At 42.2% G+C, this 72,089-nt stretch overlaps 4 protein-coding genes across 8 annotated transcripts in view; 1 reads left to right on the top strand and 3 right to left on the bottom strand.

Annotated features, from left to right (window-relative positions):
- ddb1 (damage-specific DNA binding protein 1) overlaps positions 1–5,218 on the bottom strand; it is a 71,053-nt gene extending 65,835 nt beyond the window's left edge. Inside the window, exons 1-4 of the mRNA XM_037095345.1 lie at positions 4,909–5,218; positions 2,609–2,757; positions 697–813; positions 175–396 (exon numbers count right to left, since the gene is read on the bottom strand). Coding sequence (XP_036951240.1) covers positions 175–396; positions 697–813; positions 2,609–2,757; positions 4,909–4,969 — 549 coding nt within the window. The 5' untranslated portion in view covers positions 4,970–5,218. The remainder of the gene's footprint in view (positions 1–174; positions 397–696; positions 814–2,608; positions 2,758–4,908) is intronic.
- Positions 5,219–17,488: 12,270 nt separating this feature from the next.
- On the top strand, positions 17,489–45,036 carry cfap70 (cilia and flagella associated protein 70). Of its 5 annotated transcripts, none has more exons than XM_037094816.1 (27): positions 17,491–17,683; positions 18,482–18,668; positions 19,383–19,478; positions 19,563–19,645; positions 20,939–20,968; positions 21,083–21,268; positions 21,419–21,601; positions 33,210–33,304; positions 33,790–33,862; positions 34,063–34,200; positions 35,368–35,529; positions 35,727–35,813; positions 36,064–36,158; positions 36,346–36,406; positions 36,587–36,769; positions 36,881–37,012; positions 37,114–37,233; positions 37,559–37,692; positions 37,796–37,911; positions 38,214–38,429; positions 38,784–38,926; positions 39,289–39,441; positions 40,563–40,724; positions 40,901–40,990; positions 41,248–41,349; positions 41,909–41,956; positions 42,542–45,036. In XM_037094816.1, exons 1-27 carry the CDS (start codon positions 17,618–17,620, stop codon positions 42,683–42,685), a joined length of 3,285 nt encoding a protein of 1,094 aa, XP_036950711.1. In that variant the 5' UTR covers positions 17,491–17,617; the 3' UTR covers positions 42,686–45,036. The 5 variants fall into 5 exon arrangements, with proteins under 5 accessions (XP_036950715.1, XP_036950711.1, XP_036950712.1 ...); XM_037094817.1 differs by having other exon boundaries at positions 36,067–36,158; XM_037094818.1 differs by having other exon boundaries at positions 20,942–20,968.
- Positions 43,263–49,632, bottom strand: LOC119018013 (transmembrane protein 138-like). Its single transcript, XM_037095337.1, has 5 exons — positions 49,516–49,632; positions 45,780–45,976; positions 45,378–45,549; positions 45,046–45,121; positions 43,263–43,375 (listed from the first exon to the last, which is right to left on the bottom strand). Exons 1-5 carry the CDS (start codon positions 49,630–49,632, stop codon positions 43,263–43,265), a joined length of 675 nt encoding a protein of 224 aa, XP_036951232.1.
- A 2,457-nt stretch (positions 49,633–52,089) lies between these two features.
- LOC119018014 lies at positions 52,090–53,341 on the bottom strand. Its single transcript, XM_037095338.1, has one exon. The coding sequence runs from the start codon at positions 53,339–53,341 to the stop codon at positions 52,169–52,171; it is 1,173 nt and encodes a 390-aa protein (XP_036951233.1). The 3' UTR covers positions 52,090–52,168.
- Positions 53,342–72,089: the final 18,748 nt, after the last annotated feature.

Here is a 72,089-nt window from a genome sequence, read left to right on the forward strand (position 1 = left end):
ATCAAACACAATTGTTTGATAATAAATGGCTTCACACCCGACCACTAACCATGAGGGAAAGAAATGTTTCTGTATTATCATTCACATTCTCTGCCAGCATATGTAACTTATGAGCACACCTGTACATATACTACCATACTTTCCCAGAACCATGCACCACTCCTGCTATAGTACCTGGTAGATGAAGCATACAGTTGGGGCCTGGCAGCCATACAGGAAGTGAACATCAATGACTTGTAGCTCCTCCAGTCTGATGTTGAAGGCCTTGAGCTCACGGTTGTCCCTGTCTAATGGGATCACCTTAAACAAACCGTCATACAGCCGTAGACCAATCATACGACATTCTGGGTCCACAATTCCAATAATACCAGTCTCTGAAGGACGTCCAATGCGATCCTGCGAAAGAGTAATTGGTTTGGAAAGGTTTAAGCACAGCATGTGTACACTTCAGACGAAAATTCTCATTCAAAGTGTTCTTTAAGTGCTGTTGAATTCAGTACAGTTAGAAACCGCTGGCAGCTTAAAGCTTTGAACTGAGACCTGAGAATTACAGAACTTATGTATGAGAAGATGATACAAAAATAAATGCTCTCGACAATTTAAATGAAAGCATATTGAATCCTGAAATGCATGCTTACTAAGATGATATACAGTGCATTCAATTTCAAGACTTGCATTTGTAATACTCTAACCCACCTGAACATTGCCGTGGGCACGAGTGATGATGTCAATGCTCTCCCCATTCTGCTTGTATTCCAGGATGCAGGCGTTGTACTTCGATGTGAGAATGAACAGCAGGTCTTTGCTCTCACCCTGAACAAACGAATACAAAAGACACCAAAGTCATAAAAGACCAAGCATGTAGAGGCCTGCTTCTAATATACAATAGACTGTAGCTGCAGTATTGATCAGCCATCTGTTTTACTGCCACCAGCCTAATTAGTAGGCTTGAACAATCTATAAATTCACGATACAGTCAACCGCAAGTATTCATCAAGGAGTAGATTCTTTTATCCCCTTGTTGAGATTTAGTGTTCTTCATAACCTTCAGTGATCAAGGTGATTATTAGAAATGTCCCTTCATGCACTGTTTCATTCAGCGGGATTGGCAATTTTGAACGTGGACCCAAGCTCGATGATGTTTACATCAGAGCACTATTTGTGGCAGAACGCAGATGCACCTGTAACGTTACCCTGGCATTCCTGTGGGTAAAATGTCTACAGTGTGGAAATATTTTAAATTAGAAAGTGAAAGCAGTCCAAAGACGACATGTACTATCTGCAATACAACTGTTTTGTGATGGGGGAACAAAAAAGCCGCACTTAATACTACACATAAAGATCAAAAACACTCTAAGAATACAACAAGTTCACTCGAAAGAATAGGCAAGGACACCAGAGCAACATACGCGACAGCGACATGGCCAAATATATTACAAAGAAGATAACTGAATTAATCTCTCTGTATAACCAGCTCATCTCCGTGGTAGAAGATCAGGGTTTTCTTCGTCATCTGGAGTTTTTGAATCCCCGGTATGCCCTACCATCTCGGCATTACACTACATTCACTCCACTTTCAATTTACAACATGGTGGTATGCGCACTAGTTTCCTGGGTCTCATACAACAGACCATGTAAAAAGGCAATCAAGGAGATGCTGAACACGTGTGAAATAGACAAGCAACGCGTCCAGGTAATTTAACATGACAACGTAAGGAATATAAACAAAAGCAGTAGATGATATGGAGGTACCAAGTGTGTGCTGCATCTCACACACTTCAGCTGGCTGTACACGAGGGTCTGCTGCCAGTGCAGCATCACAGGCTCACCTGCTAACACAAGGAAGGTGGAGGCCAATGTTGCAATAGCATATGCAGAATAAGAAAGAGCCATATGAAAGAAGTTACTTTGTTTCAACAAAACAAAAAAACCTATTAAGGAAGAGCTTGGATGCAGGTACTTCTTTTCTCAATGCAGCCGTATTATTGAGATTAAAAAAAAAAGAATCGGGACATCCCTAGTAATTACAGCACATACATCAACCATTACATAAACCCTTTATAGAGAGCAGAAGCCTTCTAATTGATTTTCTTTTCCACATGAAAACTGAAAGTAAAGGAACAAAAAAGAAAATATATTTACAAATTTTTTTCACCCTTGGTGAGAAACTGATTTTCTTTAAGTCGCTAACAAGGCTTGTTACAGAACTCACCACTTGTCCAGGGTGCAGACACTTCATGCACATCATAAACAAATCTATTACATTACGTCTGTACGTTGAAGTTAAATGTTTATTTTAAGATTTGATTTGTTCTACGCCTCATATAATGGTATGGAGAACAACACTAACTGTGGTGTTTCAGAGTGTAAAGAAGTATAAGTTCAAACAGAGATCTTGAGAGATCAGAGAGAGACCTTGTTTTAGTTTTAGCTCTGTCTCCATCTATCTATCTATCTATCTAGTAACTTTGAAGCAAAAACTGTGGTCAATGCTTCCATTCCTCCAAATACTGTTATTGCTATAATGATGTTCTGATTCTGGTTCTGATATGAAATCTTCAATGACACTGACAATTTGACCAACTGTCCAATAGCCCACAACACATACCTTTGGCCTGAAGAGCTCCATGACAGCAATCTTTCCATACATGCCCACTTCTTTGACGGGCCTCAGCCCCTCTGCTGTGACCACATAGATCTCCAACCGTGTGTTTTTAGCTATGAGCAGATTGAGGTCGTCCGCAGAAGTGAAGTGACCTGTAGACATATTGGCATTTATTAAACTGTAAAAAAAAAAAGTTGTGTAGGTGAAATGAATGAAAATGTGGACAAATATCAGCAATGGGCCTGTAGAGCAATGCTGACAACATCAAACATCTTACTGACTAAATTTCAAGTGAATATGAGCCAAACTGTTTTCATTCAGAGGAAATTAATTTGTCTCAGTTCATTTATACAAGATTACAGGACTGACACACAGAAAGCAATCACACAGTGTAATACAACATACATATTATACATAGAACAAAAAGTAAAAAAGAAAAACACATTTAACTATTAATGCAGTCAAATTATCTTCCAAGTAATGAAAATTAAAAATATATATTAATTTTGAGAGTGTTGCTCATATTTAGGACATCATTTTTGCTTCTAGGTGTTTTTGACTTGGTAGGCAATTAACTATCACAACAGATTACTGCATTAGTTATGAACTGAACTTTCTCAGTCCATGAACTGTTAAAAAAAAATAAAATAAATAATAATAATAATAATAATAATAATAATAATAATAATAATAACATCAATAACACTACACTCCCATCAGAGATTTCCTGAGCACTACCTGTGACTAAAATAAATGTTTCTAGGTTTAAAATAGGTATTTTATTAAACTTGATTAATCTATAATATCTGAATAATATACATCTATATCTATAACTACATTAATAAAGAAAATGTTCACATTTATACAAAGGAGAGCTGTCATGATTGATAAAACCAAGGAGAACCAGTCATGATATTTTCCTTCATTCTTAATGGTGCCAAATGTGGTGAACACAATAAGATATCTAGGTCACATCATCAGGAATGTGAGCACCAGTGTTGCACAAGCCAAGATGCTGGAGAAGAAATTCTAAATGTGCACAGATGATGTTGAAACGACTGATTTAAGATCTACTGTGCTGCGTGTTACACAGCCCACCTGTGGAGCCGTTAGAGTGAAGTGAAAACAAAAGGTGGAATTTAATGACGCACTCAGGATCGTGCTTTGGTTCTCCGGATGGACAGGTTCATGTCTTAATATATTTGCGACCACTCTTAATGCTGTGTCGAAGAATTCTATGTGATGATTAACTGTAACCCAGTTACAAGTCAGGTGAGTTTGGAAATCTGTATCACAGTCGTTACCGAACTGCGTGATTATTCACTTAAGTATTTATCATGTGAAAACTCTGTTAAAATGTGTAAATCTAAGTCTCTGTGTTTTGTTTTTTTACTACTGTTCAGACAGAAAAGCTCATTTAAGACATACATTTGAGCTAATGGACACTTAATTTCTGCAACATTGACGGTAAAATGGCTCGGAAATACTCAAGTACTTGAGTTCTACATAAGAAGGGTGCTTGAGTAAATTGTGCTCTTACACTATCATAATTTATTTAATCACCAGTTGTTCGTAGTTTTGAAACGAATATTGGTTTTCAGTCTCCTTGATTTATAAACATCCTGATCGGCCTGAAGCCGCCCTATCACTGCCCCTCTTGTATAACGTTAAAGCGAAAGACTGAGGAGACGTGTATATATCAGACTCTGGCCTGATGTTACAGAGCAGTAAAATGCATCTGACTGTGGGTGAGACATTTTAATGTGTTGTGAGATGATTCAACAACACAGCCTGAGTCTGGGCTCAGAGTATGGACCCGTACTTTGAGGGCCACATTTACGTCAAATCAGACGACGACACGAGATGTATGATCAGTTACACACGGGGACATATTTGTCACTTAACACAGTTCGATAAACACGCTCTACCTGCATGTTTCATACAGCTTAAAACTGCTGTGGGCTGATGTGAACATCTTGTTCAGCAAATCAAAACGTATTGTAAGGAGTGACAGCCAAGCTGGGATCGACAGCGGCTAACATTCAATCCGACAGAGAACAACACGAAACGTTCAGCGGCGTGTTGTTGTTGTTTGTGCACCACAGCCGTCCGGACACGAACACATATATGACGTGTGTGTCAGGGCTTTCTTAAAGATAAGTCTGCGTTTTCTATAAACATCGGAGTTAGCACAACAACAGCTAGCTGTGCTACAGGCCCGTGTGGGCACTTTCCTGCAGCGCGGGAGCGTAGCTAGCTCGAAGGTGGCCACGGTTTCATCAACAAACAGAGAGATTAGTTACCTGTGATGCAGGCGTTCACTGCCGTCGGCTTCTGGGCTGTTACCACGTAGTTGTACGACATTTTGGACAACAACAAAAGACAAACACCAGAGCAGTGTTTTAATCTCACAAAAGTGACAAAATCATTGATAATAAACTCCCGGAAGTGGTTAGCGGAGCCGTTCTGGCGTAGAGCGTAGCAAATAACGGCTGATGATCCGGGTCAGAGCGCCCCCTGTGGGTCGGAAGGCTCGTCTCTGTGCTCACATCCTCCATGGTGGACACACAGGGACACTTGTGAGTTCATGCAGCTGTTACATGAGGGTGAGACATGTGTGGACAACTATAAGTGGAAATCAAGTCAGTGTTATTAACACTGCTCTAAATCACAATCCCATTGCCTCAGTGGGCTTTACAATCTGTAAAGCGAGCGACGTTCTTGTCCTTTTTTTTTTTTTTTTTTTAAACGAACTTTATTAGCATATTAAAGACAAAACATACATGACATGATGAAGTACAGATGTACAGGGAGTATTCAGACAGAATAAAAAAACAACAGATACACACAAAGAAAAACAAAAAACACAAGCACAAACAGATTATATAAAGACTAGACAAAGGGAAAAAGTTAATTAATTAATCAAATAAAATAGTAGCAGCACCATTTCATCTGGCAGTATGGTCCACAATATTATTCAACAGTCTGGATGTCTTTAAAGCTTTTTTTCATTCTTGGGTACATTACATACAGAATCATAAAAAAAAAAAATATTGAGTTCAACCTTAAACAAAGTTTCATTTGGAATAAGTTGAAGAAATCTGGCTGAAATTTACCAAGTAGACAGCAATTTTATCACATCATTAATTTCCTTATTATTAGATTCAACACTAAAAAATAGGACCATACGTTCTGTGATTGTCCCCAGGTTCTTATAAGACTCCCAAATTAATAAAGATATTTGAGTCCAAAAGTTAGTAGAATGGAGGCATCCATAAAATAAATGAGAAAAGACTCAACCTCTTCTTCGTAGAAGGAACATAAAGGGGACACATCGGGTCTAATCTTGTTAATGAATTCATTACAGTGATAGTATCTATGTAAAAGTTTAAAATGAACTTCTTTAACTTTACCGGGAATAAGAAATCTGTTAAATTCAGTCCAGACATTCCCGTTGATGTTAGGAAACATCACTCTCCAACGATGAAAGGAGTTGGGATATTGACTATAAATAGAAGTAAAAACACTCCTGATATGAGCATTATTACAAGAACGTTTCTCGAAAGCCCTTCCACCAAGCCACAGTGCAGGAATCCTTCAAGAGGTTTGTACAGAAATGACGCCTTAATTAGAGATAGTAATTTATTAGGTATACCTTTAAGTATGGGGCGGCTGTAGCTCAGCGGGTAGAGCAGGTCGACTAGTGATCGGAAGGTCACTGGTTCAAATCCCAGCTCCCAGCTCCATGTCAAAGTGTCCTTGAGCGTGACACTGAACCTCACTAGTGAGGGCCCTGCGATGTGCTGGCGACCCATCCAGGGAGTACCCTGCCCTCGCAGGCTGGGATTGGCTCCAGCAGCAACACCCTGCAACCCCATGGAAAGGGATAAGTGGTTTGGACAATGACATGACATGACATGACCTTTAAGTATTCTGGAATGCAAAGAGTGAGATATATCTAATGCTCTTTGTTGGGTGAATGCTTCATAGGTAGCTAGATCCCGAGTATCGAGTATCATGTAGAAGCTCATAAATAAATATGCCAAAATTTTGTATACAAAATGTTGATTATTCCATAAGAAAAGTTGGGGGAAAAGTTGTGTTTGAAAGCCATTTTCCATGAGTCCAGGGCTTGTTTATAGAAGCTGGCGAGTTTAACGGGCAATTTACTAGAAATAGAATTACATGAAAACAAAAACTTTAAACCACCACATCTGGCAAACAGATGAAAAAAAACAAAGGGTAATATTATGTACCAAACATTGTTTTAACCAATTGATTCTAAATATCATATTAATAATTTGAAAATCTGATACATTAAGACCACCCTCTGAGTATTGTCTAATAAGTGTTTTCCTCATTAGAATCAGAATCAGAAAAGCTTTATTGCCAAGTACGATTTTACACATACGAGGAATTTGTTGTGGTGATGTTGGTGCATGCATCAAATAACTATTAAGTGAAAATATAACAAATTAACAATATAAACTATTTAAAGAATAGAAAATATAACAAATTAACAATATAAACTATTTTAAAAAGTAGAAAATATAACTATACAATATAAATATATATATATACAGAATCTGTTTTTTGGGTAAAAGGATAAAAGGAGCAGACCAGCTGTCAGTGAACACTTACAAGAAATGATGTGCAAATGAAAATGCGCAAATGAATAGGAAGTTCAAGCTGAGCGTTAATGTAACGCATAGAGTTATGGTGCTGTCAGTGTGACAGTAGAGTCAGTGGTAGAGGTGGAGTGTGAGGAGTGTCAGGGGGGATTCAGGCCTTGTTGATAAGGCTGACAGCAGACGGGAAGAAACTGTTCTTGTGGCGTGAGGTTTTGGTCCTGATGGACCGCAGCCTCCTGCCAGAGGGGAGTGTCTCAAAGAGTTTGTGACCGGGATGGGAGGGATCAGCAACAATCTTTCCTGCGCGCCTCAGGGTCCTGGAGGTGTACAGGTCCTGAAGAGATGGGAGGTTGCAGCCAATCACCTTCTCTGCTGACCGGATGACAGGCTGCAGCCTGCCCTTGTCCTTGGCGGTGGCAGCAGCGTACCAGATGGTGATGGAGGAGGTGAGGATGGACTCAATGATAGCTGTGTAGAAGTGCACCATCATTGTCTTTGGCAGACTGAATTTCTGCAGCTGCCGCAGGAAGTACATCCTCTGCTGTGCTTTCTTGATGAGGGAGCTAATGTTCAGCTCCCACTTGAGGTTCTGGGAGATGATTGTTCCCAGGAAGCGGAAAGACTCCACAGTGTCAATAGTGGAGTCACAGAGGGTGATGGGGGCAGGTGAGGCTGAGTTCTTCCTGTAGTCCACAACCATCTCCATTGTCTTTAGAGCATTGAGCTCTAGGCTGTTCTGGTTGCACCAGGTCACCAGGTGGTCAACCTCCCACCTGTAGGCGGACTCGTCACCATCAGAGATGAGACCAATGAGGGTGGTGTCGTCTGCAAACTTCAGGAGCTTGACGGACTGGTGACTGGAGGTGCAGCTGTTGGAGTACAGGGAGAAGAGCAGAGGAGAAAGAACACAGCCCTGGGGGGATCTGGTACTGATAGTCTGTGCATCGGAGATGTGTTTTCCCATCTTTACACACCGTTTCCTGTCAGACAGGAAGTCAGTAATCCACCTGCAGGTGGAGTCAGGCACGTTCAGCTGGGAGAGCTTCTCCTGTAAATCCACAAACAGGATCCTGGCGTAGGTTCCTGTAGAGTCCAGGTGCTAGAGGATATAGTGGAGGGCCAGGTTGACAGCATCGTCTACAGACCTGTTGGCTCTGTAGGCAAACTGCAGGGGGTCCAGGAGAGGGTCGGTGATGTCCTTGAGGTGTAAGAGCACAAGGCGCTCGAAGGACTTCATGACCACAGAGGTCAGGGAGACGGGTCTGAAGTCATTAAGTCCGGTGGTCCTTGGCTTCTTGGGGACAGGGATGATGGTTGAGGTCTTGAAGCAGGCTGGCACGTGACAGGTCTCCAGTGAGGTGTTAAAAATGTCTGTGAACACACTTCTATCTTTTATACTTTTTGAAATATTAAGCTTTTTATGCAAAATTTTGCCCTTTCATCCTTATGGGGATTTTTTCAAATTTCATTCAGCTATAACGTCAGCATACGTTCAACTATTGAAACCATTCAGCTATTAAAACGTTCAGCTTTTAAGCTCTTTCAGCCCTCTGCTTTTCAGCTTTTCAACTTTTTCATAAATTCAGCTTTTTATGAAAAAAATGTAACATTGCTGCAAATGGGAAAAGCTTCAAATCCTCTTCAAAAATCCCCGACTTTCAGCCTCTTCTTCTCCCTCATGCTTTGAGCTAGAGACACCATTCCAACTTTAAAAGAGTCACAAAACCTTGAACTACTGGGCTTGTACTCAGTTTTTAAAGATATTGTACGATTTTGGACTAATCACAGTTTTAGTTTGAAGAACTTTTAGCCCGTCTTCTGACTTTATAATGGGTGTGTATTGCGTGAGTGTAGAGCAGCTCCAAAAGTGAGAAAAAAAATTCTCTTCAGCTTGATTTAGATCCAAAACCTTTCACTCAACATGGACAATGTATACATAGAAATGTAGGAAATCTTGTTGGCTTTCAGATGATGGTCTCATTTCAGATGTACGACTTACAGTTTTGGATGTGGAAGCCCTGGAGCGACAAGAAGTCACTAAGCCGCCCCATAAGCCGCAATGTTAATTTTGAGCCTAAATTTCTGGAAGACAGCAGACGGTACCTGAATTGTCTCTCGCGTTTGTGCCCTCATTTCTCACTTTCCAGAAATAAAAACAAGATCACCAAGTTCGGCTATGTCTCCCCTCACTCACCATATAGATATTTTGGCCCTAACAGTTACGTTTTTTTGTAAAATCGCAGGGGTTTGGGAGGCATTTTCCCATTCATTCTTATGGGGACATTTTCATCTCTGTCTGTTACTTCTCCAGCGTGTGTCTCTGTAGAATGCGTGTGTATTGCGTGAGCTAGAGTGAGTGACACAATCACTTGATTGGAGAGCAGCTGGAACACTGGAGAAAGAATTCTCTTCAGCTGGATTTGAATCCAACATCTTTTACTTTACATAGATGATGCAGCCATTTTAAGCTCTTTCTGCCTTTAACTTTCAACCTTTTCAGTGTTTTTTCACCTTTTTAAGTTCTTTCTGCTTTTAACTGTCCACCGTTCCAGTGTTTTTTCACATTTTTAACCTCTCTCTGCCCTCTTGCTCTAGACCTTTTTAGCCTTTTCAGATATTCATCTTTCTGCCTTTTCAACTCCTTCAAACATTCTGCTTCATGTTCAGATATGAAAATGTTCAACTTTTTAAACTCTTTCAGCCCTCCTCAGCTTATCTGCCTTTTCATATTTTCAAAATATTCATCTTTGTACCTTTGCAGCTTTTTTATACATTTTGCTTCATGTTCCGCTACAGAAACTGTTCAGCTATTTTTTCACCTTTTTGAGCTCTCTCTGCCCTCTTATTCTACAACTTTTTGGCCTTTTCTGTCTTTTTTCTCCTTTTCAAGCTCTTTCGGCCCTCTTGCTCTACACCTTTTTAGCCTTTTGAGATGTTCATCTTTCTGCCTTTTCAACTCCTTTAAACATTCCGCTTCATGTTCAGCTTTGAAAATGTTCAACTTTTTAAACTCTTTCAGCCCTCTTCAGCTTTTCTGTCTTTCCATCTTTTGAAAATATTCATCTCTCTGCCTTTTGAGCTTCTTTATACATTCAGCTTCATGTTCAGCTACAGAAACTGTTCAGCTATCAGCGTGTTCAGCTTTTTATGCTCTTTCTGCCTTTAGCTTTTCAGCTTTTTCAGCTTGTCAGCAGAACATTCAGCAGATTTCCCTTCGGCCTTCAGCATTCACACTGTATTTTCGCAGGAAATGCAATTTGTCTAGTTAAAATCATTATTGATAGTGAATTGAAACAATCAAACACTACTCGCAGGGAACAGCTGAGTAAAACAGTGAGGGCAGCATTCCCAGGTCACACAGACACTTTTGTAAAACAAGTAACTGCTGTTGTTGAGCAAGTCAGTGTCAGGCAAGCAAATGAGTATGCCATGTCAAGACAAAAAGGGAGAGAGTCAACATACCCAAGCACCTGACAGTCCAAGTTGAGTGTCACATCCACATGGACTCCCCACCGGAGGATGCAACACTTCGAGCCTGATGTGAATCCGCGCTGGACAGAGGGACTTGAACTTTGTGACATGCTTGTAGAGGTAACCAGAGGCACAAAAAAACCCTCTATCACTGTGAGTGTGCAGAATCCAACAAATCACGACATAGTGTTAGCAGGGAGAACTGTTATTGGGACTGTCCAGAATGTCCAGAGAGCTAGAGAGATCCTGCCCACCACCGGTAGTCACAACAAATCACATCACGGCTGAACAGGATCACACTAACAGCAATGTTTGGGACCCACCTGTGAATCTGAGTCACCTCAGCGAGCCAGAGCAGGCAGTAGTTCGCCAGATGTTACAAGAGGAATCTGCCTCCTTCTCAAGAACAGATGATGATATTGGCTGCATAGACAAATTACAACTTAGCATATCCCTGAAAGACACTGAGCCCATAGTAAAAACATATCTCTCTGTGCCTAAGCCCCTGTAGCAGGAAATGAAAGACTACCTGAGTGACATCATCGCTCAGGATTGGGTAGAGAAATCTACTCCCCTTATGCTTCACCAGTCGTCTGTGTCCGGAAAAAAGATGGCAGTCTACGACTATGCATTGACTACCGTGAAGTGAACAGGAAGACACTCCCTGACCGTCAGCCTAACCCCAGGGTGCAAGATATAATGGATGGCCTAGGAGGCAACTCATGGTTCTCTCTCCTCGACCAAGGGAAGGCGTACCATCAAGGATTTATGGTGAGGGAGAGCAGACCTCTGACCGCTTTTGTGATGCCATGGGGTCTCTATGAGTGGATTGGGATTCCCTTCGGTCTTATGAACTCTCCAGCTGCCTTCCAGCACTGTATGGAGGATTGTTTAGCAGGGCTGAGAGATGAAATCTGTATCCCTTATTTAGATGACACCCTGGTCTTCAGCAGAACCTATGAGGATCATGTCGAACATGTGAGAACAGTGCTACAGCAGCTACACCAGCATGGTATAAGGTTAAAACCCAGAAAATGTGACGTGTTCAGACATGAGGTCCGCTATTTGGGGCGCACTTACCTAAGTCTTGTCCACAGCCAAACTCAATGCAACAGGACATAGGTGGGTTGCAGAATTAGCTGAGTTCGACCTAATTATCAAGTACCATCCAGGAAAAGAAAATTGTGATGCTGATGGTCTGTCAAGAATGCCCTGTGACATAGAGATGATGATGGAGGAATGCACAGAAGAAATGTCCTCCCCTTCAGTGCAAGCCACAGTACAAGCTGTTGAGAGTGATGTTCCACACACAGTGTGGTCCATGATGTCTTTTGAGTGTGCAGAAATGGGTGAAGACACACCTACAACATTCTCAAAAACAGATATCTGTCGGCTCAGAGAGATGATCAAACCATTGGCCCAATCGTTGTCTGTAAACAATCAAAAGAGAAGCCTACAAGAGAGCAGTTTAAGTCATTCAATGTACAGACAAAGTGTTTGCTTTGTGACTGGGAGAAACTTACCTTTGATGGAGATGGAATACTTCAACGAAAGACTGCAACCAGAACTCAACTTGTTCTACTTGAAAAATACAAATCAACAGTTTTGAGACAGCTCCACAATGAGATTGGACATCAAGGCGTGGAACGCACAACATCGCTCATCCGGGACCGCTTCTATTGGCCAGACATGCAGCGAGAAATAGAGCACTATGTCACACAAAGCTGTACATGCCTGAAACAGAAAAAGCCCTGTAGAGAATCCAGAGCTCCACTCGTACCGATTGTCACCACTCAGACATTCAAGCTTGTATCCATTGACTTCCTGCATCTGGATAAGTGCCGAGGCGGATATGAATACATATTGTTAACAGCAGATCATTACACACGTTATGCACAAGCCTACCCCACAACATAAAAATCTGCCAAGACTGTCGCTGATAAAATATTCAATGATTATGCACTGAAGTTTGGGTTCCCTCTAAGAACACCGTACCAGGGAGGTGAATTTGAGAATCAATTGTTTGCACAGCTAAGAAAAATTGCGGAGTGATGGGCTCTCAAACCACACCAAATCACCTGCAAGGCAACGGGCAAGTGGAACGGCTAAATAGAACACTGCTACAAATGCTGAGAACACTCACAGAGAAACAAAAGGCAGACTGGAGAGAGTCATTGCCCAAGCTCATCTATGCATATAACAGCACCAGAAGTTAAGTCATGGGTTTTTCACCTTTTTACCTCCTGTTTGGCAGATCACCAAGATTACCTGTGGACTTGTTATTTGGTTTGACCCCAGAGACTGGAACTGCTGATCATTGAGAGTACATGAGAAAGTGGAAATAACAGATGCAAGAGGCTTATGAGATCACAAAAGCCAATACAAAAAAATGTGCTGAGAGGTGCAAGAGGAACCATGATAACAAAGTCAGGAGTTCTGTTTTGAATGAGGGTGACCGTGTTCTCATTAGAAATATGACATCTAGAGGGGGAACGGGAAAGCTCAGGAATCACTGGGAAGATGACATCCACAAACTCATCTGTCAGATGGGAAGAGACCCATATATGAAGTGATTCCTGAGCAAGGCAAGGCGAGAGGACGTAGGATCCTGCACCATAACCTCCTGTTGCCATGTGACCATTTACCTCTAAAGATTCAGTTGAAACCAGCTAAAGTAAAAAGACAAATCACAGCTCAGACATCATACACTATACACTCATTGATGGACTCTCTCAAACTGAGTGAGGACATTCAAGCCAGGCCACCTTGTCTTACTAGGAGTGTTTTCAGTGTTATTCATATGCAAATTAGCACCTCTGGAAGCTCCACATACCTCATGGTTCGTTTCAGTCAATATGTGGTACAGATGAACGCGACGTTCACAGGCTATAAATTGTCATTCACTGCCGAAAATTAGGGAGATTTATGGGTGTTTACGGGAACGAAAATCCCACTTTTCCTGCAGTGTCTGTTCGTTGTCTGCGGCAGCGAGTGACAGCAGGTCCATGTTAGCATGTAATTGTTTACTTTCCCGGGCGGCCGGGTTTGGTCACATAGCTGTGATTGGCTTGATGGCTGTCAATCACTCTAACTTGACCAATGGATTTCAACGTATGGGGGAACTACTCAGCGTACTGATGTGTGCTCCATTTCAGTACGCTGGCACACTGCGAGGGTGGGCAAACGGTTTAATACCTCGAGATGGGCACAACCAAGTGTACAATTGGTGGGGGGGTTCACACATTTATGTTTTCCTCAAAAACGTAAATAAATTGAAAATAAGAAATAACGAGACAGATCTGTTGACAGGGTTTATAAAAGAGTGCATATTTAACATATTTTCTACTGTATATTGGGGGGGACAGATTGCCATTTTCTCAATATGGGGGGGGGGGGGGTCGTGACCCCCACCCCAAAGAATGCGTGGGTACGCCCATACCTCTATCTGAACTGCCAGCCTGTAAGTTCCCAGTCACTCCTGGAAGTCTCTTGTGTGTGTCACCCACCACAGGATGTAAATAATGGTCTGCAGCTGATGATCTCGTATATTGCAGCATCGAGGAGTGAGCGTGAGCCGTATGCTGGCAGTTCAGATGGAGGGCACGTGCGCACATGAGCGCAACTGCTGTTGCCTCTCCACCCGGCTCAAGTGATTATGTCCATCATCTTCAAGTTCCGAAACACACTCTTTGTCGTCACCCATACTGCCTGGCCAGTAATGGTATACGAACTTCCGGGTCAGATGGTACGAGACGCCAGCAGCAGTTAAAAAAGCAGTGGCAGATCAAACAAGACCATCACCCGGGGACAAAAGAGATATGGTAAAGGTAGTGATGGACCAAATGATACCAACCAAACCAGAGCAATGTAAGGGACAGGGGCATCACTAGATTTTAAGGACAGGGGAGGCTTAGCCCCCAAGAGATGCACAGGATGTGAGTGAGAGCAAAGTAATATTAAGATGTAAAATATTTGGGTCATGCTAATTTGGCTTTTATCTTGGCTTTCTGCACTTTCTAATCATTAATCTCCTCAATAAAAGCTGAAGTTAAATAAGTCTTATATGGTGCACCTTGACTGAAATGTTTCATACTTTATATTCATATTGAGTTCCATAAAATTCCAAGACTGTCTGCATCACAAATGACTCTATCCTGTGAAATCCTCTGCCTCCTCTGCCCTGACTCCTACAGGTCAATAGGGGTGGTGGAGTGATTATTACTAGTGTATCATTATTATTATTATCCACTGATGATAATCATGCGTGAATGAGCTCAGCTCCTGTTTCACAGTATGCATCCATGCCTAAAGTGAGAAACACAGCTGATGCTCCGGAAGTAAGTCGCCCCAAAGATAGTATATGGTAAAAACAGTGCACACTTAAACACACTGTACATAAATAAACAAATAATTAAATAGATAGATAGATAGATAGATAGATAGATAGATAGATAGATAGATAGATAGATAGATAGATAGATAGATAGATAGGTAATATAAATATATAAATAGACTCAAAAGTACCTAGAATGTGCAGATGTAAACATGATAAAACACAGTAAGAGCAGCAAAGAGATCAGAGATCTCTGTCAGAGGTGAGAGAGTTATTGTATGAAGTGATGGCTTGCGGCTGGAAAGATTTCCTGTATCTGTTGTTACGACAGTGAAGCTGAAGCAGCCTTTTGGAGAAGGTGCTCCACTGTCTGACCAGTGTGAGGTGGAGAGGGCGGACAGGATTATTCATGATGGATAACAGTTTAGCAGCATTCTTTTAGAGCTCGAATGTAACTTTGACTGTGAAACAACAAAGGTGATACGTGCATATTGTCTATAGCAGGGGTTCTCAACCTTTTGTTTATGTTTAAAAGTGACATGTTGAGTGTGTTGTAAATTGTAGGGCTTGGTATTGATGAAAATTCATGTTTATGTTCAGAGACAGCTCTAGTAAATTGTTGAATTTAATAGTTTTATAATTATCAAAAAGTTAAAATGAGTATTGTCTTTGTTTTGATTTTTGGGCTAGCAAATCCAAAGCATGTTTGTGTCAAAAAAATCACAGTTAACAAGTCAAATTTGCAATATTTTACAGTATTATTTAAATTGTAAATTTACAGTAGATTACTGGCTACTGAGTTGCATTACTTTTACAGTAAAAAATTAAAAATACAGGCAATTACTGTAATTTAGATAGAACAAGATACTGAAATTCCACAGCTACTGCTATATCACACTAATTCCATGGGCATGGTAACTGTGAGGTTACAGTTTACAGCTGTAGTTGCATTATATTTTACTGTGAACTATTTACATTACAGTACTGTTAAACATGTGCAGTACATTACTGTGAAACATTTATAATAAATTACTGTAAAATTACTGTGAAAGTAATGCAACTAGTAGCCAGTAATTTACTGTAAATTTACAGTGAAAAATTGTAGTATATATTTGATTGATAAATAACCACCGATTCCAAATAAATGCCAAGCCTAATTTATTTCAAAAAATTAATTAAAAAAAAGAAGACGTGACCACTATCACTGTGCGCTTTTCTTCTTCATCATTTTCACATATAGTAGTGATGGGAACGGCAGTTCTTTTTACTGAGCTGAATCTCTAGAATCTGTTCAGTAAAATGATTCATTCAAAAGATTCGTTCACCGAATCGTTCAGTGCTCTCCAACTCCCTAAATTGATAAGGAGCCAAACGATCTGTCATTCAGTTAATAATTCAGCCCTGAGGTTCAAGTTCACTTACTGAGGGATGGTGTGCAATCATTCGCGGGAGACGTAGTGCTGCTCTGAGTGGTATACATGCACTAAAATTATTACACGGTGAAAGTGTCCTCTATGCACAGTAAAATCACTTAACATGATGCTATACGGATGTAGCATCACAGCGATAATTTTCGCAGTACGGTTACTGAACGTGAATCACGAGAATCACGTCCTCAGTGTCAGTTCTCTGCCTGCAGTAGGTTCGTGAATCATGAACGAATCACAGCGCAAATGAGAATCACATCCTGACAGTTCTCTGAGTGAGTCGCGGCAGTTCCACTCCCGGCCGGCATGATCGCGGCTGAGCTCAGCTGAACTGAGAAAAGGAATAAATCAGTCCATGAAGTGATCCCGTTCACTTCGTTCACTGAAAAGATTCGGTCGTTCGAACGACACGTTCGCGACCGACACAACACCAACGTATAGCGCTTGCTTTATGTCAGTCAGTATCACATTGATGATCGCCATGGCTCCGATGCAGCAAAAGATAATAAATACGACTTTAAATTCAAACTTTTTGTCGTAAAATATGCAGAGGAAAACTCGGGAGAAGCAGTCGCTTCAAAGAGAGTGCGAGATTGGCGAAAAAATAAATCTGAGCTTCAGTGTATGTCCGAGGAGGACAGCAAGAGGGCCAGGCTGTCTGGTGGAGGTAGGAAGAAGGCTAGCGAGGAGCTTGAGATAAACATGCGGGAATGGGTTATCAGCAAACGGACACGCCACAAGAGAGTGTCCCGCAAAATGATCAGGGCGATGGCGAAACAAATGTACGCCACCGTGAGTGACAGCAGAAATGAGGAGTTTGCCAAGTGCTGGTTGGCTAAATCGCTTCCTCCGCCTTAACAACTTAACTTGCAGTAGGCATACAACTATTGTATTCAACGCCTGTCCTAAATTGCCGCCTGGTCTGTTAAGTGATTGAAACAAATAAACGCCGCTGTTATTTGGTAATTTACGTTATATGTCCATGTGAATCACGGCTTGGAGACTTGGAGGAAATAAAGGTGAGCTTTCTGCGCATGTCACCAACATGTGTAGCATCGTTGCCATGGAAACAGCCCTCACAGAGAAGGCGACAACTCCTCGCGAGGGCAGCTAACGTCAACACAAGCTACCACTCTTCGTTATTTATACAATGGATACGTCTGAAAACACCACAGGAACCAAGATGACTCTAAAAATAAGCCGTGGAAATAACTTGGTAAGATTACTCAGTGTGTGTTTGTCACTGCTGGAGTGATGGACGGTAGAAATAACGTTTGCAAACGTCACTTCAAGATCAACCAACGGTTAGATTACGGTCAAAGCAACAGAAGTGTTCCTAAAGGGTGCAACATTACCTTTCCTTTTTCTTTTCTTTTGCCAGGTTATGTAAACAAAAAGAGACACAAGGCTTTCGCTGACTGTTAACTGTTAACTACACTTTGAAGCAACAGGCTTGAAAAGGAAACCAGTCTGGTTAGCAGTGTGGAAAATGACTGTTAACGTTATTATGCTAACGTCACAGTTTTAGTGAATTGAATCAGGCTTACTGTGTGTTAACTAATGTGAACATTTGTGTGTGTTGTTATGTTTCATAATGTTTTTAAAGAGGTAGTAGCATCATTTAGGGTCTGCTTCTGTTATTGGCTAAGTAGCTGATTGGATGTTTTGAGTCAGATTTGGTACAAAGGGGCGGGCTCTCATATCCCCTGTTTCAGCTTCACTACAGGGCATTCTGCCATTTTCACTTTTCAAAGTTGTCAAACCAGAGAGTTGATCAATGAGCCATGTTTAGCCAGCTACTGGGGGCTTAGCAGCATACCAATAGCTGAAACTCATGGGAAATGCTTTTGATGTCATGTCAATTATGTGTTACTTAAAATGTATTTATTTAATTATTTTTACTGCAATGTAATTCAAAATTTATTGTTTTGTTTAATGTGTTGTTGTGACACTGGGAAGGTTTGTGGATAATGGTGTCCACCTGGCACTACAAATTTATGTCATCTCTTCTCAGCAAGGAAAAAAGGCAGACAGCTGCCAGACTTTCCTCCGGGTTGAATTTGATGGAACAGTACTGGGAGAGTCGGACAAGAAGCAGGTGGACCCAGTGGAGAAGTGTGTTGACTTTGACTTTACCTGCAGCTTCCACTGCCCCAATGATGCTCGGGCTTTCAGTGACATCAGCCATAAACCAATCATATGTAAGCTGAGTTTGAAAATGTTGCTATGTCTCCTGCAATATCTGTGGTTTTAGTTTCGGTCTGTGTTTTCAGTCAGACTGTACAGCAGCGTCTCCTTGATAGCATTTAGCTTGACTGGTACTATCCGCATGACACACAAACAGGCAATAGCTCTGCACAGACACCAGGCAAGCATTAATACATGCTGATTTTGTGATGCTAATATATTGTTATTTTGGCAGAGAAAAAAATGTTTCCTATTGCCAGCCAGCGACCCGTTCTAGATAGCAACTTGTAAGTTCAACTTCGGACAAGTTGAAATATTTTGACACTTGGCTCAGTGATAGCAAACTGACAAAAACATAGCTTCAAGAAAATACTAATTCCACAACATTTCAGAAGAACTGGCTTTACTTTGACAATACCTCAGCCTCTAAATTCACCTTGTTTTACGACAGTTTTGTTGTTAGTTAGTTACGATATTGATGATAGTATAATCAGTAGTTTTGTCAGCCATCCAAGACTTATTCTGTGCAGATATCCTCTATTTCAGTCAGCCAGATCCATTGCCAAAAGTTGAATAAATATTGTCTTCTGCAGCTGAAGTCAAAACAATTCACAGTAACAGTATCATAAAAATGGTGATAATTTGCTCACTGTTGAGTGAATAAAAGCTTGAGTTTTTGCCAGTCTGTACAGCCCTCTGTTTAATGTGAATGACTTTGTTGTGTTCAGTGACGGTGACAGAGCTCCTGCCTGAGGAGAAGAAAGTTGAGGCGAGGACAGCTGTGCTGGGCCAAGCTGTGGTGGACCTGCTGCCACTGCTACAAGGTTCCCGTTAGAAATGATATGTTTTCATGTTGTAATATAACAAACCATGCACGGCTTTAACCGTGTTTTCTCTTCTGTCTTCAGGTCAGTGTACCTTCTTGTCCACTGTCGCACTGAATCCAGTGACGAGGTCCTCAGCTAAAGAGATCCAGAACTCCAGCAGCAAGGTCGGTCGGTTAATGTCTCGAAAAACATCCGATTACTTTTCAAAATAAAACAGTCCTTGCTGACACCAGCACACGTCGTGAGGCCAACTGTCTACCGTACTGCGCCGTGGCGGACTCAAACCGCAACCGGTGGGGACTGCTGGAAGGTGGAATAAAACCGTATCTGAGCCACAACGCAGCAGACCCATATCCAGTGGAAATTGGGCCGACTCATTAACCATTCTCATGGCTAAAAACAACACACAGAGAAGCTAATGTTAGCATTGGGCTAATAAGAGCTACAAACGTAGCCAAGTTGGCAAACCTTACATATTCCATGAAAATAACAAATCCCCCCGAAACAAAACAAATCATTACCTGTCCAACAGGAAGAGAGCAACCTTCAGGTCCTTCACATGCCCCAGTTGTCTCCACCGCTCAAACGCCGCACCGATGTTGACTCGGGTCTGACTGCTTTCTTTATCCAGAGCCTATTTTGTCACAGCCATTTCTGCCTCAGACTGTCTTTTCCTTGCCTTTTTAGCGGGTGAGCTGTTACAAGTAACGTTGGCTGCATTTTCTCCGCCATTGTAACCAAATGAACGTCTTCTCCTGCAGCTCCGTATTTCTGCAGAGGAGTGTGCTGAATATTTCAGGCATCAGTGAAACGTAATGTGTGCACGCGCGGAGGAGGGAGGGACAGAGGGGGGCGCAGGCAGAACGAGACATGAAGGCATCTGACCAATCCGTGCTATTCGGGCCGAAAAGCACAGATTGGTCAGCTTTTTCTCAGTCCTGCAGCTGCCACAGACGTCTGATTATTTTCGTTCCTTTTTCTGAATACATAATGTATTGACTACTCTCAGGATAGCAGGCCTATTCCACCCAGCATGACAAAATGTGTTTCTGAACAACATTACAGACCCTAGCTTTAAATTGAGTTGTGTATTCTGTTAGAAGGGTATAAACTATATTTGAAACCAAGGCTGGATTACCAACCAGGCTTAGTGGCCAACTGCCACTGTGTTCCATTTTAGTTGATGAGGGCTAGAGATTTTTCATAGTTTGGGAGAATATGAAACCTCTAACATTTCACCAAGAGACAACTTTTACTATCATTCTGTGTAAAAGCTTTAATGGCATTACCATGTCATGAGCTTATACAGGGCTTGTTTACAGTATGCTGCTTGGCAGGGATCTTAACCATATCAAAATTCTGCATATGATGGCTACTTATAATGAAAAGTATTGTAAAATGGTTGTCGCTCAGTTTTAATATTCACTCAGTATGTGTGGTTAATATTTATATTTCAGCAGCGTTTGATAAAGGACTTCAAACCTCAGGTGGGAACATCTGGCACATTTTACTGCCTTTAACTTAATGATAACATTTGCAGACAATATAATGACACAGTTAAATATATTTTTGAACGTGCCTCATGGTTTGACCTCCTTTAGCCGTCAACTCTGGAAGTGTGTGTCAGTGTGTCGGATCTAGTGCTGTCTGAGGCTGAACTCTCAGCCTCAAACCTGTTGACGGTAACCGTAGAGACAGCCTATTCTCTGCCTGAGTCGTGGATGCTGCCGTCGGGCCCTGCCCCCTTCACATACACTGCTGCCCTGGAGGTCCCACTTACTGCGGAGGTGAGTTATGGGGCTTGAGCTTTTTTATTGAACAGAACAAATGACATTCATATTACATTTAATTTGACTGTTTAAGGCAAGTATAGATCTTAAGGAAAAAGAGCATAATGATACCAGCGGAGATGGTTGTACTACTCTTCTGACTTCCAGAAAGATCAGGTGCTGCTGTTCTGTGAAGGACAGCTTAAGGCCGGAGGGCACAGGGAGGAAAAGGGCCGACAGAGGAAGAGACCACATCAGGCCCTGCTGGTCCCGGGGAACCACTTCCTGCCTGATGCCTTTTTCCAGGCAGAACCCATTTATGAAGAGGACGGCGAGCTAACTGGCTTAGAGGTAACAGCACATACAGCCTTGATGCTTTCATAGTTTTTTTTAATAATAAGGCACACTACTGTCACCAGTTGTCCAAATGATATGAACGCCTTTCATTTGATGAATGAACTTTAAGATAATTACCATTTTCACACCAAACACATCGTTGGGTTACAGGGTAACCCTGGTTCTCTGAGTATAGAGAATATCTCTCCATTACATATAGAATATTTGGGATTGCTGACATCCTGGCAGCTGACGTGAATCATCATTTAAGACACACCATGCCTATGATGGCTTCCCTTGTGCAGTCGAGTACGGTTGATTATTCTGATTTGAACTGGTCCCGTGCGGCCTCAAGCAACGGCCTTAGCAGCTTCCTCTGATATTTTCGAATGAGATGTCACCGCCACCAGGTGCACAAACATACAAAAAACACAGTGTGTGCAAATCACCCAAGAACTATATGCAGTTATACACCCCACACAGGAAAGGGTCAGTGACACCGCCACAACGCCACCTGAGCAAAACAAGCCCTGCAAGATGCAAGGGCTGGGTGTGAGGAAGAGGTCACTCAGATGGCCAGCACCCTGCTAGACCACTGACAAAAACTCGGGACATCACCCTGGCCGGTCCAACAAGCACAGGGGCATTGTGAGTCTGAAATCTATTTTGAAGTGGCCCTCAGCACATGCCCACTGAGCGAGGTGCTGGCAGCCACATTCAAACAATAAAACTGTGTAAACGTGGTCGGAGTCGACCACGTAGCGGCCACACATATCTCTGAGAGGGTGGCGCCATGCCACAAGGCCCAGGAGGTCGACACGCCCCACCTGGAGTGCGCTTTTACTTCCACTGGCACTGGTTTGCCTGTTTCTCTGTATGCCTGTTGGATCGCCTCCACAACCCAATGAGACAGCCTAGCCTTAGACACTGGTTCACCCAGGCACTGTGGCCCGAAGCAGATGAACAGCTGATCTGTTCTCCTGAGTGCCGCTGTGCGTTGCATATAGATCTTCAGTGCCCTGACTGGACATAGCACTGACTCCTCCTGACCTTCGTCTGCCTCCTGGGAGGGCCTAAGGGAGCGCAGCTCCACTGACTGATTCAGGTGAAAGTCGGTGAGCACTTTTGGTAGGAACAACGGATTCGGACACAGGACGACTCCCGTATTGCCTGGCAGAATACGACAGCAACTCTCATGTACAGAAAGAGCCTGCAGTTCCCCCACCCTCTCGGCTGATGTTATTGCTAAGAGGAATGCCACTTTAAGTGAAATCCACTGAAGGCTCACAGATTCCAGAGGCTCAAAGGGCCCCTGCTCCAAGGCAGACAGAACCCGACCCAGGTCCCATGTCGGGCTGGCTGGCCTCCTGCTGTGTGGCACAAGCCTCTGCGCACCTTTCATGAACTGTGATAAGAGGCCACTGTCATCCACAGACAGCCTAGCCTCGCCCACACGAGAGCCCTTGATGGCTGCCACCCCACCCCTCAGGGTCGATGGTGACTTCCCAGCTTCCAGGAGCTCCTGTCGGTACCTAAGCACCTCTGGGGCCAAACATGTCACTGCGTTGATGTGGTTGGTGATGCACCATGACATGAACAGCTCCCAGCGACAGAAGTATGCCGCCCTCGTCGATGGGGCTCGAGCACTCTGCAGGGTCTGAACCACCGAGCTTGTGAGGCCCATGTCTAATAGATCGGCCCTCTCAGGGGCCAGGCCCAGAGATTGAGAAGGGATGAAACAGGGGTCCCCTCTGCCTGGCTCAGCAGGTCTCGGCGAACTGGATGTTTCCATGGTGTCCTGTCCAGGAGTGGTGTCACCCACGAGAACCATGTCATGTGGGCCCAGTCTGGCGCCACCAGGATCACACGGACCTCCTCCTGACCGATCCTCTGCAGCAGGTTGGGGAGAAGGCTGAATGGGGGAAAAGCGTAGAGCAGCCCCTGAGGCCACCGGTGTGCCATGGCGTCGGTGTCTGGGAGGGGCGAGTCCCTCCCCATGGAGTAGAACATCGGGCAGTGAGCGTTGTCTCATGAGGCAAACAGATCTGCCACTGCTCTGCCGAAGCTGTACCAGATCGTCTTTACCACTGCTGGGTGCAACCTCCAGTTCCCTGGATGTGGCCCGCTCCTGGAGAGGAGGTTGGCCGCCACATTCACCACTCCCGGTACATGCATGGCCCTGAGTGACAGGAAGTGCGTGTATGCCCATGTCCACAATTTGTGCACAATCCTGCACAGACGTGGGGAGCCCAGGCCTCCTTGTCTGTTGACATATTCTGCCGCCGTGGTACTGTCGGTCTTTACAAGGACAGGGCGGCCTTGCAGCCTTGGCAGAAAATGCTAAAGGGCCAGGTGGATTGCCCTAAGCTTCAAGACACTGATATGCTGGCCCTGCCTGAGGACACCCCAGCGTCCGCTGGTGCCCCTTCCTTTGTGGAGAGCCCCCCAACCCTCAAGGGATGCGTCCACAGATATCACCTGCCGACGCAGGACTGGACCCAGGCTGCTGCCTCTTGAGATGTTCCCCGGCACCTTCCACCATCTGAGGGCCATACACAATCTCCTGGTGACCAGCAACATAGCCCGGAGGTCTTTCTGTCGGCACAGGCCCAGACTGAAGAGACACCTGTGCACTGGCCGCATGTGCAGAAGAGCTAGCGGAACCACCTGCACAGCAGCAGCCATGAGGCCCAAGAGTGCACGAAGCAATTGCTGAGGGAGTCCTGTCTGTCCTGTGACAATTTCACCAATCTTGTCCTGGCTTCCAGCCACATACCAAGGAACTGGGTGGTCTGAGCTGGCTGCAGACTGCACTTTTTGTCGTTGATACAAAATCCCAGGTCCTGGATGTGTGACAACAACATTTTTACATGACGCCGACACTGCTGCTCTGTCTGAGCGCATATCAGCCAGTCTTCCAGGTAATTCATTATCCTGAGACCCTGCCACCACAGAGGCCCCAAGACTGCATCCACACACCTGGTGAAGATGTGGGGGGCCAGTGAGATGCCGAAGGGGAGGACACAGAATTCGAAGGTTTTGCCTCTCTGGAGCATGCACTGCAGTCATGGCCCAACAGAGCCCAGACCAATGACCCACTGCCGGTGGTGTCTTAAGGCAGGAACACATCGGCCCAACCGTTGGATGTCTGAAGCGTTTAGAGAGTCTCGGACGAGGTCGGGAACAAATATGTTTGGTGTCTTCAGCTGCGTTGGAAGCTTTCAGAGCCGCGCGGACGTTGTCTGTGTCCGACTGAACATGCGAAGTCTGAGGAGGAGGGCTGTCGGACGTCTGAGCCATTGGGTTCTCTGATTGGCGGTTCTCTGATCAGCGCGGTGTGTGGGGCGGAATACTGTGTGCGCATTGGTTTTCTACGCGCTCCATTCCGTCATTCCCTGTTTTCATGCTTTGCAGTCCTGGCACGAGACTAGTTGTTATGTCCGTTCAGGACAAATTAATTTGTGTTCATTTGGTAATACCTGACTGCATGTTTAGTATGCAGCTGTTTTTATCTGAAATAGTTAAGTTTCGTTTTGATCGAAAGTAAAGAGAGTTGCGTGCATAAGACTCTCATTTACAACTCACAACACAAGCGCCACCGGCTTATTGCATCTCGCACAAGCGCAGAATGTACACGCTACTGTGGAGTACTGTGGCAGCAAGTCGAAGTGGCGTGTTTCAATGCAACTTTTCTGCCGAACGGGTCGGACAAGAGGCAACGGAGTGGTTGGAGAGTGGTTGGATAAGGCAGTTGGACATCTGGGCAGTGTGTGGGGCACTTTAAACTGCTTCCTGACCACATCCTCACAATCTGAGAGGAGGGGCACCAGGAACTGCGGCAGAGGTTGAAAACCTCCCATCTCGTCATCAAAGTGCGATGGGGCAGGTCCTTGGTCAGGTGGCATGTCCACCCTCAAGGCAGCCGTGGCCCTGCTGATAAGGCCCTGCAGAAGAGGTAACTGCTTCTCGTCAAAGTCCTCCTCCACTTCCCGTTGATCTACAGTAAGGACATTGATCTCCTCGTCCGAGAGATGCAGGCAGAGATGATTGTCCTCGCCCCCCTCCACATCTATCAGGGGGCAGGGGGGATGGAGACCCATGACAGCTGCTTCATGTGAGGGCCCAGCTCTGATTGGGCGGGGTTCCGTCACAGACTGCACCTCCCCCCCGCTGAGCAAACAGTAATGGGGGTGTGTGCAGCATCCGTGCCAGCCCTTGCTCCTACCGTTGCGCTTGGCAGGCTGCTGCCACTAGCACTCTCTTCAATGACCTCGCCTTGCAGATATCTGAATGAATGGAGCGGGAGAGACAGCAGACAGCAACTGTGCGATGCTCTCTTATTCAAACCCTTTTTTTTTTTTTTAACGTGCTTAGTGTAATGTGAAAGAAACCCAGGGGGGAGGACGCTGGCCGTGCCTGCGACTCGTTGCTTCTCCGGACCAGCTGTACTGCATGTGGTACCCTCTCTCGATGGAAAAACTTTAATCGCACAAAGTGGAAGGAAGGGAATATGATGAGAGAGGATGCCGGCTGCACCCGCGACTATGTCGCATCCTCAGACCAGCTATACCGCACTCGGTACCCTCAGCTCACTTTCCCTCTGCAAAAGAAAAGAGAGAGCAAGACAGCGACTTGCAACCCTGAGAGGACCTTAACGTAAGACCAGCTCTCCACCCAAAAGGTACCAGATCACACACAAAGCCACCGTTCTAACTCCCCACTCTTCCTTCTTTTCTTGTCTTTTTCTTTTCTTTTTCTCTCACGTCGTCTGATCTGCCATAGTGAAAATCAGAAGATCAACCGTACTCTGCGCAGCTGGGTCTATTTATCGACGGCGCAGGGGAAGCCACGATAGCCGTGGTGTGGCTTAAATGATGATTCACGTCAGCTGCCAGGATGTCAGCAATCCCATAACATATATTCTATGTGTAATGGACAGATATTCTCACAAGAAAAGAAAATAAATTTGATCTGACGATGAAAAAGGAGGTAATGGACTTTAAATAGGAAGGAAGCTTATTCCAATCAGATGGGACTTTGATTTTGAATGCCTTGCGACCCATATCTTTATGAATTTTAGGGACTGTGAAAAATGGATTAGTCATATGTTTAAGAGGCTATGGAGATGTATACTGGACCGGGAGCTGTTTTAAGTATGGTGGAACAGTTAAGTGGATACATTTAAAAAGAAACAAGACCCAGTGAAACTGACGCCTGGGTTTTGGATGAAGCCAATTGAGGGCCTCGTATATACGGCAGTGGTGACTTCTGAATGGACATCTCAAAGCAAATCTGTATAAGGAGTTATGTAAAATATTAAGACGATTGAGGATAGAGTCAGTGGTGTTTTGATAAACAACATCAGCATAATCGAGTATGGGAAGTAAGAGTTGTGAAATGATTCTTTTCCTGACTTGAAATGAAAAACAGTTAATAGAACGGTAGAGAGAACCCAGAAAGCCATAAAAAAGACCAACGTATTCAAATACATTTACTCTCTATAGTGGAGTTCCATTACCAAAATTAATTAACAACTCAGATAAGTGTGATAAACCATATTTTGTGCCAAACACCATGCAACATAATTTTTTCATATTGAGAAGAAGTCTATTGTTTTTAAACCAGCATTGAATAATAATAAAATCTTGTTGCAAATTGTACTTGATTTGTGATATGGTAGGACTGGATTAGTAAATAACGGTGTCGTCAGCATAAAGATGAACATGACAGGTAGCGCACAATTGGGGTAAATCATTAATAAAAATGGAAAAGATAAGTGGACCTAATACAGAACCTTGTGGAACACCTGTATCAACTGTAGTGGAAATTCTCCTTTGTGAGGTAGAGAGTTGCTAAGTCTCTGAAGAATTTCAGACTTCAGCGTATGAATCAAATCTCGTTTAATGCACGCAGCGTGGAGAGAAGACAAAAGCATTCTCTGCCAAACTCTAAATTGTTACCCCTTAAGTACAGAATCAGAGAGGAGGTTACCTTCATTTACAACAGTCATAAAACATTTTCTTTACATAATAATGACTGATGTTTGGGTGTATCCTGTCTTCCCAGGACAGTGACTGTTTGATGTAACAGATGGGACGGCAAATGTCATCTTATCTGAACTTCTGTATCTTCGCATGTGGGGGATTTGCCCCTACCTGTGGCTCTTGTAACACCTCAAACAATGTGACATTCTCCCTTCCTCCTCCTGTCCTTACCACTAACAGGAAGGCTATGTAATTTTTCACACAACTAACATTTGACTGGATTGACAACCATTAACATAAACATATTGATGTCTATTGTGGAGCTAAGAATTAGAATAGAACCAAATGACTGCATTCTGATTCAGTCAAATATGATGAAGTTTGTCAAGGAGAAGATAATGGTCAACCACGTCGAAGGCTTTGGAGAGATAAAAAAAAAATTGCACCTGTAAGTTGGCCAGTGTCAAATGCTGAAAATAAATCATTTGTGAATTTAAGAATAGCTGTAGTTGTGGAGAAATTAGGTCGGAATCCAGATTGATATGGGGATAAAATGTTGGCTTGAGTGACATAATAAAATAATTGATAAAAAATCAGTTTTTCAAAGATTTTTGAAATTACCGAGATTATAGAAATAGGTCTGTAATTATTTACCTCTGTTGAGTCTCCACCTTTGAAAAGAGGAACAACTTGAGCACACTTCCATATGGAGGGAATACAATGTGTGGACAGGGAAAGGTTAAATAAATCAGCCAAAGGATACATCAATATGTGAGCAGCAAGTTTCACAAATTTAGGTTCTAAACCATCTGGACCAGCACTACAGTTCTCTTTCATCTCACAAATGGCATTGTAAATGTGAAGAGGCATAATTTTCCTGAAAGGAAACAAGCTATTTAGAGCAGGGGGAATAACATGTTCTGTCATGGTATAAGGGGTAGTATGCAATGTACGAGAGACAGATGAGAAGTGTTCATTGAAAGCATTAGAGATGAGAGAAGGATCAGAGATGGTACTATTGTTCATATGAAACTGATTGATAGAGCTTTTGCTGCCTTTGCTAAGCATATTATTCAGATGACTCCAAAATTGCCGAGGGTTGAGGAAAAATTGTCTTGTCTTAAAGAGCAGGAGTATGGTAAACGGGTGGGTGGACGAGGAGAGGGGGGGGGGGTGGGAGAGCAAGAGCAGACAAGACAAACACACACGTACACAGACAAACAAGGAGGACTGACAGACACACATGCTGACACACACACACACACAAACAAAACAAAATGAAAACAAAAATAGAGAAATAATAAGAGATTAACCAAGAGAGGACAAGTAGCCACAAGCTCAGGCTGCATGAAAAATTAACATTTTCTTACTTATTTAAGAAAGGACCATTATAGCATAGCCAACCAGACCACAAAGATCAGCAGGGTGCATGTAATGCACATACAACATTAACCATAAACAAATAAAATATATGACCAAAAGTCAAAACAGGCAAAGTTCAATTCATTAACAAAAAGTGTCCTGAATCCTGGATCAGGTGTTACGACAGTGGTCTGCAGCAGGTTGATTGCAACAAACGACGTCATCAAGATCTCAGTTTATGGCAAACAAAGTCTCATGCACCATAGTGCTCTCCACAGCAGGCAAAAATAAAGTTCAAAGAAGTGTTTCTGCGGAAGCAACTAAATGAAAAAATGGTAAAACTCAGATCACAAGGATAATATAATCTGTATAAGTCATTTGGCAAATGCCAGGGGAAAAGATAGTGAGTTAAATAAACGAAAATAAGGGGCACGGATTTACTCACAACCCTAACCCGGAGAGGAGGAGAGGGAGAGGTCATGAAGAAGAATTTCAGCTTCTTCTGGAGATGGGAACAACTTCGGTTTCCCATCCACCATCACTCTCTGAGTACAGGAATACAACAGAGAATATTTGAAGTCGGCAGCAAAAAGTTTCTTTTTAACAGGATCAAATTGACGCCGTTTGTGGATGACAGCAGCACTGACATTGGGGAATACATGGATCCGAGCACCCATGTATGTGAGATGTCCTTTCTCCCTGGCCAAGCGTAAAATCCTCAACTTGTCTTGGAAGTATGGGAACTTAACCAGAATGGGACAAGGAGTTGACCTGTTGCTGGTGGTGAAGGTTGGAGAGCGATGAGCCCTTTCACTGACAGGTGCCATGGGGAAGTTATCCTTAACGAGGAGCAGTTGAATTAATGAGCGGTCATTAATGAAGGCAATCATGTCCTTTCCCTTAACATCGCTTGGGTATATTAATGAAGCAGAGATTAAAAGAACGGCTTCTGTTCTCAGCATCATCAACTTTTTCTTTCAGGTATGCATTTTCTTTTTCCAGAGTTTCCACACGCTTTGTCAGTTCAACGATGTTGTCTTCAGTAGATCCGACTTGGTGTTCGAGCTTGGTTACATGATCATTCAGAGCTGATAAAGCTCCTTGAATGTTGTTCAGACCAGCTTGAAGGGTGTCAGTTTTTTTGTCAAAATGAGCCAGCAATTCAGTTTTGACACTCTGAATTGCATCACAGAGTAGGGAGACCTCAGCTTGCTGCATGGCGAGGGTCAAACAATTTGAGAGGCTAGGAAGAAACAACAAAAAGAAAAGCTCTACCAAACGGCAATAAAAAGCTGGGACTCCAAAAATTCAATAGGAATCACTATAGCATTGAATTAGGGCACAGAAAAACTGTAGAAAGCCCAAAATTCTAGGAAAAGCAGACTGAGATGTGTTGCAAAGGCTCAGGCTATTGCTGCCACCTTGAATTGACTAAGTAGCATATTTGCGGGTTTGATATGAATGCTGTCCTGATTTATGCTTCTCCGTGTCCGTCGGTACGCAACGACGCAGAGCTCTCTGCGTCATTGCGTACCCTCTTCGACCCCCTCTCCGTCAGCTTATGAGCACCTCCCCAAACAACAGAGAGCTCACGGAGACCGCATCGCTCTGATTGGTCCGCTAGAGTTACCTCATTTCCGGAATCCCGATTTGCCGGCCGTATTCCTTCCACAACAATAACGTCTCCTCTATAGTTCTCGTCTTAGTATTTACAATAAAACAATCCGATGTTCAATGTCGATCAGTTCCAGTTCCAACAAATGTCTTCTCTCATTGTTCGTTGTTTGTGGAGGAACGCGGCCGGGCCGTAAATAAACTAGTTGATAATCGTAACGGAAAGAAACGTATCGCCCTCTATTGTTAGCGCTTGCTCCATGCTTGCCACAAGCCGAACTTTTCGAACTTTATTAAACTTTTAATTTATTTAATTTAATGTTAAACTATATTCAACATTGTTGGGCACCACAAACACTTCGTGTTTCCATGGTTTCTGACCTTCAACCAATCACGAACTGTGCCATGCTCGACGTCATATGCAAGCGCAGGACCCCGAGCTGATCTGGCGCCGGTGGAAATAACGCACATTGTAGAAATTACGTTCTCCGTGCGTCGGCTAAACACTGAAACTGAAACTTCAACGCGACAGTGACACCAAGTGGAAATATATATATTACACAGCCCCAAACATGTCTTTTTCAAAGCCTGTAGTGAAGAGAAAGGTTGGTGATGAGCACAGACAATTTCAGGATAAGTGGGAAATGCAATATTTCTTTGTTGAGCACAGGGGCACCCCAACGTGTCTTATTTGCACAGAGAAAGTTGCGGTGCACAAGGATTACAATTTGAAACGTCATTACACAACTAGACATGCTGAGGAGTATGCAAAATACCAGGGAGATGAGAGAGCTAACCGGGTTGCCAATCATAAAACATGTCTACTGAGGCAACAAGATTTCTTTAAGAAAGCAACCAAAGAGAATAACGCAGCAGTTGAATCTAGCTACGTGGTTAGTGAGATGATTGCTAAAGCAGGAAAGCCATTCACAGAAGGTGAATTTGTCAAAAAGTGCATATTACAGGCTGCAAGTATTGTCTGTCCAGAAAAAAAGGTCAGTTTAGCAACATCAGCCTTTTTGCCAACACCGTGGCAGAGCGCATTTCTGACCTGTCAAGTGACATTTATGATCAACTGTGTGAGAAAGCAAAATGTTTCTGTGTATACTCAGTCGCTCTTGATGAGACCACAGACATCACCGACACTGCCCAGCTCGCAATGTATGTCCATGGTGTTGATGACAATTTTGAAGTGATGGAGGAGTTGCTCACAGTAATTCCAATGCATGGCCAGACCACCGCTCAGGAGATATTTCTCCAGCTGTGTGATGTCGTTGAGAATACCGGTTTGCCATGGAAGAAGTTTGTTGGAATAACAACCGATGGAGCGCCATCAATGACAGGGAGGAAAAATGGACTGGTGGCACTTGTTAAAAAAAAACTGGAAGAGGAGGGTGTGGAGGAGGCCATAGCTCTGCACTGCATTATCCATCAGCAGGCCCTTTGCAGCAGATGCCTGAAGTTTGACAATGTGATGTCTGTCGTTGTGAAATGCATCAACCAAATCAGATCCAGGGGCTTAAAGCACACCATTCAGTGGTGAGAAGTATGTTGATGTCATTTTGAAGCTACAGGAGGAATTTGATCACAGATTTGCAGACTTCAAGACGCACAGAGCCACATTTCAAATTTTTGCAGACCCCTTCTCCTTTGATGTGCAAGATGCCCCTCCTGTGCTTCAAATGGAGCTCATTGACCTGCAGTGCAACTCTGAACTCAAAGCCAAGTTCAGGGAGGTGAGTGGAAAAGCAGACAAGCTTGGGCAATTTTTGAGAGAATTGACCCCCAGATTCCCTGAGCTTTCCCGAATGTTCAAGCGGACCATGTGCCTTTTTGGGAGCACATACTTGTGCGAAAAGCTCTTTTCCACCTTGAACTTCAATAAGTCCAAGTACAGGACCAGACTTACTGATGAGCATCTTCAAGCCCTACTGAGGGTCTCAACTGCTTCCTCCCTCAAGCCAAATGTGGCTCAGCTATGCGAAAGGAAGCGCTGCCAGGTCTCTAGCAGCAAGTAGGCAAGAGAAGCCATGTTCAGGACAGTTCATGTTCAATGTTCCATTGTTGTTCAGAAAGTTAAAGGTTAAAGAACTGTTAATACAGACATTTGAATCTGAATAATAGTAATTAGATTTCTCTAGTCAGCAACTATATGTTTCTTAAGTCTTCTATATCTGCTGTATAATAATAATAATAATAATCCATCCATCCATCATCTGTACACATTATATGTACGCCGCTTAATCCTCTGCAGGGTCGCGGGGATAATAATAATAATAATAATTATTATTATTATTATTTTATACATATTATATATATCATATATTTATATATTAAAAATGACACCATATATCAAAAGTTTAATATGACATTATTTATTACTGATTGATTGATTTATTTTCTTACTAATTCTTAATTTGTTTATTTATTTTTTTTCATCTTATTTTGTGTTAAAAAATAAAGATATTTGAGAACATTGGAATGTTTTTATCAGAGCTTTTCTTGTGGAAAACCTGATGTGGCCCAGCCTCACCCAGACTCTGCCTCCAGTGGCCCCCAGGTAAATTGAGTTTGAGACCCCTGCTGTAGACTGAAAAAATCTGCATGGAGGCAGAGTCAGTAACACAGTCAGTTCCTGGGCTCAAGGTCTTATGTTCCCACAGGACCAGGAATTTCGCAATGAGGCAGAGACCACAAAGAGCAGGGTGAGCTGGGACACTGAGATGCACTGCTTCCTGGATGCAGGAGGAACCACCAGGTCAGCTGCTCACACACCACACTCTCCCTCATAATGTCTGACCTTCAGGATACCTTTTGGCAATGACTTTGAAGAGATTATTCTAGTAAGGGAAAGTCAGTCATCAGTTTCCCGGGACTATATCTCAAGTTCTACCAAGGAATAGCATGTCAGGATTATGGCAGCCTGTACTTCAAAACTGGGTTGCCTGGTTCAATGCATTTCAGGCCAAATGGAAAGGATAAAGAGAAGGTTTTAGTACAGTATTTAGTACAGTAAAGTTGAATACTTGAGAATAAAACTGGTCATTACAACAACCAGTAATTACATGGGAAATATTGGTAAGCAAAACACAAAAAGAGTAAAATACAATATACAATTAAAAAGAAGCATCAGAACACGTGAGTGAATTGCAGCATTCAGTGCGGAAACAACCCGCGTAGAAAATAAAGAGCTAAAGATGCAGGAAATAAAGATACATGTATCACTGTTGGCTGTGATTTCAGGCTGCGGCAGACGATTGCTGAGAACAGACTCTGGCCAGTCGAGATTATGAGGTCATCGGCTTCACTGGCAAAGGTAGAATCAAAGCTGATGAGATGGATATGTATGGAAGGATATGTTGAAGCAACAATCAATGACTGGCTGGCCAGTTCATCAAGTCCCACTCTGTTTGCGTGTGTGTGTGTTTGCGTGTGTGCATGTGTGTGTGTGTGTGTGTGTGTGTGTGTGTGTGTGTGCGTGCATGCGTGTGTGCGTGCGTGCATGTGTGTGTGTAGATAGCTGAAGAGAACCTAGAGATCCCTTTCCATGGTGTGGCATTTGTGGACGTGGGGCGGCTGCTGTATCCTGGAGTCAGCCATGTCCGAGGAGCATACAGCATTCATCCCTTCTCTGAGGCGGAATTGCAGAAAAAGGTTCTAGGATAGACGCAGTTGACTCATTTGCATTCACTTTTTGGATTTATGTATAGCTCTTGATGTGGCTCTATATTTACTGGGTCAAGCATCATGAAACATTGTCTACCAGGGTTAAGTTATACAACAATGGACTTCCATTCACTATTTATAGGAGTGATTGTTAAGTGTCCTTGGGTACCCTGACAGGCACTATATAAATTAAATGTATTATTATTATTATTATTATTATTATTATTAGTAGTAGTAGTAGTAGTAGTAGTAGTATTTTGGTATATGTTTGATTATTTTGTCTTAGTTAGGAAAGTAATGTTTAGTTATTTAAATCTGGTGCATTTAGTCTCTTCCACATGGTATAAGGTGGACAGTATACAGTTTATTATTAGTTCAACAACGGTATCGGATCCTATACCGATCCAGCTTTTTTAGTCCCGATATTGATACCGAAGTCCAGGCATTGGTATCAGTATCGGGACTGAAAAAGCTAGATCGATGCATCCCTACTTTTGTTGTGGGCTGCTTACAAGGAGTGTGCGACAGGTAATTGATCATGTGTGATGCTTAAACAAGGACTACAACCACATTTAAAAAAGATAACGGGTGCTGTGTAGAGTGTGTAAAACTGACTTGTGACAGTCATGCGAATACGATACAAACATATAATTGTAGTATGTGTGTGCTAAGGTGAATTGTTCAAAAACTCTCTTTTTAGTAAACTCTGTGAACACAAACAGTGTTTTCAATGCTTGTGTTCATGTCTAGAGACCCTGATGATACTACGAGCAAAGTTTCATGTTGTGTCGAGTCTTCTTAGAGTTTTAAAAATAGAGATTTTGATGCTATCGCTAATTTACCCCAACACTCCTATTTAAAATGAGTTTGACCCAAAAGCTAAAATCAGTAAATCTTAAAAGTCCTCTTTAGCCGTAATTATGCCTTTACATCAAAATTTGACTCATTTACGTTCACAAAAAAAGCCTAGGTTGCATTTTGGCAAGAGCTTCACTTGAACGCATGTTTGTTTGAATTGAATGAATTCTGTTTTGTTTTATTTTTTTTACTCGTTTTGAAATGAGGGTTTTCCTCAATAAACCTAAAATGTATCCTACTGCATGTTCTGTTAAACCTTTTGTTCAAACTAGTCTGTCAATGATCTTGTACTCTAAGGCCAAGCGAAGTGTCAGTGTACTAAAGGAGCAGGCCAGGGATGCAGCGGACCTGGGTAAACCTCGTGCTGTCTCAGCTGCAGGCTCTAACAAGGGTAAGGCAGGAAAGCACTTGGATGGAAACAACAAGGGAGCCAGGGATTCCAAGGAGGCAGCCAAAAAGGTCAGCAAGGTTCTGACAGAATATTTAGATGCTTGGAAAACCTGACAAGACATTAACTATTAAACAAATCCTAAAGAATACTTAAGCAAAGACAAAAACACCAGTTTTTAGTTTGTTTCACCAAACTGTAACCTTTAAAGTCTCAGCTTGTTTTTGTCAAGGTTGAATCCTTATGTAACCTGCTTTTATTACATCAGCAACCTCACAATCAGAGCAGGATAGCCAGCAGTGTGACCGACAGCTTGACAGAACATGAGCTGCCACACGTCAATACTGAGAGAAATGTAAGCTTCCACTAAACAGAGCAAAATTCACACAGTATTAGTGCAGTCACACACACAGTTGGCATCATTTACTGGAAACTGCTGTTGTAGTTACAGTTTTACAGTGTTACAGATGCAAGTACAGCAGTACAAACCTTAAAATCTCACTGCACAATCCTTACTACTGCTATATACTATAAATCTATCCTTGCTGTATTTCTGAATATTGTGGGAAGTCTTCAGCATACTTACATCTTGTTCCTGTGATCAGCAGACATATGTGGAGGCCAGAACTTACATTATCATTGAGATAGCCTTGGAGAAACCGCTGGTACCCAAAACATCTCCAGAGGAGCTGGCCAGAAGGTAAAGTGTATATCAGTCCCCTAGGTCATTGACTTTGACCTGGTTCTAGTAGTTATACTGTCTTGCTGAGCTATGAGAAATTGCACTCTGTTCTGTTATATTTAGTCATTTGCATTTTGGGCTAATGACTGATTGTGCAACATAAATGACTGAGAAATATACTTAGGTGTGTCTCTGTTTCCTGCAGGGTGAAGGAGTTGATCCCACCCAGACCTCCTCTTCCAGCGGGTCCTTGCAGAGCAGAAAGAGTAAAATAGTGACACAGTTATAAATACACACACACACACACACACACACACACACACACACACACACACACACACACACACACACACACACACACACACACACCCACACACAGATATTTAACCATACACTACAAAGTTGCTAACTCGCTGAATTCTTACCATGAATGTGTGCTTCTGCAGGCAGTGCTGGACTTCCACAGGCAGATAGGCAACATGGAGACTATGGTTTTTGAGCAGTGTAATGAATTGTTTGGAACAAGATGGGAGGATTCAGTAGACTGCAGCTGGAAGCAAAAGCAGACTGAGCTAAGGGGAGCGCTTAATGTCTCTGGAAGATACTTCACTTATAAGGAACAATTGAAGGTCAGACCAAACGCACACATCTCTGGTGCACAGATAAAACTTGCAGGCGTTCTTTAGAGGCGATCAGTAGACCACTCAGTGTGTGTTTGTGTGTGTGTTTCTGGTGTGCAGCATGCAGTAGTTAGGATTGTTCGTGACAAGATGCAGCAGACAGAGCCATTCACTAATCCTCAGGAGCTACAGGCTTTTGTCAGCAAGCTGTATGTTTACCTGGTAGAGGAGATGCACATTGCTGTCAATGAGGTAACACACACACACACACACACACAATCACAATTACACAGTCACACATAGTATTAATATACTGCATATTTATGTTCATTTTAAACTCTCGTCCTCACCAGACTTCTTCAGATGACGTCAGTAATGAGGAGATCCACCTAAGTGTCTCTCAGCTCAGACATTTTGCTAGAGAGGCTAATCTTACTGGGGATTATCAGCAGGCTGTTCAATATTACCAAGAGGTAAAATAACTTGTCTTTCCTAATACTTTTGCTCTTCACTCAGAATAAAGGAGGAAAAGAATTGTTTAACAGACTGGACTTATGTGTAGAAATAAAACAGAGCACAGTTGACAGCCAATCACAGGTGTCAATCTCTTCACTCCTTTCAAACTTTAAATCAAAATGCATTCCTATTTATTGATTTATGTATTGTATTTGTTGCAACAAATGCTCCTTAATGAATGCACTGGCTGCTTTTTGTCTGATACTCTTGGAGCATGTCAGCATTTTCTTCTTGTGGTATAGTTGCTCGACTGGTAACTGAATTTGTATTTTTCCCTTGCAGCTGGTGGTGAGGCAGCCAAGTGAACCCTCCCACAAGTTTGAGTGGGGAAGCCACTATGTGCTGACCGGAGACTACATGAGGGCTAAAGAATGTTTCCATGACGCTGTGTCTATCCAACAGGCAAACCAACCCAGGTTATAAACATCCACGTACACTAAAAACAGAAACTGAATGTAACTTTACTTCCTGCCTGACAACTGGGAAGTCCTGAGTTTCTGTATCCTCTTGCTTCTCCAGCCTGATGATGTGTGGGGTGTTGGCAATGATGTTTGAGCATTACAAGGAGGCCCAGACCTTCCTGGAGAGGGCCACCCAAATAGATCCACCCAGTGTGGTTGCCTGGACTCTGCTGGGTGAGGCTAAATCTGTCACTTTAGATTCATTATTCTGGTTTCAGTGGAGAGTTTTATTTGTTCTAATGCTGTTTCAGGGGCTTGATGAGAATTCTGAAGGAAAATAGCTGGTAATGAAAATCACATCACAAAGATGTTGAATCACCGACAAATATTAACAATTAGCAACTTTGGTTTAATAACATATATTCATATCAGCCCCTCACAAACTCTGACCCTGTTTGACTCTGATCAGTAAAGAAGGAGAGATCCAAGCAGGGAAATGTGCAGTCTCATTTCACATTTCTGGGTCTGCTGTCCAGGTTTGCTCCATGAGAGCCAGAATGAATCCATCCTGGCTGAGAGGTCTCTTCTAGAAGCCCAAAGGCAGCTGAGGGCAAAAGAAGCAAAGGAGCAAACACAGAGGGAGGAGGTGAAGAAAGACAAGGAGAAAGACAAGGAGGAGACAAATGAAAAGGAGCAGCAGGAGAACGAGGAGAAATCCTCACTTGCATGTCAGTCTCCCACTGTTGACCAAAGTAAGTTGCAGTGTTAGTAAAGGGAGCCGGAGTCAGATGGTGGACAACCAGGCACAGACATAAATGTCATCACTGAAGAAAAACAAACAAAATGGGGCTCATTCACACACTAATTATTTAAACACTAATCACTATGTATCTCAAGTAATTCTGATCCAAGCGCTGCTTTGTTTTTAATGGATCTGTATGTGTGTAGACCTTTAAATCATAATGAGAGAAAACCTAAAATGTTGATATTAAACAGTCTTCTCCCTACTTTCTGTCATATGTCCATTGACTCTCTCTGTGGTACTGAATATATGGCTCCTGGAGATGCCCATGCTCCCTCACAGTGTGACTGTCATTTTCTCCTAGACCCAAAGTGTGCAGACCAGGACGCAGGGGCACAAGAAAAGCCTCCAGCACAGAGTGTCAGCTCTAGATCTGCTCCATCTAAAGTCTCCTCTACCATTTACACCGAGACAGTTCAGTTTCTGCTTCAGAACAATGCCCTGCAGGTAAAAACTGAGCTGGACTCATAGTGGTCAATTATGACCAGTCATCCACAATGTGTAGTATTTCTGTAGTGTCATTGGTGACCCTCAGTTTAATGTGCTATGGGGCTAAAGTGATTAACGACCATTATAGATGCTCCAACAGCTGGAAAATGACCCTTGTATTTGTATTTAAGATGTCAGACAGGTTGTGTACACAGCAAACACAGCACAACAGCTTTCATTTCTCTCAGATATTTTAAAGTGAACAGTGCTACCCTCAGTGTATATTTGTCATTTTCAAAGTTTCAGCAAGGATTAGACAAAAACATGTCCGTGTTGCGGTTGCAAACAGTTATCAGCAGACAGTGTTGTCCTGTTGTCAGATTGCGGAGCAGGCTCTGTCCCAGGAGCTGCTGTGGTCACTCGGTGGTCGCAGTGTATCCTATCGTCTTCATCTCGCCATGCTGCAGCTGCTCAGAGCCGACTATTGCAGTGCTGTTGCCAGCCTTAGGGAGGCGATGTTGAACAGTAACCAGGTACTCCCACCTCAGTCTCCCACCTGAGTGAAGACGGGCTGGAAATGTGACATGTAGGCTCACTGCCTCCAAACTGATCTGCTGTGTGAGGTGTTTAAGTCCACATCCTGTAATTTATCTGACGTTTGAACTACAGGAGCGATTCAAGTTTTCTTTTGAATTCATGAACTTCTCTCACCTCATTTTTATTTGTATACAGCAAAAGTATAATTGACTCACCTGATGACGTGACTGTGAATATATTACATATTTCCTCAAATATTAAGTAATCAACTTTGGCACTGTCAACATACTTTGCTTCAGCAGAGTAGGTCAGTGTCTGTCTACATGGTGCTTCCTTTTTAAGTGTTATGGATTTCAATGTCAAATCTGTGCTTTAGATGACTTAACTACTCAGTGTTCCAAGTTCCTGCAGTAACATTATTATTACACTTTAACAGACAAATTAGTTCTACTGTATTAATATGTATGGGAGGATTCCCCTGTGTTGCTGTGCAATTATGTTTGAAATATTCCAACGGGAAGTCAAAGATGGTTCAGTGTTGATTAACACAAACCTGGATAGTTTTCCAGTAATTCAGTTGTCATAGGATAATGTTATTGTCAGTTATCAATGTAACAGATTCCCTCCCAACAAAGGCTTTTTGTTCCACTGCTTAGTTCAGTAACCCTGAGCCTCAGTGACTGCTGCTTTTAGTATAGACCAGAGCCATGAATCAGAATTCTAACATGTTTAGTCCTAACTACGTTGTTAACATTATAAACAAAACATGGTGCTTTAGTTGTTAGATTTGTTCATATTGGTCAAAAGTTCAAAATAAAATGTATTCAAACTACTGAAGTTGTGTGGAGTTCAGAGAAACTTTCCGCACAAATTCTTGGTTGAATGAAATGTGTTTAAACCTTTAACACAGTCAGCAAACTGAAACCTGGCCTTCTGAAAGGTCCACTGGTTAAATCAGAAATGTTCTTTATGAATTTAAGTCTTTTTTTTCTTTTCCTTTTTCTTCTGTTGGTTAATATTCATGTTAATAATATTCTACACACAGCAGTAGCACAATTAGCACCTTAATCCTTATTAAACTCTATCTCCTCTGAACCCTGACCCAACCCGTGAGCAGGATGCAGATGTGTGGGCCCTGCTTGGTCACTGCCACTACCTGCAAGGGGCTATCAGTGATGCTCAGGAGAGTTATGAGAGGAGCCTGAACTCCCTGCAGCAGCTGTCAGACTCTCACCTCGTCCTCCTTCGTCTGGGATCCATCTACCTCCAGCAGAGGAAGGTCAGATACTGAGACAGATGCCGTCAGATAAGACTTATTACTCATGGGTGATGAGTCAGGGGATTTTACCTGGTGCATTTCCATGTTGAAGCACAGCATTAAATGTAAAACATCCTGTCTGAAGCCTTGTCTACAGTGCAACTAAATCTCTTTTTCTTGTTTTTTTTAACCTTCAGTTTGAGAAAGCCAAAGTTGTCTACCTGCAGGCTTGTGAACGGTCTCCATCCTGCCTGACCTGGCTGGGCCTGGGCACCGCCTTTTACCGGGTACAGTACTGGAAACAATGGAAACCTTAAGAATATGTATAAATCCTGTTTGCATGCTGGAGTTCCAAGTTCTAAGTACTTTTCTGATTTTAATGTGCAAAGAACACTGAACACAGCCCAGATTACTCTTGGATGTGCTGTATAGTTTAGTTGGCCAACAACTTTAATGTAAACAAGACAGAGGTCAGTTGGCTGAAAGCTGTATTTGGTTACATTTGTGTTTTTGGTTTTTTTTTTTCATGTTTCTGCCTGTAAAGCTGGACGAGCTGTCTTTAGCTGAGGAAGCATTTACTAATGCCAACCATCTGAACAATCAGAATGCAGAGGTGTGGGCTTACTTGTCTCTGATCTGCCTCAGGGTGAGTGTTGATGATGATACTCTGAAAACACACACACACTCACACACCTGTCTGTCTGTCATATTTCAAGACAGGATATGACACAATGTGCCAACATGGCCTTGTCATATTCTTCAGTCAACCACTTCATTCGAGGAGGTAAATTTCATAAACCTCACCTAACCTGAATCCCTGTAAAAATGTAGGAACACAAAGTTAAAGCTGAAACAAGGAATTTTCATTTTCTGTTGATTCTGACGGCTCTGTGGATCAAATTGAAACAAAGATTCAAATACTGTAGCACCAGATTACAGAGCAGCTTTTACCCTCTGGGTAAGAGAAACTCAATTCACTGAGTTTTTTTAGGACCTATTCAATCAGGATGAGTTTGAATGTGACAGTGTAAGCGTAACTACGAAACCTTATTTGAAGGAGTTGTAGGTCATATAGAGGTATCTGTATTAAACTGGGATTTAACTGGGTTTGAGCACAGATTCACTTTTTCACTGTCCGCAAATGGATTTTATGGAAGTAGGTAGCAGGAACCTGAACTAAACATGCAATGAACCTTTGTTTTCAGTCCGGCAGACATAAGGAGGCAGAGCAGTTTTACAAATATGCAACAAGGGTGAGTTATCCTGATGTTTGTCATTATAATCAAGGTTTTACAAAAGGGCTGGCTCTAGTTCTGATAATTGTTAACACAACATTATGTAGAAAATGGCATTTTAGCAGCCCCACAGTTTCTGAGTGCAGCACCACTGTTGTAGTGTATATAGACATCTATCAGACCTAATGTAGGTGCTTACTAAAAAAACTAATTACATCATCACAATTTTATGTGTTGAAAACTTGATCGACCCTCTCACTGAAGTCATGTAGAGAAGAAACAGGTGACGAGGCTGAGACACATTTCATCCTCATACAAGACACTGTACCATCAAAATGATTTTACATATTGATACTTTAATGATGGTTTGAAATCTATGTTTATTTTTTTTCTAAGAAAACAAATAAACCTAAAACAATTAAATTATTGTCTATAGAAACGTAAAACAGTGCTTTTTGATGATGCCTCTCCATTAGTCATTCATTTTGTTACAGTGTACAGTACAGTATTTATTTTCATGAAATATGTCATCCAGAAGCTGTTTGGGATATATTTTTGTTAGGGTTAGGGTTATGAAAACCTTTTCTTTGTCTTGTTTCACAGTTCAACCTGCAGAATGATTCACTTCTCAAAGAGTTCAGTGAGCTGCAGGATCAGCTCCTCGTCAGTCGTCTGGACTCATGCTTTGGAGCAAGCTCTGAAGCGGGGTGTAAATACGCAAACACAGTGTATGAAGACATTTTTTAAAAAGACATTTTATTGTATTTTGAGGGTGTATATGTGTTAACATTTATTGTGACACATGATGGATCAGATTTTACAGGCAGTGAAATCAATAACTGGCCAAGCTGTACGACAGGTCAGGATGGACATTGCAAACAAACTCAAAGCAACACAAATAGGCTCACTTTATATAAAACTGCAATAGCAACTTTTAAAAAATGTACAGCATTAAGAAAAGAAAGGACAAAGGGCATGTGGTGACAATCAACCAATGGTGCAGAAACATTATCTCAGAAAAACAAGCCTGATGAGATGTTGAGAAACACCTCACCAGAGTTTTGGCACAATTCTTGCTTCACTGGAAGGAAATCTTCAGTGAATTTTATGTTTTGGATATAATTATTGTCAGATACATTTACAATGCATATGTTTCAATGAATGTATTTCTTATTTTAAATTTGGAAATTATACTTCCTAAAATGTAATTTGTATTGTCAATGTATTTGCTTTCCATATGGGCATTTTTATTTGTGCCTTGTTTCTGGACATGGGTTTATACAAGTTCTGGCCACTGTGGGATCAGGTAGTCTGATGCAGGGGATCACTGTCGGACCTGAGCAAAGAGTTCTCGCAGCCACGGTGAGTCCTCATAGAGGCGAGGGTCACCCAGATACTCTGAGGTCCTCTTGTACAAGTAGTAGTACAACACAGAAGCTGTGAACAGGGAAATATGTGAGGATTGTTTTAATATATAAAAACAGAAATACATTTGTTTCCATCAGACAGTCTCAATGTACTCTCAGTCACACTTTCACCACCCCAGGTTTGAAAAAGTACATTCTGATGAGTCAGGGGTGACTTTACTTTATCCAAGGTACTGACATTCAGATGGATTCGCTGTCTTGGACTCAATCCACCCATTACAGAAGTAGTCTAGTTTTCTACTGATTAAACAGAATAATTAGGAAAATAAAGCCCAGTAGAGTTAACAGTGCCTTAAAGTGGGTTCAAAATGTAAGAGGTTTTGTGAAGCAGTGATGCAACATCGAATCACACACTGAGTAAGTGTCTGGGTTGGTCTTGAGCAGCAGAGCAAACAGAGAGATAAATAACACGGCCACATTCTGTCCTCATACTTGATAAAGGGTCACCTGCAGAGAACAGCATCTAGACAATAATCCTTTTATCCACTTAGCAGCTTATACGTCTATGAAAATCAACCCCACATGGCAATGTGAGATCACTTCCTGGAGCCTGATGGTAGACAGGGCAGACTGACACTGATGAGAAACTCTGAGCTCTGTCAGGGACCTTCTTCATAGCATAACTAGAGCGATGATCACACTGAAAATTCATTTGTTCAGAGGTTATATAAAAACAGCACTGCGCTCAATGGTGAGCAGGAACTATTGAGTCAGTCCTTTGAAGCAGAACAATTTTTAATCCTTGTTCTGACATGCAGCATTCACTCTTGTAAACATTAGTTTCAAGGGAATCACTCTCCATTGTCTATTTCTTCAGTAGGGATAAAATACCAAAGCTCTGCTGTATTCTAGCTCTTGTAAACTTAGAATGCCTCAAGGTCATTTAGATCTATAGTTGCAACTTGATGCTCTTTTACATTCAAGTTATTGAAGGAACACAAGACCCAAACAAAGCTATTGACACAGCAGTTATTTCGTATGTAGCCTTCTGTGTATAGCCGGACACATACTCGATTTTTGGGGCCAATAGTGATACTGATATTAGGAAGTAAAACATTTCCAGTAGTGACAAATCAGCCGTTATACATTCATCACTTTTGACAATGATATGTAACTGAGGCAGGGCATTTTACAGTTTTAAGGCGCTCTTTGTAACAATTTGTAGCAATTTACATGTTTTGATAACTTCTTAATTGACCATATGTGAGCAGAGTGTAGTGTGACGTCTCTCTCTGTTGCCTACACAAGCCTGTGAACGATTTCTTGAAATTGTTTAATGCTGCTGGACTTCATGGACCTTCTCAAGTTCCACATCTCAGTGCCTCCTCCACCTCGCTGGAGGGAACAGTAACTAATGTAACTAATGTTGTGTAATGTAGCTAATGTTGTGGTTAAGAAATGGAGTCCACAAAGGAAAGTAAAAGAGCGGCTTCCAGCACAACGCAGTCCCTTTAACAATAAACTTCACTCACATAACTGGCATCAGTGAACTAAAACTGGGAATTTAAAGGTTTGAAATGACAGAATAATCTTTTATTCTCTTTATGCTTCGCTGCATGGTCACCATATTCACTAATACCTGATCCCAATATATTGGTCTGGCTCTACATTTGTGGTTTGACATTTTAATAAATACTTTTGGTTGGCATTAAAAACATTTTATTGACGCATCATGCTTACCTGTTCTTTGGAACACAAACAGCACCTGAAGGCCGTCCGTCCAAATAAATCTGTTGGTATTTATCCAACGCAGATTCTGGAGAGGTTAAACAGAAACACAATGATGGTCATTTACACCTTGCAGCTTTGAAACATGAGATTAAAATAAGAAATGTATTGTTGTATTCCAGTCTGCCCACTAAAAATGTTGTTGTTCACACACTGGCATCTTCAGGCATGATTTTTATGAAATGTGTAGGATTTTGCTCCCAGTGTCTGTTTGGTTCTTATGGTAAATGAATATGTATGGAGACATTATTATATCTCTCTCTTTGTGCACATAAAGCACGTACCATGAGCCAAGAGTGGAGTGTGATACTGAAGGTCAAATAAAGAGCAGAGAGCATTAGCAGAGATCTAAACCGCTCCAGCAATATGGCGACCAGGCCGACCTGGAACACGAAGGTGTTAAACAGCATCAACAGAATGATGATCAGGTTGAACAGGATGGCAATGTCCTGTATACTGTTGGAGGGAAGCAGACAGAAAGAGAGAGGATGGAGAATATGTGACCAGCAGAAAGGAGGGAGACAGGAACATAAGGATTACTCCTTTGTACAGTGCTGTTTCAAATCATTCCAGCGTCCCTAATGACTCAGTACAGACAAGTGTACTATTCTCAGCTCAGAATTGTTTTCCCTCCTCGAGCTAAAGATAATGCTTGGTGGCTGAATCAGTGAGGAACTCTTACTCACATGAAAAGCACCAGCTGGACAGCCGGTTCTGCCCTCAGCAGCTCGCTGAAAGAGTTAACGAACAGGTCGAATGAGAGCAGGCTGAGCTGAATCAGTAACACCAGAGAGTAGTTGCTGGTTTGGAGGGTCTCCGGCCCGAAGGCTGGGCGCCCGGGCGGATACGATGGATCCAAGGCTGCACTGCACCTGCCCACACACTACATAGAAACATCAATCCACATGCAGTGGTCCTGACTGGTTTGGGGCCTTGGTGAGGCGTTCAAATTTATCCACAGTTTAGTCACAACATCAGGGCTCCATTTTCTCTAGTTAAAATTAGTCCTGTTTACTTTGGAAGAATTGAAGTCCTTTTAAAATGGGAAACAGAGTCCGGTTTTGGGATGAGCTTCCTGGAAGTCGCAGAAGCCAGCATGTCACAATGGTTGATTTTTACAGCTCCAGCATGAGCAGATGTGGTGGCCTGGTATAGGCTGTGGAGAGGATTTTCTTGAATCTTGGTGCAACATCAGCACCAAAGTGGATCCAACAGAGACTGTGGAAGGAGATGCAAATTAGTTCTCTGCTGAAAAACAGTTTTTACGACACAGTGAAGCTCTCGTACACTTGATTTAATAGAAACCTCGTCCCATCATGTTGTTCTTATGAAACATAACCAGGCGTGTTCTACAAACTGCCAACTGAAATGCATTTAACTGTCCCATGTTGATACTAAGAGGATATACTTGAACCTTTTTGACCTTATTAGCACATGAAAGCGGCAGAGAAACTGCTGAAAGCATTAAATATTTGCATCTGCAGAAGCGGATGATTAAATAAACCTTCACCTGGTCAATCACACTCTCACAGAGAAGGGAAGTGATTCTTCCAGCAGCAGCTCATATAACATTGGCTGAAGTCTGAGTGAACATGAACAGCTCTCAGCATGTTGATGACTGAGCACGTCACACAGAGTCAATACCAGCAAGCCTGTAGCTTCCACACAGACCCTGAGGTTGTGACCTCTGTGTCATTCTTCAGTGAGTGTTTTAGCAACCAGGACGGAGTTTGCATTTTCTATACTGATCGTCTTTTACAGGTTGCATCCTTTATTTTTAGTCACGACTTATTAAATTCAACAAGCCCAATAAATTGATTGGGCATCTTGATTGACATGATTGGTGATTTCCAAATCATAGCATTTATTACTTGCATGTACATCATGTAATCATTTTTTATATGTTGAGAAAATTCTACTATTACATTTTGCTGAATAATCGAAGAACACACTGGACTGTCTAAAAATTCAAAGGCCCAGTGCTGAAGATGATTTTTCTTTGCTCAGGAAATCTTCATTAAAAAAAAAAAAACATGTCAGGAAATAAAAAGTACAGACACAAAATTGTAGAGTTCAAGGAATAAATAAAATGCTTTTCATAATCCAAATGATTAAAGACTTATAATTAAAGTCTCTGAAGTCCTGGTCCTTGTTTCAGCCCTGAATACGAACAGAGGGGCCGAAACCCCCAAATGGATGGGACTGACCTGTCTGATAATGTTCAGGCCCATAGCTTGTATCCATGCAGATAATTTGAGTTTTATTTGTTCACATTTTGAGATATTCATCTTCACAAGATTTCTGCCTCTTCCTTGCTGTCATCAATTTGTAGCTGAGCTACTTAAAAAGAAACATGACCAAGTGACTGAAATGTTACTCTGGAAAGAGAAGTCCTGTTGAATTTCATGCTGGCGCTCAAATTAGATTCCATTCACATTTGTATAGGCATGGATATCCCAGAACCTGGAAAAATACAATCATAACTACCTGCATGGCTAGATGAGAAAAGAAGCAAGCAAGAGAATGTGTTTTTTTGTATTTTGTGTGAAGAACATTTTCAATGCACACTTGAGTTTTTTCTGCCACAATCAAAACACAGACGTTAGCCATGTGGCATCATGGGAGATGTGCTTAAGAATATCTTTCAGACTCAGAATCGGGTTTAAAGATGAGGTCATGTAGCAGCCCAGTCGCATTTTATCACTTTTATCGCTTGTGCTCTGATTGATTGAGGTTAGGAAAATATCATCTTTGGTTTAAAACACCTTGAAGCGATTGACGTTAACGTAACCTATTGACATTGTATTAAAGCTTTAAGTTTAGTCACATTTGCCAACTTCCTCCCTCACTTTAGAATTAAGAATTTATAAAAATGTGTGAAAACAGAAGTCTTGTTGAAAGTGTTTTCACTTTTAATATGTGGACATGAACAAAACAATAAAAATGAAAACAGACTGTCGTGAGTTACAATGGAGGCCAGAAAAGCTAAAAGTGAGGAGCTGAAACAACTGGGATGTCTTTATGAAACGCAGGTCAAATGAAAAGCACAAAGACTTTTGGCTGGTCTGTTTCATCCCCTTTTTAAAGGGTCATGAAACTGCTCACAGCAGATGCTACACTTTGTAACTGTTCCAACTGCTGATTATATAAAGGTGGTAAGCTAGCAACGTTGCGACTTGATGAAAGCCAAACGTCAGCATGTTGGTTGAGGATTACCAGAATAAATCAAGAATAACATAGAAATTAGGATTGTCATCATTGTCCTGAAAACCAAAAGCATTTATTTCATTCACACAACATTAGTGTTCATTATTGTCGTCTGCACTGTGCATGTTGTGTCAGCTGATATTATGTGTATTTAACCACACTTGTGGATGACAGAGATTATGTAGGTCAATATAAGAACACAATTCAACAAAATATGTAAGAATTAAAACACACTAAAATGCAGAAACTTTACATACTTACATATTTAGAACTATATGTTTTTTATAAATATCTTTAATCACAAGAAAATGTTACCTTAGATCAATAAAACCTGAGCTATTTTTGCAAATAAAAAAGACAAAACAAAACAAGCCCTGACACCCTCTAACTGAATGACGACTAACTGTACACCAGGATGTTTTCACAGTGAACTGCAGGTTACTGTTAAGTTGGAGAGCAGCTTCTCATGCCTGATTTTTATTCCCTCAGGCTTCTTCTTATCTTTTCATTAAAACAGACTATATCTCCTCTCTCTTGTTGAATATCGAGAAAACAGGTTGTCCTCTTACTTGTGTTGTGACATTTAAGTGGGAAGTGTAAATCTTTGCCTTGGCTCCTTTGACATCTTGTGACCCAGGACAGACTCCTTCACACTGACACTGGGTGGATCCTCTTATGACCCTGTATATTTATAGCTTGGCACTGCCGTGACAGGTGTGAGGAAGATTAGGACTACTTCTCAATGGTGGAACGTCCAGCAGAAGACTACTTCTTCTTGGAAGCTGTCCCACTGAGATTCTGGGTTAGCGGCCCTACTGTCTCCAGGGCTAAACGTAAGTGAGACAACTGAAAATATTACTTAAAGTCTAATGGGAGGAACATCTTGTTAAAGGTTCTTCCAGTGCTGTGGATACACATCAGAGACAAAAAGCCATCAATCATCACCTTATAAAATCTACTCCTAATTAATTTAGTTTGTCAGATATTTAGTTTTCCTTTGACAGGAATGAAGTGGTTACATTTAAACAGCCTTTCTTGTTCTAGTCATTAATGTGACCCAACTTGTACCTCTTGGTACTACACCATTTAATCTTCTTAAGAAATTCCACAACAGCTTGTTGCTTCACACAAAAATGATACATCCTCTCTTGAACTATTTCAGAATATCAATCAACAACTCTGAAACTGCTGCCAAATAATCAAAAGTGTGTGTACCTGTGATTGAAGATTGATTTCAGAGGATGAAGCAGTCCAGATGAAGTATGTGGCCACAAACAGCACTGTGTGCAGCACAGACTGACAGTTCGTGTCTAACAGGGGTAATCCCTCCATGTCTCTAAGAGACGGGCACCAGATTTGTGTCATGCGTTTTTCTCTTTGCGCTTTGATTAGTGCAATGGCTTCATCTCTTTTCTTAATCAAAACAACGACAGACTGTCAGAACTTGATATACTTCATCATACATTATGTTATCTTATTCGATTTTATACTCAAAGAACAAGGTTGAGTCAATGCAATGGAAGAGATTGTTTATGATGCTGAGTTGATTTGAAGTGAGCTCATAACACAGAACTTCCTCCTGATACCTTTTAGTTGTTATATATATATATATATACACACACACACATATATATATATATATATATATATATATATATATCTATATATATATATATATATATATATATATATATATATAGAGAGAGAGAGAGAGAGAGAGAGAGAGAGAGAGAGAGAGAGAGAGAGAGAGAGAGAGATGCCCACAATTGCATTTTTACTAGTCATAATACATCACAATGTTTTTTTGGATATTCAAAATTATGACTAGTACCAATAGGATTGAAGATATTGAAGACTTTTTCCTAGTAAGAACTCTATTGCAGGTATCCAGGATGTTCATTCTAGATATCCAGAATGTAACTGTGGATATCTGAAATGTTCTTTATGACTAGGAGGAATTGAATTACAGATATCTGCAGTACATATCCAGTCTAGCTATTAAATGTTAAAATGGCCACTCATACCTTTTAAGAATTTTTAGATATCTTAAATTTAGTTTTGACAAGTACAATCAAAGTTGTAGATCTCTTTTCTCTTTTCTACTGGTAAGAATGTTATTGTGGCTATACCATTCTGACTAGTGAGAATACAATTTTGACTAGGAGAAATGCTGTTATGGCTATCTAAAATGTAATTACAGATGGGAGTGTGGTTTGATTAAATGTTGAAATGGCTTGCCATAGTTCCCCTTCCCCCAAAATTTTAATTTTGTTAATATCTCAATAAAAGCAAGGAATCTCTGTCTGTCTGACTCTCTGTGTGTTTGTGTATCAAATATCTCTGCAAATCATCTCTGACATTTTCAACATGGCTGCTGCGTGGTTCAAGGGTGTGCAACGTCGCATTTGTTTGGACTACAGTGACACCGTTAATAAATTATTTCAGAAATGCTTTACAAATTCTGCGTTCAAGTTGAACTCCAGCTGACCTCCTGCAACAGCAAGATTTTCTCCAAGTATCTAAGTTCTCCATGTGGGGGTGGGTGGGCGGAGTTAACTCCGACCACTCCCCCCACATTGAACCGCAGCACGCAGATTGCAGAGTGACTCTTTACTCCGTCCACATTGAGCCACTCCCTGATCTGTGTTCTGTAGCCAGGGGCTTCTCAAATGGGGGCGCCTGCCAAGATGGCCGAGTGAGCAGACGCTTTCTACTGAGCACTGCAAACAAAAGTTTTGGAAATAGTAAAACTTATCATCTCTCCAAGCACTGAATTCTGTTTTTTTAAACAATACGGCACTCATAAACCAAACAACTGATCAATGTCGAACCAGCGCGAGAGGAAAAGAGGCCCAGAGAGAGCTGGACGGAAGCTAAATCCTGATGCTAGTAATAGAATCATTCAAATTGGTATACAAGCAAATTTGGCAAAGATACTCTCTAAGGGTCACTTTTTTGGGAAAAAGGCGTTGGCCACCCAATAATTCAACATGGTGGCCATTTTTTCAAGATGGCCGCTATTTCTGTCAAATGCTCATTATGTCAATCGTTCAAACAGTGATGTAGGCATAACATTTTGTGAAAATACTCTATTAATAATATTTTTTTGGAAAATGGTGCTTATCCCTCAAAAATTCAAGATGGCAACCATTTTTCAAGATGGCCACCATTTCTCTTGAATTTTTAGATGGTGATGCTATCATCAAATTTGGTACAAATATTCTTCAAGGAACATTCTCATGGAAAAAGGTGTGTGGGAGTTGAGCCTCATCCATGCTTAACTTAACTCGTGCACCATATTCTTGTGTAGGGAAAAAACTTCCACAGGACTCCGATGTAAAAGGAATGGCAAAATATATTTATTCCACGTTTTCTTCCATGTCTTCTTACAGGAGTAAAACCAAAACTTAAGCTTTCCCAAAAACAGAAAAAAGGTGCTACGGTCAGGAAACTGTGTGGCTCGATCCTAGATCAAAGCTCAACTGCCTGATATACCTCAACGAGCACGATAGAACATACAACTTTTAAAGAGACAGTAACATGAGTTTACTTCAGAGTGAATTTACTAGCAGAATGTTATGTCATTCTTTTTAAACTAAATATATGAATTAAATGAATTTAACTGACCTTTTACTATTTATTTATCACTCCTATTACACAAATATTTATTCAAATTTACATGAACTGTCAAATGAAACCAAGCACACCTTCAACCTTCAATCGAAGCATGTGAAAGCACGTAAAACACCATTTGGCTCCCACATACCGGCCCCTAATTGTTCTCTTAATTAGAGACAATTACCAAATTATACAATGGAGCCAAATAAAAGTCTTTATGACATTAGTCATCTTGTCATTGTAAGAGTTATCATTTGCTACATTCTCCTTCCTGAAGAAGGCAAATCTTTGTGATGGGTCTATCCAACGTGTTAGTCTTGGTTTTTATGTGGACCTGACGTACCAGTCCAGACTTGTCTGGAACTGTCTGGATTACCTTTCCCATCACCCAGGAGTTGTGTGGTGCTGAATCGTCTACAACCAACACATTATCTCCTACTGCAAAATTGCGAGATGGGCGGAACCACTTGTGACGCTCTTGAAACTGTGGTAGATATTCCCTGATCCATCGCTTCCAAAAAATGTCTGCCATATACTGCACCTGTTTCCATCTTCGGCGTGAGTACAGGTCTCGACTGTCGAACAGACCTGGAGGCAACGATGGTCGGGTCTTCAGGAGCAAGAGATGGTTTGGAGTAAGGGCCTCTAGATCGTCAGGATCACTAGATGCCTTTGTTATAGGTCGACTATTAATAATGGCCTCTGCCTCACACAGCAAGGTGTGTAAGCCTTCCTCGTCTAGTTTTTGTTGTCTCAGGGTGGCGTTCAAGATCTTCCTCACAGATCTGATCATTCTCTCCCAGACCCCTCCATGATGGGAGCCAGTGGGCGGGTTGAATAGCCACTGAATGCCTCTCTGGTGAAGAGCGTTTTCAATCTGTGAGGTGTTCCACTCCTGGATTGCCCTCTTTATCTCACGCTCGGCGCCGACAAAGTTTGTTCCATTGTCTGAGCGAAGGAGTTTCACCTGGCCTCGTCTAGCTATGAAACGGCGGAGAGCGGATATAAAGGAGTCTGTATCCAGAGAAGATGCTACTTCCAGGTGAATTGCACGGACTGCCAGGCATGTAAAAATCACACCATATCTTTTCACCGAAGTTCTTCCACGCTTTACTTCGAACGGGCCGAAGTAGTCCACTCCAGTGTTGGTGAACGGAGGCTCGTCTGGCAAGACTCTGTCTCGAGGCAGATTGGCCATTTGTTGCTGCCCTACGGCTCCATGAGTCCGCCTACAGACCTGACACTTGGATAAGAGTCTGCGTATAGCTGAACTTGCGCCAGGGATCCAATACTTGGACCGCAATTTGGCGAGAACGTGATTGCGCCCGGCATGACCCAGGCTTTCATGGATGTCTCTGAGTATCAGTGTTGTAATACCCAGATCTTTGTGCAGAATCACTGGCTGCCTTGACTCCTCAGGCATAGCAGCCCTGCTCAGTCTTCCTCCAAGTCTGATGATGCCTTCTTGAAAGACTGGATTGAGCTTGAACAGACTGCTGCTTCTCTTCACATTTTCACCTTTTTGGAGGGCTGTCTTTGGTGAAAACCTTTCCTTGGCAGTAGCGAACAATCTCTTGCTCTGCGTCCTTTAGGTTCTCCACTGTTAGGTTGCAATCATTTGCTCTCCAAAGAGCTGCCTTGAAATTCCTCATCTGTCTGTCGACTTCAGGTGCAGAGAGGTTGGTACTCAATTCCTTCCTCTTTCGACACACATTCAGCAGAGTTCTCTTGATCTTAAGCACCCAGGCAACCGCCCTTTTCAGTCGAATCCATGAAGAGAAGTGTTGCATTAACTCCGCCACTGAATTCCTTGGTGGTTCAGGTGCAGTAGCACAGACTGTTACACCTCTTACTTCTGGATCTTCTGTGGTTAGATTCCCATAGTGTTCTGGGTTTTCAGGCCACTCTTCAGAGGGTTTTGTGAGAAATTCCGGCCCCTGTAACCAATCATGGCTCTGAATGAACTTCTCTGCCTTGAGACCCCTTGACGCATAGTCTGCAGGATTAAGAGAGGTGCTCACATACCTCCACTGATGAGGTGCAGAGATTTTCAAGATGATTTCCACACGATTAGCAACGAAGGTGCGGAATCTGCTTGTTCTGTTTTGGATGTACTTCTGTACAGTCGTACTGTCTGTCCAGAATATAGATTCTTGGAGTTCCAGTTGCAGTTCTGATCTCAACGTCTTGTCCATGCGAGCGGCCATAGTGGCGGCAGTAAGCTCCATGTGAGGGATAGTCATTGGCTTAAGTGGAGCTACTCGAGCCTTCCCTATTACAAATGCGCAATGCGCTTTGTTGCTGTTGTTCTTCTGCAGCAAGTAGCTAACCGTCCCGTAACCTGCTTTGCTGGCGTCGGCGAAATGATGTAGTTGATTGAATACTGTTTCGCCAAACCCTGGAGGTTTGAAACATCTTGGGACTCTGACATCCATTAGCTGATGTAATGCAGTCTTCCAAGCGGACCATTCACGCACCAGCTCTTCCGGTATCAGTACGTCCCAGCCTATCTTCAGTCTGCAGAGCTCTTGCAGAAGTCTCTTTGCTGAGAGCACCACAGGTGACAAGATGCCTAGCGGGTCGTATATTGAGCTCACAAGGGATAAGATGTTTCTTCTGGTTGGTGCCTTATCGGGTAGAATGATCTTAAACCTGAAGCTGTCAGACTCGATACACCATTGAAGTCCTAGAGCTCTCTCTATGGGAAGTGCATCCCGGTCCAGGTTGAGATCTTTCACCTCCTTTGCCCTGTCCTTTTCTGGGATAGCGGACAGCACAGCCCTGCTGTTGCTTATCCATTTGGTAAGCCTGAATCCACCCTTTTCACATACAGCTAGCAGGGTTTGGTACAAAGACACAGCCTCTTCTTCTGAGGGTACTGATTTGAGACAATCGTCCACATAGAAGTTGCGGAGCACTGTGTCGACTGCTTGAATGTTGGACTGAGTTCTGTTGTCTTCTGCACATTTCCGCAAGGCAAAGTTGGCACAGCTTGGGGATGAGGTTGCGCCAAATAAGTGTACCACCATCTTATACTCCACCATCTCCTGGCCCACATCCCCTGATGTCCACCAGAGAAACCTGAGAAGGTCTGAGTCTTCGTCGGGCACCTTTACTTGGTGGAACATCGCTTCCACGTCGGCTATAACTGCTACCTCCTCTTGCCTAAACCTGGTGATAACGCCGAGGAGAGTGCTAGTGAGATTTGGCCCCTGTAGCAACTGGTCATTCAGAGTGGTGCCCTGAAATGAGGCTCCACAATCGAAAACTACTCGAAGTGTTTTCTTCCTTGGGTGATAAACCCTGTGATGTGGCAAATACCAAACTCTACCATCGTCACGCTTGAGATCTTTGCTGGGTACCTTCACGGCGTATCCCTTTTCAATTACGCCGTTAATGAATGCCACGTACTCTGCATGGAATGTTGGATTCTTTATGAACTTTCGCTTTAAGTTCAGAGCACGTTGCTCGGCTACCTTTCGATTGTTGGGCATCTTTACGTTTTTATTCTTCAGTGGCAGTGCAATGCTGTAGTGTCCATCTACAAGTTTAACCGACTGTGTGACTTCATCAAGAAACTGAATGTCTTCCCTAGACATCTCCAGTCGCTCTTGCTGATTGTGCTCTGGAAAGTCACACTGGAACTGCTGATCCCAGATTTCCTCCAAGCTAGCGACTTCTATTCGGTTCGCCTGCACCTGCGTCGGCCCACTTACTGCATTAAGTCCATCATCCTCCCGTAGAGGTCCGTTGATGGTCCAACCAAGCTGTGTTCTCACCGCATATGGACCATCCTTTACGCTAGCAATGACTTGCCAGGGTTCAATAGCCTTGGGTGCATTAGTACCAATGAGCAGTCCTATTTCTGCTTCTATTTTTGGAAGCAACACTCCCTGTAAGTGTGGCCACTTGTCGACGTCCTCTTGTAAAGGAATATTGTCCTTTGTTGCCGGAATGGTTTTCTGGGAAAACATATCTGGGAGCTCCAGAAATTCCTTGCAGTCCAAATTACTCACTTCCGATCCAGACACTATGTGACTGCTCACAATCCTTTCCTCTCCCATAGTCTTTAATAAGATGTGTGTATTTCTGCCTGTAAGATTGAGCTCCTTCATTAGACTTTCAGTACAAAAGCAGGCAGTACTGCCAGGATCAAGAAAGGCGTAAGTCATTGTCACTCTTTGACCCTTATTGCTCTTTACTTGAACTGGGACTATAGCTAAGATGCTCCCAACAGCCTCAGCACTTGTTGCTCTGTTGGTCGTAGCTTTGGTACCCACAAACCCACTTACAACTGACTCTGTCGGTCTTTCCTCGTTCTTACCTAGCTCATCTTCAGGTCTGTCCTTGTGTGCAACACCATTTTTGAACTTCAAATGCAACAAAGTAGGATGCAACCTTGTGCAAATTTGGCAGGTCATCTTCGCGCTGCATGTGTTACTCATGTGGCCCGGATTGAGGCAGCTGAAGCACAAGCCTTTGGCTCGTAGGAAGTCGATCTTTTCCTTGTGAAGTGATTTCTTCAGCCTCTTGCACTGTTCCATAGAATGCTCTGCCCCATGACAGAAAAGACAGGGTTTGGAAAATGCACATACTTGGTTGTCAGTAGCTTTCCTCCCTGATTTAGGCGTACCCACTTCATTGCTCGTGATAGTTGCTGCTGTGACGAAACTTCCTTTGTTGTCACTTCTCTTATGCAACCTCTCGTCTGTTTGACCTTTAACTGAGCCTTTTGAAGTATCTTTTATGTCACCGAACAGTGGGTGCAATGCTTCCTTTGCTTGCTTATTTATGAAATCCACTAGGTCGTTAAACTTGGTCCTGCGATTTTCGTGTTCCTGAATGCTACAGACCACGCTTCTCCATCTTTCCCTAAGCTTGTACGGGACCTTAGCGATGATAGCACGCATATTGGCTGCATTATCCAGCTCTTCCATGAACTCCACATCCGTCATAGCATTACGACATCCTGTGAGATAGAGACCGAAAGACTGTAGGGATTCACCATCATCGGACTTAATAGTAGGCCAGTTCAAAGCCTTGCTAATATATGCTACTGAAATCTTGTAGGCATTTCCGAAGTGCTCTTCGAGAAGTCTTTTAGCTTCATTGTAGCCACGCTCAGGTTCCAATGGAGACAGCTCCTTATCAGCTCCCTAGGTTGTCCAGCAGTATACTGCTCAAAAAAGTAGAGGCGATCTGTGTTGCTGTCTGTCTTGTTCTCGACCCCGTGTTCAAATGCTCTTTTGAACAACAAATATTCTAAAGGATCTCCTTTGAACACAGGAATGCTCTGACGAGGCAGTGTGGCTAGTCTTTGCTGCTTTGTCAGCATTTCGGTAACACCTTGCAAAGTTTCTGGCACCTGTGCCTGTGTCTGCCCGGTAGCAGCAGCTGGTAATTGATGTTTCGGTTGAATGTTGCGTCCTTGCATTGTTCGCCTGTCCACGAGTGAAGAGTGTTGTACATTTACGTATGAGCTCTTTCCGTCATGACTTGATGCTCGTGAGGAAACTCGCAACCCTTCAAACTCGTCCAAGATCTTAATTTTAGCATCTGATGCCGCTAAAGCAGTTTGAATCTCCAGTTCCTCTTTCTCTCTTTTCAGCTTAGCTTCCTGTTCCTCCAAACTCTGCCTCTTTTTTAATGTGGATGCCTTATCTATCAATGCAGCTCTTTCCAATTCTGTCTTCAGACGAGTAGACGAAGCGGAGGACGATGCACGTGAAGAATGCACAGAACTTGCCTTGGACCTTTGCTTTACTGATGGAAAAGATCCACTAGATATACTATCAGATGGTTGAACTGCTTCGTTGCACTCTGTAGCTTCTTCAATACGTAGCTGAGCTTCTTTAATCAAAGACTCAGCCTTCTCTGCAAATTCCTTAAAGCTGTCAGCCTTAGGTTCGAACCAGTTAGTTTGATCTTTGATCATGTCTTCCTCGGAGAGGTGGTAGTATATCTCTTTAACGCTGGTATTCAGGTTGCAAAACTCTCCAAACAACCTGTTAAACTCTGTCATCTTGCTTTGAACAGCTGTTAAGCTGCTGTCACCACCTTCATCCATTCCTTGCCTTATCTGGTTCATTTTGCCTGTTAACTTAGCCAGCTTGGCCTTGCGTGTGCTTACAGCACGTTGCAACCTTTCCTCCAAAGACTCTTCTTTGTGCTCCATGCCTTTTGTAGAACCACAGTGTAGGTGATATGAACCAGTTTTTTACTTGCTTATTAGCAATGCTTCTTATATCCTTCAACAATAATGCTGCAGCTAGTTGGCTAAGTAGCACATGACTCAGCCGAGAGTTTAACTTTACTCACATCCACCGTATCCCATTCTGGATATATTCCTCTTTCCTTTGTTCCTTTGGTTTCCAATCCTTTATTTATCCGTTCATCCAAGGGAGCGTAGTTTCCTGACGATGTGGGAGTTGAGCCTCATCCATGCTTAACTTAACTCGTGCACCATATTCTTGTGTAGGGAAAAAACTTCCACAGGACTCCGATGTAAAAGGAATGGCAAAATATATTTATTCCACGTTTTCTTCCATGTCTTCTTACGGGAGTAAAACCAAAACTTAAGCTTTCCCAAAAACAGAAAAAAGGTGCTACGCTCAGGAAACTGTGTGGCTGGATCCTAGATCAAAGCTCAACTGCCTGATATACCTCAACGAGCACGATAGAACATACACCTTTTAAAGAGACAGTAACATGAGTTTACTTCAGAGTGAATTTACTAGCAGAATGTTATGTCATTCTTTTTAAACTAAATATATGAATTAAATGAATTTAACTGACCTTTTACTATTTATTTATCACTCCTATTACACAAATATTTATTCAAATTTACATGAACTGTCAAATGAAACCAAGCACACCTTCAACCTTCAATCGAAGCATGTGAAAGCACGTAAAACACCATTTGGCTCCCACAAGGTGTGTGCCACTCAAAAATTCAAGATGCCGACCATTTTCAAGATGGCCATCAATTCTGTCAGAGCTCAATTTAATGTGTTAAGGAAGGTTTTGTTTAATAGAGTGAACATCATTACACAAGCAGGGCACACCGGTGACTTCACTGCTGCGGAATTCAGCATGGGGTTCAGTGTCAGCTGATCTAGTTTTACTTACACCGTAGTTCTTGACTAGTAGTAATAGTCCCAATAGTCACTTTGTCCCAAATGCTGTCTAACCGTCCCTCATCAGTTAGCTAGTAATAGATGTGGTTAGACAGCCGCACCTGAATTGACAGGTTGTGCCAGCACGGGTGATCCGAGCTAAGGGTAAGTGGCGCAATACATGACTTGTTCATGTATGCTTACCTGGAAGGTGTACAGACCACACAGGACTTACATGGCACTGGATGGATGATCAGGCTAGGTGTAGGTGACCTGAACCTAGTCTTAGCCCATACCTGAATGTGTACTATGTCTATGACTGAGGTGGTAAAATGATGGCCCCTCGGCCTGAATCAGACCTCATACATTACTACCAAAAAGATCGAAGACATTTGAGGACTACGCAGCACTGGATGTTCTACCCAGTATGCATGCTTATGCCATGAAGTACAAGAGCACATATATTGTGTTTGATGTGTACAATCCATCAAGCCTCAAAATGGAAACAAGATCTAAACGAGGCCAGGGAGTTCAATTCCAAGTGACAAACAAGAATAAAGTTCCATCAAATTGGTGCAATTCCCTGCGACATAATGATAATAAGACAGACCTCTTCCACTTTCTGGCTGACAAGATTGCTCAAATGACTGTGCCAAATATAGTTGTTGTAACCAAGGGAACAAATGTCTTGAGTATATCTGAAACCTGTCTCGATCATCTAGACAAATGTTTCCATGAGGAAGCTGATAGCTGCATCTTTGTACATGCCAAACATGCCACAGATGTTTTTTTGCTAACATGCATGTGTGCATCAGTGTACATACTACCAAAATGACGGCCATGTTGGAAAAGGTCTCCATCTTGAATTTTTTATTGGCCATCCAATTTTTCCAAAAAGTGGCCTTAATAGATTATTTGTGGCATATTCCCTGTATTACTATCTGGAAACAGTGGCAATGAACATATGACAGGAATGGCAGCCATCTTGAAAAATGGTTTCCATCCTGAATTTTCATTAACCTCTTCCTTTTTCTAACAGTGGCCCTTCCTCTCTGTGGACTGCACCTTGCCGTGGTGGAGAGGCTTGTGTGCTCCAATGAACCTGAGAGCTGTGCCGGCGGGATTTTATAGTCATAATGTCTGCTTTGTCCGCCTCCTCTCCTTTGACCTGTCAAAGAATTTTTGAGTGGCACATACCTTTTTCCAAAACAGTGTTCCTTGAAGAGTATTTCTGGCTAATTTGCTTGCATCACCATTTGAACAATTGAAATAATTAATATTTGACAGGTGGCCATCTTTAAAAATGGTGGCTGTCTTGAATTTTTGAGGGACAAGGATCTATTTCCATTAACATGTCCTTTAGAGAGTATGTGTATCAAATCTTATGCTTGGATCACTGTTTGAATAATTGATATAATAAACATTGAATAGCAATGGTGGCCATCTTGAAAAATGGCTGCCATATTGAATTTTTGAGTGGCCAATGCCTTTTTCCAAAATAGTGGCCCTTAGAGTATAGAGCATCTGTACCAAATTTCATGCTTGTATACCAAAGTGAACAGTTGGCCAGGACTATTTTCTTTTCCCTTTACTGTCATTTTCAGTATATAATGCAGCACTCGGCCCACTTATCCAGTGATACACTCTTAACTAACTGGTAACTGATCACTTTCTAGTCTACATTTCGTTTGTGTTCATTAATAACTTTGTCTTAATCTATTGTTTCCTTGAGCGAGATACTGAACCCCGCATAGCTCATCAGTGAGGGCCCTGTGATGAGCTGGCAACTCATGAGCTGGCAACAGGGAGTACCTTGCCCTCGCCCTGAGGCAAGGCTGGGATTGGCTCCAGCAGCAACACCCCACGACCCCATGGAACGGGATAAGGGGTTACGGACAGTGACATGACATGACATATGGTTTCTTTAAATGCCTATTTTTATTTGCCAAACAACGTCATACAGATCTTTCTTTTTTTTTTTCAAGAAAGTCATTCCTCATCCGCTGATTTTTGGAAGTCTCAATGGGGTAATGATATCTGGTTCTCTCAGGGCTCAGAGAGATCTGCTGGAGTAACCACGCTTAAAAATACTTTCACTGTTGATGTCCTACACTCAGACTGTGACCCCCTAGGACATTATGTCTTACAATAAGAATGAATAATATCTATATCATAACTATTAATACTTACGGTTATAATAACAAACTTGATTCAGTAGAGGAAAGAATTATATTTTGGCTTACCCAAACTCTCTTCTTTTAATTGGTGGAGACTTTAATATTGCCCTAGATAATACTCTTGACAGGTAGCCTCCTGGGCAGCCCTCCTCCCTCAGCGCAAACCTTAAAACGCTTATGGAAAAATTCAACATTGTGGATGTATGGAGAGAAAAATTCCCTGATGAGAGATCCTTCACTTGGAGCAACAGATCAGGATGCAGCCAGTCTCGCATTCATTTTTGGCAGCTATCCAAAAACACTGATAGAGAGAAAATTACAGTAAATATCCTTGCCACACCCCTCACTGACCACAGGGCAATCCACATTAATATTCAACTTAGTGCATCTAATACAATCCGTAGATCCTGCTACTGGAAATTAAACAATTCCCTGTTTAAGCATGAAAAGGTTACGACTAAAATTATTAATTTAATTACTTGGGCTAAAAGGTTAAAACGGGACTAATCCTACATAACTAACTGGGAATCACTTAAGTTTGAGTTAGGAACATTCTTAAGACAGTAGGGATCATTTATTGCCAAAACCAAAAGAGCAGAGGAAGAGAGAGTCATAAGTAAAATTTCTTTGTTTTATCAGAGACCCCCCGATGAAGACTCAGAGGAGGATAAGCTACTTCTATTAGAACTCCAGAACAAATTAGACAAATTATATCAACAAAAAGCAGAGGAAGCCTTTGTAAAGTCTAGGAAAAGATGGCTGAAGAATGGGGAGCAAAAATCTGCCTCCTTTTTCCGTCTTGAAAAATACTGATCCAAAATTAATTCCATTCATAATTTAAATATTAATGGGGTCATTACTGATGACAATAAATCAATCCGAGATTTTTGCTCAAAATTCTATAGCAATTTATACAGCTCAAAATATAATGAAGAAGTTACTACTCAATTTCTAAACTCAGTAAATAATGTGAGAAAGATTGATATGGCAGATAAAGATTGTTGTGACACCCCTCTTACAATGGCAGAGGTTACTTATTTGATTGTTCTACTCAAAAACAATAAATCTCCCGGCACTGACGGTTTAATAGGAGAATGTTATAAAGTGTTCTCAGATGAGTTAGCCCCTTTTTTACTGCAGGTTTTTATGGAGAGTATAGAAAATGATGCCCATCCTCCTAGCCTCACTCAAGGTCTGGTCATATTGATCCCCAAACCTAGAAAAGACATGCTCTTTATTGATAACTGGAGGCCCATTAGTCTACTAAATAATGATTATAAAATTATGGCGTCAATATTTGCCAGTAACTCTTGACACAATTGTAGATGAGACACTAAGGCTGTCACTTTTTATTCAAAATTCGAATATTTGTTTGAAAGTGGGGGAAAAGTTCTTATTCCAATGTAATGACCTGTTCGAAATCAAATTGTACAGTCTATAAGCGCAACGGACTGTTTCAAGTAGTTTGCCTTGTGATCCAGCAGAGGGTGCTCTAAATCAGCTTGACCTTTTGCAAGCCGTAATAACCCTTGTATGTTACGAAAATGGGGGACGCTAGCGAGCAAAGCCGTTCTGGGGACAATCACGACACCAAAGCATCTGAGAAGTACTATATGGAAGTATTTAGGGTTCTACACTGTAGATGGAAAAGTAACTAACAAAGCTGTTTGACATACTCACCTGCTAGCTTACAACCTCATAAACTAACGTTAGCAGGTGACTTTACAACCTCGTCTGACTACCAACTACTCGGCACGCTCAGCTTCAGCAGGCCCCTTGCCAGCAGCTTGTAAAAATGCCATCACCGACAAGATAGCAAGATTTATATGCAAGGATATGCGGCCCATTAGTATCATTTTGGGAGAGGGTTTTTGGGATCTCATGATGGAACTGGAGCCTAATGTTGTGTGGTGTTATATAATAAATTGCATGTCATTTCAAATTTGTTCTTAATTTTTAAAAAAAGTGTCAGCCCTATGAGACACAGTCAGGCTTTATAAGGAGCAAATCTCTAATAATATTAGACTAGTATTAGTTATTCTTGACTACTCTGACCTGATATCTGACGATGGCTTTATCCTCTTCTTAGATTTCTATAAGGCCTTTGATACAATACAACACCAATTTATCTTTCTCTCTTTAGAAAAATTTGGTTTGGGGGATGCAAAGCAATTAAAACATTATATGTTAGTGGAAATAGCTCTGTTAAACTGAAAAATGGAACTTCCCCTAGGTTTAATCTGAAACAGGGCATTTGTCAGGGATGCCCGATTTCACCTTATGTGTTTTTACTTTGTACACAAATTCTCACAACTCATGTTGTTAACAGTGTTATACAAGGAATTTCTATTGCGGGTAGGGATATCAGTCAGCTCGCTGATGATACCATAATCTTTCTAAAAAATGCTAGTCAGATACCTGTCGCCATTCATGTAATTAACCACTTTTCAGAGGCCTCTGGTCTATGTCTAAATATAAATAAATGTGAACTGTTACCTTTAAAATATTGTAATATACAAACTATTTGCAACATTCTGATCATGGAAGAAGTTGCATATTTGGCTATTCTTATTTCTAAAGATCAGAAAGTGAGAGGTTCATTACATTTTTCTCCAGTTATTAAAAAAATTCAAAAGAAATTGAATCAGTGGCTGCAAAGGGATTTGTCTCTAAAAGGCAGAGTGTTGCTTACCAAGGCTGAAGGGATTTCTCGGATTACATACGCAGCTCTCTCTTTACACCTGGACAGTAAAATCTGTAAAGATATTGATAGAATGCTTTTTAACTTTATTTGGAAAAATCGTACATGTATCGTATTGTATCAAAAAAGTGTTGTCATGAATATTTATGAATCTGGTGGGCTCAACTTTCTGGACTTTAATACACTAAACAATACTTTTAAGATAAATTGGGCTAAGAATTTTCTTAAAAACCCCACTATATATTCTCTCACTTTGGTGGTCTGAGCTTTATTTTGAACTCTAATTATAATGTGCACTGTTAAAAAAGATTTGTTGACTCTACTTTGACTAAATCAAGTCATCTTGTTGCTTTGACTGAGGTGAGTCAACTTACAGTGTCGTTGATGCAACATGTAGTCTGTTCACATGCTAACATATTTCCCCAAACTAACTAAACATGAAATATTTATCAAACTTGTGTTGATGGACCATCTAAGATGGAGACTAACATTAGACTAACATTAGACAACTATCCATCCATCCATCCATCTTCTTCTGCTTTATCCGTTGTACAGGGTCGCGGAGGCAGCTGTCTGAGAAGGGACACCCAGACTTCCCTCACTCCGGACACTTCCTCCAGCTCTTCTGGGAGGATCCCAAGGCGTTCCCAGGCCAGCTGGGCGACATAGTCGCTCCAGCGTGTCCTGGGTCTTCCCCGGGGTCTCCTCCCAGCGGGACATGCCAGGAACACCTCCCGAGGAAGGCGTCCCGGGGGCATCCGAAACAGATGCCCGAGCCACCTCAACTGGCTCCTCTCGATGTAGAGGAGCAACGGCTCTACTCCGAGCTCCTCCCGGGTGACAGAGCTCCTCACCCTATCTCTAAGGGAGCGCCCTGCCACCCTGCGGAGGAAACTCATTTCAGCCGCTTGTATCCGGGATCTTATTCTTTCGGTCATGACCCAAAGTTCATGACCATAGGTGAGGGTAGGAACGTAGATTGACCGGTAAATCGAGAGCTTCGCCTTTCGACTCAGCTCTCTCTTCACCACGACAGACCGGTATAACGACCGCATTACTGCGGCCGCCGCACCGATCCGCCTGTCAATCTCACGCTCCATCCTTTCCTCACTCGTGAACAAGACCCCAAGATACTTAAACTCCTCCACCTGAGGCAGTAGCTCTCCCCCAACCCGGAGGGGACAAGCCACCTTTTTCTGGTCGAGAACCATGGCCTCGGATTTGGAGGTGCTGATTCTCATCCCAGCCGCTTCACACTCGGCTGCAAACCGCCCCAGGACATGCTGGAGGTCCCGGCCCGAAGGAGCCAACAAGACCACATCATCCGCGAAAAGCAGAGATGAAATCCTGTGGCTCCCGAACCAGATCCCCTCCGGCCCGTGGCTGCGCCTAGAAATTCTGTCCATGAAAATAATGAACAGAACTGGTGACAAAGGGCAGTCCTGCCGGAGTCCAACATGCACCGGGAACAGGTCTGACTTACTGCCGGCAATGCGAACCAAGCTCCTGCTCCGCTCGTACAGGGACCGTACGGCCCTTAACAGAGGGCCCCCGACCCCGTACTCTCGGAGCACCTCCCACATGCCACGAGGGACATGGTCAAATGCCTTGTCCAAGTCCACAAAACACATGTGGACTGGTTGTGCAAACTCCCATGAACCCTCGAACACCCTGCGGAGGGTATGGAGCTGGTTCAGTGTTCCGCGGCCCGGACGAAAACCGCATTGTTCCTCCTGGATCCGAGGTTCGACTATAGGCCGAATTCTCCTCTCCAGTACCCTGGAATAGACTTTCCCAGGGAGGCTGAGGAGTGTGATCCCCCGATAGTTGGAACACACCCTCCAGTCCCCCTTTTTAAATAGGGGGGCCACCACCCTGGTCTGCCAGTCCAGAGGCACTGTCCCCGACTGCCATGCAATGTTGCAGAGACGTGTCAACCAAGACAGCCCTACAACATCCAGAGACTTGAGGTACTCAGGGCGGATCTCATCCACCCCCGGTGCTTTGCCACCAAGGAGCTTCCCAACTACCTCAGTGACTTCGGCTTGGGTGATGAATGAGTCAACCTCTGAGTCCTCAGCCCCTGCTTCCTCTATGGAAGACATGTCAGTGGGATTGAGGAGATCCTCGAAGTATTCCTTCCACCACCCGACAATATCCCCAGTCGAGGTCAACAGATCCCCACCCCCACCGTAAAGAGTGTTGGTGGAGAACTGCTTCCCCCTCCTGAGGCGCCGGATGGTTTGCCAGAATTTCCTCGAGGCTGACCGATAGTCCTCCTCCATGGCCTCTCCGAACTTTTCCCAGACCCGAGTTTTTGCTTCCGCGACTGCCCGTGCTGCCGCCCGCCTGGCCCGCCGGTACCCGTCAGCTGCTTCAGGAGTCCCCCGGGCCAACCAGGCCTGGTAGGATTCTTTCTTCAGCTTGACAGCATCCCTTACTTCCGGAGTCCACCACCGGGTTCGGGGATTGCCACCACGACAGGCACCGGAGACCCTACGGCCACAGCTCCGGACAGCCGCATCAGCAATAGAAGTGGAGAACATGGTCCATTCGGACTCAATGTCCCCAGCCTCCCTCGGGATCAGGTCCAAGCTCTCCCGGAGGTGGGAGTTAAAGACCTCTTTGACAGAGGGTTCTGCCAGACGTTCCCAGCAGACCCTCACAATACGTTTGGGTCTGCCAGGTCTGTCCATCTTCCTCCCCTGCTAACGGATCCGACTCACCACCAGGTGGTGATCAGTTGACAGCTCAGCCCCTCTCTTCACCCGAGTGTCCAAGACATATGGCCGGAGGCCAGATGACACGACCACAAAGTCGATCATTGACCTCCGGCCGAGGGTGTCCTGGTGCCATGTGCACATATGGACACCCTTATGCTTGAACATGGTGTTCGTTATGGACAAACCATGACTAGCACAGAAGTCCAATAACAAAACACCACTCTGGTTCAGATCGGGGAGGCCGTTCCTCCCAATCACACCCCTCCAGGTAACACTGTCGCTGCCCATGTGAGCGTTGAAGTCCCCCAGAAGAATGACGGAGTCCCCGGTTGGTCACTCTCCAGTACCCCTCCCAGGGACTCCAAGAAGGCCGGGTACTCTACACTGCTGTTCGGCCCATAAGCCGAAACAACAGTGAGAGACCTATCCCCGACCCGAAGGCGCGGGGAAATGACCCTCTCATTCACTGGGGTAAACTCCAACACATGGTGGCTGAGCCGAGGAGCTATAAGCAAGCCCACACCAGCTCGCCACCTCTCACCGCGGGCAACTCCAGAATAGAAGAGAGTCCAGCCTCTCTCAAGGAGATCAGTTCCAGAGCCCAGACTGTGCGTAGAGGAGAGCCCGACTATCTCTAGTCGGTACCGCTCAACCTCTCGCACCAGCTCAGGCTCTTTCCCCCCCAGTGAGGTGACATTCCATGTCCCCATGGCTAGAGTCACCATCCGGGGATTGGGTCGCCGGGGCCCCCACCCATGACCGCCACCCAAATCACACCGCACCCATTAGACAACTAACTTTGGCTAAAATGAATAACAAAGTACTTACTTCATAAGGATGAACCTGCTCTGGGAAAAAAGATGGTGGTGGCCAACCTGGTTTTTCAGAGTGCGACACTGCACATGACGTCATAGTGTGGTCAGATGCGTGTTAGTTGTAATGCCCAGGTTGACGTATTTTATGAAGTTGACTGGAAGGATTATTATGAGTTTTCACTTTTTTCAAGTTGAAGTTGTTGAAACTCTTCTTACTTAGTTGTAATGGGTAATGGGTTCACTCAGCATGACAACAGCAGTCCTTCTGACTAAAAGCTCATATCCTTTTTAACAGTGTGGACAAACTCCCTATAAAACTACCGACTTTCCATAAGCAGGTCCTTTTAGCATGGTCTCTCATATATAAGCACAATTTCTTGCCTCACAGGCATCTAATTTGGAATAACATAGATATTTTATATAGAAACAAGTCACTCATTTTTGAGAGTTGGGTACAGAATCAGATTCTGCTAGTGGGCCAGCTATGTAACGGAGAGGGGCGACTTTTCTCTTATAGAGAGTTTCTATCAATGTATAATATTCCAGTTATGCCATGAGAATTTGACGCCATTCCATCAGGCTCAGTAATGCTTTTTAGAAACTAGTGCATTGCCCGTAGGAGGCATGTATTCCTATAGAAAAGTGGGTGGTTAAGTAGCTTTTTCATGGATGGCCAAATGAGGTTGTGTCTGAAAGTGGGACATCAGGGATATAATTGGCTGTTTTTGACTACTTTTGATTTTACCATTATATTTCACCTTAAAAACTATTTGCCTTGCCTTGTTTGATGTCATTATTTTCAGCACAACCTCACATGTGTGACTGTACAGTTCTTTTTTAATGTTGACACTTTTTTAACACTATGGACCTAAAATCACAAAACATAAAATCAGAGTAGGAAAAAGTTAGATTTTTTACTGTGAAAACTACAAATATGTTTAATGAACCAATTGCATTAGTTATGATGCAAATATGAATTGTTGTTTTGCTAAATTTGTACATAACTTTTTGAAACTGACAAAGTTATATGAAAGTATTTACATTTAAATGCAGGCAATGCATTGTAACATATTGTAACTCAGTTTTTTTGTCTTCGTGGACTACTCGTATTTGAATATTTTGAAAGGACCAGAAGTCAGTGTTTCTGGAGCCAGACAATATGAAGCTGTGGAGAGATTTCCACAGATTTGGACAGTCTCACATTCATAAAACAGGTGTTTGTCAGGGAAGGGTTTAAAAGGGAAAACTATGGAAGGGGAGGTGAACCCAAATGCAGTTACCGGAGGCCAGATCAAGAAAACAAATGGCGAGCTTTATTGAAAAGCTGATTGCAAAAACATAAGACAAAACAGGGCAAAGTAGCAAAACAAAATCAACAAGGCAAAGTAACAACAAAACATCCAAACAAAGTAGCAAAATAAAGCAGTTCGACAAAGTGTAAAAGAAAAAGGCAAAGTACAAATCAAACATGAAAATCTTGAAATCAAAAACATACCAAACGGGACAGGAGCCTGGACAGGACCATGAACAAGAACATGGACAAGAGCATGAACAGGAGCGTGGACAAGAGACAGAAAACAGCAAACAATGACCGGGCGAGGAGTGAGGGGAACACAGAGACTAAATACACAGACACTAATGACATGACAAGGAACAGGTGAGGAGAGAGGAGGAAGGAAGCCAGGTGTGATAATGAGGGGGAGGAGCACAGAGGAACAGACCAGGAGGGAACAAGACAACAGACAGAGGGAGCCAGAGGGGAGAACACAGGAGAACTTAAAGGACACATGAGGGCATGGAAAAATCAAGACATGAGACACAAGACATGGAAAAACAAAACACAGAACACAAGACATAGAAAAAAGGACATGAATCAAAACCCAAAACCCAAAACCAGAAACAAAGAACAACACAAACAGGAGTCATGACAGTGCTCTGTTGTTTCCAGATTTCCAGAACAGTTTTCAGCCACAAATTTAAATCTACTTTTCATAAATTCATTTGAAGGATAAATGTTTATAGTTTTAAAATGAACTTCTTTGCACTTTGGGGGAATTGGGAATTTTAAGTATTTTGTTTGAATAGTTGATATTTCAGATTTGTTATAATCTCTAAGAGTGAGTGAGCTTTTTGTTCTACCTGCATATAAAGTGTTTACTAAGTACTGCCTTAAGAACTTATTGTTAACATTTTTCATTTACGAGGTCTAGATCCTGTATCTTCACTCTGTGTAAATTTGGAATTGGTATGTTCAATATATTGTTCTTTATCGATTGGAGAAAGACTTCTGGGACATTCTGTGAGACTTTCTTATTGATCTCATTGGAGCAACTCATATTATATTTAGCATTAAAATCATTCAGTTCAAGTATGTTTTCATTTCTATCCATTATGTGTATAACCGACCAAATTTGTTTTGTCATCTAGTCTTCCATAAACATAGACCTCCCTCGACTCAGTATCACCCTAGTGGTCCACAGTGGGACATTATGGGGGTTGAAATTATGGTTGAACAACATTTTCCAATTTAACAGAATCTGTTGGTGAAATTTGGAAAGTTTTATGGGCAGTTTGGATATTTCAAAGTCAGATACTAATAGAAACTAAATACCTCCAACTTTTCTGAAAACAAGAGAAGGTATTGAGAACCAAATCTCATCATCATTTCTTAAGAAGGATTGGAGCCAATTGATCTTTAATATTCCATTCATAATTTCAAAGTCAATTGCTTTCACACCACCATCCTCATAGTATTTTATCATATCTCTATTTCTGATGTAGTATGGTGTTTATTTTTCCATATGAAATTGAAATTTGTTTTATTAATTTATTTTATAATTCTTGGTGGGATGGCTAGGGTGTATGCTGGATAGATTAATCTGGAGCCAATTGTTTAAGGGTTAAAGTTTTTCTGCATTTGCCAATAGTATTTTGAATCCTCTTTTTTTCACTGTCATCTGCACATCCAAATTCCTCGATATTTGATCTAATTTTCAACAGGTATATTATACAGTGAAGAAACAGAACTATGGATACTCATGAGTTCACATTTGTCCAGGTGCTGGTGTAGACCGGAGGCCTAAGATAAAGGCTTCATTTTATCTAGGGCCAATGGAATTTGTTCTTTATTTTAAGAATTTTGTTGTATCATCAGCAAGCTGACTTATAATCAATCAATGGTTGTTTACGTCTAATCCTTTAATGTTTGATTTTATAACAGTTATAGCTAGTAATTCAGTGGCTACAATGAATAAAAGAGGTGAAATGCTGCAACCCTGCCTGATGCCTCTTTCAACCCTGAACCTGGAACATGTGCCTTCTGAGATGGAAACACAACTATTAATATCAGTGTGTAACATAGCAATCATATCAAGAAACGTGTTACCAAACCCAAAGTGTTCAAGTGTGTTGATAATAAAAGCATATTCGATAGAATCGAATACTTTGTGGAAGTCCAGAAACAACATAAAACCATCGTCCTTAATTATTATGTGATTATAATCAATAAGATCCAGAACCAAGTGGACATTATTATGGATAAATCTTCCTTTAAGAAAACCCGATTGTATTGGGCTAATTATCTCAGAGATGCCTGTTTTTAATCTTGCTGCCAAGGCTTTTGTAAAAATCTTGTAGTCTGTGTTTAAAAGTGTAATTGGTCTTAGGTTGCTTAGGATTTTCTTATCTTTTTTACGGGTTTTGGAATCAATTTTATTACTCCTTGTTGCATTGTTTCCATGAGCTATTTTTGATTTATGCATTCAATTAATGCTTGGAACAATAGGGTTTTTTTTTTCTTCCCAAAAATGTTTATGGAAATTTGTTGTTATTCCATCTGACCCTGGTGAGTGGTCAGATGCCATGTTTTTAATAGCAAAATCAAATTCCTCCATCGTTAAGTCTTCATCACAAATTTCTTTTAAGTTATCATCTATTACCGGAATCAGAATATTAATTTTGTCAAAGAAGGATGTGACTGATTTGTTCTGAGTATGAAGATTTGTAAAGGTTGCTGTAAAAATGAAAGACATCATTTGAAATATGTTTAGGATCTGTGCATTCCTCTCTCCGTTGATTATTAGACTAATGTACAAACAGTTATATTATTGTCTGCATTTTTCTAAACTGCAAAAACAGGCTGTATTTTTCTCTCCCTCTTCTATCCACTTAGCTCTGGACCTCACATCAGCACCTTTGGTTTTATACAAATACATCACATCCAGTTTGGATTGCAGGTTATTAATTATTTCTTTTTCGTCCTCATTCCAATTCAACTTGCTATAAAGATTCATAAGCTCTTTAACCACATTTGTTTCTTCTTCTCTCTTTTCCTTATTCAATTTTTTACCAAATGCAATTGAGATTTTTCTAATGCTAAATTTTAGATATTCCCATTTGGATATCAATGTTCTAATGGCATTATCATTTTTGATATCCGAAATAATTTTTTAAACAGAGCTACACTATTCCACATTCCTTAGCAACAGGGAATTACATTTCCAATAATCTTTAAATGTATCATTTGTATCTCTGTTTTTTAGTCTCAGATTAATAGTGCAATGGTCACTTAAAGGACTATTAGAGATTGTTATCTCTGTGACAACAACATTGTGAAATTGAATTTGATACCAACCAGTAAT

This window comes from Acanthopagrus latus, chromosome 4 (assembly GCF_904848185.1).
Source record: "Acanthopagrus latus isolate v.2019 chromosome 4, fAcaLat1.1, whole genome shotgun sequence".
NCBI classification, from domain to species: Eukaryota; Metazoa; Chordata; class Actinopteri; order Spariformes; family Sparidae; genus Acanthopagrus; species Acanthopagrus latus.

Excerpts from the sequence above, each read along its gene's own strand:
- cfap70 (XM_037094816.1), top strand. The coding sequence starts at position 17,618 with ATGGATACGTCTGAAAACACCACAGGAACCAAGATGACTCTAAAAATA. Across the intron at positions 21,602-33,209 it reads GCGAGCTAACTGGCTTAGAG|GACCAGGAATTTCGCAATGA; the intron begins GTAACAGCACAT and ends ATGTTCCCACAG. Across the intron at positions 36,159-36,345 it reads CCAGAGGAGCTGGCCAGAAG|GGTGAAGGAGTTGATCCCAC; the intron begins GTAAAGTGTATA and ends TGTTTCCTGCAG.
- LOC119018013 (XM_037095337.1), bottom strand. The coding sequence starts at position 49,632 with ATGGAGGGATTACCCCTGTTAGACACGAACTGTCAGTCTGTGCTGCAC. Across the intron at positions 45,550-45,779 it reads GTCCAGCTGGTGCTTTTCAT|TATACAGGACATTGCCATCC; the intron begins GTGAGTAAGAGT and ends TCCCTCCAACAG. Across the intron at positions 43,376-45,045 it reads GTTTGTGTTCCAAAGAACAG|CTTCTGTGTTGTACTACTAC; the intron begins GTAAGCATGATG and ends CCCTGTTCACAG.
- LOC119018014 (XM_037095338.1), bottom strand. The coding sequence starts at position 53,341 with ATGCCTGAGGAGTCAAGGCAGCCAGTGATTCTGCACAAAGATCTGGGT.